Genomic DNA, 71,985 nt, shown 5'->3' with positions numbered 1-71,985 from the left:
TTATAATGATATTCATCTCTATGCTCATTCAGTAGAAACCCATTTCTTATATTTATGGAACCATTATTTATCCTGCAATTGCTGCTATTGCACTTCTGGTTAGACCTAAACTGCATTTTGTTGCCTTCTACCTGTGTAATGACAATAATGTTGAATCTAATCTAATCTAATTTCATCTGTAATTTCTTGTTATTTCTACCTAAATTCCTGTTAAATCCAAAATAGAATTTAAAATCCTCCTTCTCACATATAAAGCCTTAAATGGCCAAGCTCCATCTGATATCAGAGATCTGATTGTTCCTTATGTTCCCAACAGAGCACTTCGCTCTCAATCTGCAGGTTTACTAGTGGTTCCTAGAATTTCTAAAAGTAGAATGGGAGGCAGATCTTTTAGTTCTCAGGTTCCTCTCCTGTGGAACCAACTACCAGTTTTAGTCCGTGAGGCAGACACCCTGTCTACTTTTAAGGCTAGGCTTAAAACTTTCCTTTTTGATAAAGCTTCTAGTTAGAGTGGCTCAGGTTATCCTGAGCTATCTCTATAGTTATGCTGCTATAGGCTTAGACTGCTGGAGGACATAGGGACCCCTTTTTCATCATTCTGCTTCATTCTATCTCTATTCTCCCACTCTGCAGAATCTGTTAGTTCAATCTCTAACGTTCTGCTCTCTCTGCTTTTTCTCATAGTAGCTTCATCTGGTCTGTTCCTGTTTGGCTGTGACTCCATCCTGGAGAGAAATATCAGCTGTGCTGCTGCCATCAACACCTTTGTTTCTAGATGTTGGAGCTTGTCCTGTTTTTCAGTTTAGTCCTGTTTCTCTGACTGTGACTAACTGGATGTGCTCTCTTCATCCACTGACATGGGAGCTGGCTCGGAGCTCGTCTGACTTTTACAGTTGCTTTTTTTGTCTCTGCTTCTGTCTCCTTGAACCCCAGTGGGCCTCAGCAGATGGCTGCTCACACTGAGCCTGGTTCTGCTGGAGGTTTCTTCCTGTTCAAAGGGAGTTTTTCCTCTCCACTGTCGCTACAAGCATGCTTAGTGTGAGGGGTTGCTGAAGAGTCAATGAGTCGATGCAATCAGCTGGTTTTCCTTAAGGAAGAAACATCTTTTTCTTCATTTTTATAATCGCATGAGTTTCACAGCAAATTGAGATGAAATATTAATAAATGGTTAAATAATGCACTTTGTTTGGTCATACTTTAGTTTGAACAAATAAATCAGTTGTTTATTAATCTGGACTGCATTTTTGTGAGCTGTTAGGCTAAAAAAGGTGGAATTATCCCAGCTATCTGTGGTTTCTCTAAAAGGCATAAATCAACTCATTTGTTAGAAATACATTCGAAAGAAACGCATTTCGCTCTTTATTTTAATTAACTTTAGTTATATTGTTGTTGTTTTTTTTTTTTTGAGAAATCTAAAAAGAAAAATATCTGACTTTTTGGAATTTCTTTTTTTTTTTTACCAGCATGGATGGATGGATGGATGGATGGATGGATGGATGGATGGATGGATGGATGGATGGATGGATGGATGGATGGATGGATGGATGGATGGATCAGTCAATTTGCTTCAATGTTTAATCAAAATGTTGCCTAATTTGCACCTTTTGAATACATTTTTTTTCTCCATATTGGAATACTTGCTTCTTTCTCCATACTTTGAGTCGGTGGAACACTGAAGGTGAATATTTTGCTATTAACTATTCATAACTTCATTCAGTTGTTACTGATGTTCAGGTCAAAAATCAGTAACTGAAGGGAAAAATGAAATGTTACATTCTATATCAAACAAGCAAAAATGTTTTTATTAATATACAACTAATTATTGCATCAATACATTTCTCATCTTTACATCTGGAAACTTAAAAGCCAAGAGTTTCAAACCTTATATGAAGATCATCCCTACTACGCACTTAAATAAAACTCATATATGTCTGCTGTATTACTCTAAGTTTGTATGTAGTTTTTTAGATATTTAATTCAGTTCAGTTTATTTCTATAGCGCTAATTCACAACACACTACAGTTCACCAGATCATCCAGTCAGATTGATTCAAAGTTTTCTGTTTAAAAATGTACTGATTGGTGTTGAGCAGGGTCACCAAATCGCATGGGAGAATTTATTTACTGGTTTATTTATACATATATTTGGAAAAGTTCAAATATTGTCTGACTGGGATTACTAGAATCATCATGATTCAGTTATTTAAGCTGAGTTTATCTTATAACTGCTTTTTAAAAAGCTGGCTTGAATCAGACGACGGCCGCCTCCGAGCCTCCTACAGACAGACCCCGTCCTGCTCTCCCACTGCACCCACCCACTGGTATCACTGGTGGAACGACTCGTTTGTGTGATGAGATTAATGCAGAGTAGGGAGATTTGCATTCAAACAGGCTGAGAGGCAACAGAGTGTCAAAAGGCAGAGTTCTGCTCTTTTTAAGATGCTTTATCTGCAGGGTTTTTGTTAGACTCTGCAGACGCATATTCAGGGTTTGATTAAATCTGGGGGGGTGGGAGGTGGTATGTTTACAGAATATGTGTGAAGAGACAGAAACCAGGATGTCTCCCATAGAGCAGAGGTCCTTTACCACCCAGAGAGACCTATTTTGCCCTCAATTCATCAACATTAATGTACTGAAACCACAGATGTTCAAAGTTTCTGACTGATGCATCAGCCGGTGTTCCATCCGACCAGCATACCTATAATCAATAAGCATTCGCAAGACGTCAGATTTGCAATTAATCCCTTAAGTTTTGTATGATAAAAATAGACTTTAAACTACCTCAATGGGTGTGTATCCCTTTAATCATGTAAAAAAAAAACTATGAATAGTTAATAGCAAAATATTCACCTTCAGTGTTCCACCGACTCAAAGTATGGGAAAAGAAGCAAGTATTCCAATTTAGAGAAAAAAAAATATTCAAAAGGTGCAAATTAGGCAACATTTTGATTAAACATTGAAATAAATTGACTGATTGATGTTTTGAAATGACAGATTATGGATAGTCTGTATGCACACTGCAAAAACGATCTAGAATAAGATAATTAGATAATATGCACTTGAAATAAGACAATGCAATTGTGTTTTCTTATTTTAAGTGTAAATTGTCTTGTTCCATTGGCAAGATGTCTCTTTTACCTCCTCAATTAAAGAACAAATGCACTTATTTTAAGAAAGAATGAGTTATCTAGATTTAGATTTTTTGCATTGCAGCAGTTCGAACAAAGGAATCAAAGAAACTAGGGATTTTAGAACCCCAAAAACATGAACATATACTTTTAAAAAATCTTTTAAAAACAAAAATTTTCTTAGGTTTTATTACAAGTCAAACTTTTACAAGAATACCTTTGATCAATTGCATTGTCTACTTATCTTAGTTTAAGACAAAAGATACTAATTTCATTGGCAAATCATCATATTTACCGACTCAAATTAAGGGTAAATACACTTAATTTAAGAAATTTTTATTTATTTCTAGATCGTTTTTGCAGTGTAGAGCTGATGAACACAGATATCTGGCCATTTGGAGCAGACTGAATGTCTGCATTTCCTGTGAATGGTTAGTTTTTCTTTCTGATCTTCTCCAAAGCCTGTTTCTTCTGATTGCTCGTCTCAGGGAATCATGATCATTGTGCTTGTGGTGTTCTGAGATTTAAAATTGTAAAAAGGAGATTTAGGACATTGGGTGTGAACTCTGATTGCTGTATCGAGCTCTGATTATCATCCTAAAGGGACGCCTGATGGCCTCAGAACGGCCGCCTGCATGAACCCTTTCACCTTTCGGACAAAAGGCTTCAGTCTCTGAGATTCAGGGTCGTTGAGGTTAAAATAGTTTGGATTTTTTTCACTCTAGTTTCATTTTTTTACTCTTTTAACAATCGTTCCTCCAATTCAGTTAGTTTTAATGTTTTTAGAACTGAATTGATTGTTTTTATTAGGTACAATCATCCTACAAGGCCTATATCTCTGTTTAATTTTCTTTAATTCTTGAACTCCAAAAAAACGAAAATAAAAAAATTAAAAATCCACTGGACTTGGTTTCCAAGTTTGAAGACGTTTGGCTTCCCATCCAGGACGCTTTTTCAATTCAAAATTTTCTGACTATGACCTGGATGACTGAGAAACTTGACCGGGATTCATTCTTGAAGTTTTATTTTTTCTACATTGTTAAAAAATGTATATTAGTAAGTCAATTATATTGAAATAAGTATATTTTCCCTTGATTCTAGAAAATATGTTTATAATTTGGCATTTTAATAAAAAAAATATTTGTTTAAAAGAGGAAAAAAACAGATCCATCATTTTACTATAAGTGAACAATACCTACTTATTTTAAAGGCAAAAATACTCACACTACTGGTCGATAATTTTATACGTCTGTTCAAATCAAGGACACATTTGAAGGAATTCTTATTTATTTTTAGATCATATTTGTCAATGTGGCCGATATTAATATCATCCTGATAATATCCTTCATCCCCACATTAATATAGTTCCCTGATATAAAAGGACGTCTTTCTGGGAGAAACAAGTGAGGTTGATGCCTGAAGCAGCAGATTAATGTAGATCCATCCATCTGCTGCTGAACTAAATACCTTGGTGGTGTGAATATTTTTTTTTTTTACATTTTTAGAAACAGATATCCTAATATCTGCAATGATTGCAGAGGGAAGGAGGAAAAAAAACTATAAATCATCTGCAAGTTGTTGTCTGCTTCAGTTGTAAAATATCAGCATATCAGTTATCGTCCAAAATTCTAGTGTTGTGCATTTCTATTTGTTATACTTTGGTTAAATTTTTAGGGTAGGATAAAAAAAAAAAGGATGCTTTCTTAAGGAAAATTCTATTACTATATATTCAAAACAAATTTAAGCACCAGTAACCTCCATCCGCTTTAATCCTTACTGCTGATTTTAACTGAGTCCTGTAAAAATAACTAAACATTTCCCATCAGTTTGCAAAGCTTATAAAAATAATGGATTTTTATATAAAATCTGAATTAGAGCTAAAGAAAAACTGATAAATTTAAATGTAAAAATAAAAGTATTTTTTTTTTTATTTGTTCTGAAAAAAATATTGAGCAGCTGAAAACTGGGATCCTATCTCAATAGGACTGAAACTATCACCTGATTGTTTTTAAACAACTAGTTAAACATAATTTGTAAAGAACAAGAATGAAATAGATCCAAAGGACCTATTAGTAACCATGTCTGTTCCAGCGCATATCATCATTAAAATGTCTTAAGTATTATTTCTTCAGTAAAGGGGCCACAACAGGACATGATTTACAGGGGCACTGGCCCCCATTGGCCCCTGTCTAGAACCGCCCATGACTGGCTCCAAGAATCGGCCCAAAAATATCAGCGGCACAAATCTGGGACCGGTTGGACTGTTCTCAAAATAATCGGTATCTGTCGATCAATTATCGTTATTGATATCTGTGCAAAAAACAGTGTTTTTATTTTCAGAAAAGCAGTTTTATGGTTTTATGTTTGTACAAAAACAAAGAATATTTTTATTTTTTTTAAATCGCTGATTGTCAAGGAAACTGCAATCAGTACATAAATATGATGAACATAAAAAACAAAGGGGATATATCTTTGATTTTTTATTATATTTTATAAACCCGCAATACACATTCAGTTAGCTGTACTTTTGCCTTTTAATTACAGCTTTTATTTATTTCAGCTGATAAAAATGTTTTCTACATCGTGGTTTATGTTTGTTTGTTTTATGTTTCTTTCATCAAAGGTACACTGGAAAAACGATCTAGAAATAAGTAAAAATTTCTTAAATTAAGTGTATTTATCCTTAATCTGAGTAGGTAAATTAGATAGTTTGCCAATGGAATGAGTATTTTTACTCTTAAAATAAGATAATTAGATAATATGCACTTGAAATAAGACAATGCAATTGTGTTTTCTTATTTTAAGTGCAAACTGTCTTGTTCCATTGGCAAAATGTCTCTTTTACTTCTTCAATCCAAGAACAAATGCACTTATTTTAAGAAAAAATGACTTATCTAGATGTTGATTTTTTCCAGTGTATGAACCAGATTACGGCTGAATCGTAATCATGATCGTGATTAATGGATCATTGAAATAATCGTCAACTAATGTATTACTCGATTTATCGCGAACTGGATTAAGAAGACTCTAAAACATGCATTTTGCGGACAGAGTGACACACTTAGAGCAGTTATTATAGAAAAATTGCAACAAAATATGTAAACATTTCGTATTTAAGATAAAAAAAAAAACATTTTTCATCAGTCAGTCTGTTCTTTCCAGAATTCCTCAAGTGAAAAAGTTTCAACTGGTTTAATTTCCTGAAAAGTCTCCTATAAGGAACCCTTTTCTATCTTTTTATAGATCGATTAATAGAAAGAAATCTCAGCTTGATCCATTTGATAAATAATGGTTAGTTGCAGCCTAAAGCAGATTAAAAATGTACGGTAACGTAAAAAGCAGTTGATCCGTAGAACATCCTGATAGAAGAAGGTCAGGTCCAAACAGGCTCCCGTTACCAGACCCGTCCGGCAAGCCGAGCCTCTGATTAACAGAACAAAACGCTTCCGCCATGTTGAACTGTGGCGTAACAATGTGGCCAGAGCTGCTTTTAGAGAAGTAAAAAAACAGGTTTCTCCTGCTCTGATTCTGGATCTGTCACCTTCTGCCCTCCATCTCTGCAGCTCTAACAGATATGGATCTCTAGCTGAAATAGATCTACAGCAGCTCAGGATGGTGTTACAGACAGATGCAGTCATTAAGAATGCCTTCATACCTGTATTCAAATATTAAAGTTTTTTTCTTTATAATATGAAGGATTTGCTCAAACATCAAGAAATATTAGATTCAGGAAATCCAGACTAACCTTTATTGTCTTACAGCATTTTTTAATGTTGATTGTTTCACTCTGTGGGTTTATTCCTAAACCGAGGCTCATATAGGTACTAATGTAGGCGAATTATCTTTTAAAAAGCTGTGAAAAACTATTTACTCTTTTACAAATTTACTTCTGATCACCTCTTTTGATGTCTGATTCAAATAATCATGGAACACGTTTAAATAAAAGAAAAAGAAAGATAACAAAAGTAGTTTTAATCGTTAAAAAAAATTTGATAAAGCATGAATTAACAGATTAATTTAATTTAATCTGAGCTCAGTTTCATTCTGCGGGAGCAAGAAACGAGCTAAACTGAACCCGTCTGACAGCATGAAGTAGGCTAAAAGATTTCAAAGAGCTGCATGTTATCGCTCTAAGGAAGGACAGAATCAGAAATACTTAAATAATCCCAGAGGGAAATTACTTTTGTTACACGCTCCAGTTACAGTTTTACATGATATATACACATTGAACTACACAAGATAATAAAGATAAAAATAAAAAGAGATAAAATATATACACACAATGCAAAAACGATCTAGAAATAAATAAAAATTTCTTAAATTAAGTGTATTTACCCTTAATCTGAGTAGGTAAATATGATGATTTGCCAATGAAATTAGTATATTTTGTCTTAAACTAAGATAAGTAGATAATATGAACTTGAATTAAGACAATGCAATTGTTTTTTTCTCATTTTAAATGTAAATTGTCTTGTTCCATTGGCAAAGTGTCTCACTTTCGTCCTCAATTAGAGAGAAAATGCACTTATTTTAAGTGAAAATTACTTAAGATTTCCATTTTTTTGCAGTGCATATAGCTCTTATATATACATATCTATATATATATATATATATATATCTATATATATATATATATATATATATATATATATATATATATATATATATATATATATATATATATATATATATATATATATATATATATATATATATATATATATATAGATATATATATATATATAGATATATATAGATATGTATATATATATATGCATATGAAAAAATAAATCCAAGTAAAGTGATACGTGACATGCAAAAATAGTGCATAAATGTCAATTACAGGTGAGAAGTAAATTCGGTAGACATGTAAGCAGCCTGTATGATAAAAGCCCCTCAAGGTGTCCCCCCTGTAGGTCAGAGAGACACCGAATCCCTAGAGGACAAAATAGATATTAATAAAAAAGAAAATCATCGCCAGTATTTGATTTAATAAGCAGAAGCAGCTGCTGATCCAAATTAACTAAAAAATATCAGCAAAATGCTTCTCCTTCCAATTTAGGAGGCTGGGATTTATTTCTAAATCCACCATGGAAGAAGTTAATAATAAAGTAATTATTTAACTGCTTATTTCAACACCAAAAACTAAATAAAATGAAAACATGCTGAGGTTCAGAAAGGAGGAGCAGGAATCTGGGTGGGGTTAGAGTGGAAACACACTGGCACTTGACCTGGTTTCTGAGTAGAAGAGCATGTTTTTATGGCCACCATTCAGCCAGGTGTACAAAGATCTCACCACCATAGTGCACAGAAATCACTGCTTTGGTTGAGCTGCATTCATTTTGCTCTTTAATTGGACCTGAGATGTAAACACGCTTTACATGATAGAAACAGTCACGTCGTGAGGTTTTCTAATCATATTTTTACATTCTAACTGCTTTGAAAGGTTGACTTCAGCTTATTTTCACACCTAAAACTGACTGGAACATATTTATTGTGTTATAAAACATTTCAAAAATAATTATGTTGAATGTTCACAGTGATTTCTGCCTGTTTGGTGTTATTTCACCCCAAACTCCACTGGAAAAAAAATCGAAATCTAGATTAGTTGTTTTTTCTTAAAATAAGTGTATTTGTTCTTGGATTTAGTAGGTAAAAGAGAGATTTTGCCAATGGAACAAGACAATTTACACTTACAATAAGAAAACACAACTGCATTGTCTTATTTCAGGTGCATTTTATCTAATTTTCTTATTTTAAGAGCAAAAACACTCATTCCATTGGCAAACTATTTCATTTACCTACTCATATTAAGGGTAAATACACTTAATTTAAGACATTTCTACTTATTTTTAGATCCTTTTTCCACTGCAAATGTCCCCACACTGCAAAAAAAGGAAATCTAAATAAGTCATTTTTGCTCAAATTAAGTGCATTTTTCTTGAATTGAGGAGGTAAGTGCGACATTTTGCCAACGGAACAAGACAATTTACATTTAAAATAAGAAAAAAACAATCGCTTTGTCTTACTTCAAGCGTATATTATCTAAATATCTTATCTTAGAAGTAAAGATACTAATTCCATTGGCAGATCATCATATTTACCTGCTCAAATTAAGGGTAAAAACACTTAATTTAAGACATTTTTTACTTGTTTCTAGATGTTTTTTGCAGTGCACAGCCCCTAATTATCAACATGTCATTTAGTGTTCATCAGGGAAAGCTCTGCTGCTCAGGAGGAGTCTGTCCGTTAACGCCGAGCTGCAGAGGAGGAGGTGTGACACATGCAGAATGTGGATCGAAGGGCCGGATCCTGGCAGCGCGTCAGCCATGAGTCATGTTGGACGGCTGCTATGGTAACCAGGAGCTGAACAGTCAGAGCCATGCGGCTCTGCGTTTCAAAGCCTGCATCACTGTGAAGAACGTAAAATAAGATGAATGTAACAGGATCTAAAGCTTTCACCGTCATTCCTTTAGAAGGAGAAGAGAAATCCTCTTATGAAAATTGTTTTTAATTCATTTTATTAGCTTTTTTGCTGGGTTTGAGATGAGCTGTTTAAATAAAGACGAAATGAAAAAATATAATGTTTCCCACTTTGCAGGTTTCCCTGTCATTCAAAGCTGATGCTAATGTTTATGCATTTAGCAGATCCTTTTATCCAAAGCGACTTACAAAGCAGACACAGTGTTACAGTTATCATCAATATGAAAATAAGTTCTCTACAGGAAAATCCCCACACTGCAAAAAATTTAAAACTACATAAGTCGATTTTTCTTACAATAAGTGCATTTTTTCATGAATTGAGGAGGAAAATTGGACATTTTGCCAATGGAACAAGACAATTTATATTTAAAATAAGAAAACACAATTTTATTGTCTTATTTCAAGTGCATTTGATCTAATTATCTTATTGTAAGAGTGAAAATACTCATTCCATTGGCCAACTATCTCATATACCTACTCAAATTAAGGGTACCGGTAGGTACGCTTAATATAAGACATTTTACTTATTTCTAGATCATTTTTCCAGTGTAGTCACAGGGAAGTACAGCACTGCAAAAATTATCCAGAAATAAGTAAAAATGTCTTAAATTAATGGTATTTTACCTTATTTTGAGCAGCTAAATATGATTATTTGCCAAAGGAATGAGTATCCTTATTCTTAAAATGAGATAATTAGATAATATGCACATGAAATAAGACAATGCAGTTGTTTTTTTTACTAATTTTAAATGTAAATAGTCTTGTTCTATTGGAAAGGTGTCTCAATGCAAAAAATAATAATCTAAAAAGGAGTAAAAATGTCTTAAATTAAGTCAATTTAACCCTTAATTTGAACAGGTAAATAAGATGACTTGCCAATGGAATGAGTATTTTTACCCTTATAATAAGATAATTAGATAATATGCACTTGAAATAAGACAACATAATTGCTTTTTTCCTATTTTAAGTATTAATTGTCTTGTTCTATTGGCAAAGTGTCTCATTTACCTCCTCAATTCAAGACAAATACACTTATTTTATGGAAAAAATTACTTATTGCCATTAGACTGCTGAATGTTGTATTAAATGTACAAATCATATTATGAGTCTTATGTTAAAATTTTATCACTGATGAACTCTAAAAATTGAACAGAAAGCTGTACTGAACAAATGTTCTTTTTGTACACACTCTTTGTTTGCAAAAGGACAATAAACCTTTCTAAGTTAAGTCTCTAAGTCTTTTTGAGATTTTAATTTTTTGCAGTGAGAAGGAGTAGCAGAGGGGTACTGAGCTGTGGGTAAGAGTAAGGATAGGAGATGCTCTTTGAAGAGGTGAGTTTCCTGAAGATAGACAGGGATGCTGCTATTCTTGTAGCGCTTGGTACACTGCAAAAAATCTAAATCTAGATGAGTCATTCTTTCTTAAAATAAGTGCATTTGTTCTTGGATTGAGGAGGTAAAAGAAACATTTTGCCAATGGAACAAGACAATTTACACTTAAAATATGAAAACACAATTGCATTGTCTTATTTCAAGCGCATATTATCTAATTATCTTATTTTAAGAGTAAATAAACTCATTCCATTGGCAAACTATCTCATTTACCTACTCAGATTGACCTAAAATGACCTAGCTAGATTTTGATTTTTTTTTCCAGTGTTGGAACTCAACGCTATTTCTGACATTTTGAATTGAAAAAAAGCTTCCTGGATAAGAAGAGAAACATCTTCAAACTTGGAAACAAAGTCCAGTGGATTGTTTTTAACTCTTTTGGAGTTTTCCAGTTTCAATGAACCAGTTTCACTAAATTGAGATTTCCAGGAAGAAAAAAAAGTCCAACAGACTTTTTTAATGAATTTGAATTATAAAATTCATCATTGCAGCGACAGATAACTGGAGAGGAGTGGAAACCCTACAAATCCTGCGTGAATGTGACTGTAGATCGAGGAAAACAGGATATTATTAGAATCATGATGGGATTAATCAAATCCCATTTCCTCATCATCCTCTTTCCTTCATCGCAAAGTTCACTGAGATCTACCGAATATCTGGGTTAACAAATAAAAACTAATGTCATTGGTACCAGAACATTCCAGATATAATATTGTCTAGTATTGCATCTATCGATTATTTTAACATCATCAAAAAAGAGACACTTTTATTAATTTTCTAAATAAAAAAATATTTGTTTGTGCGTTTTTAATGAATTACAAATAGCAGAACATTTAAAAGAATATGCATACCTACACATCGAATTATTTATTCATATGAAAACACAATCATTAGTAGAAAAAAGATTTATGAGGCTTATAAATATTAATATTTGTAGTCTTTTTTTTTTATTTCAACAAACTCCATGTTTTAGGGTCTGTGTACCATTATTCTAGGTAGGGATTCAATCTGATTACCAAATTAGTTGATGATTAAAACACTCATTGATTTATCATGATTAATCCAGGGAATCATCTTTGCTCTAAAAATGTTTAATCTGATCAGGAAAAAGGTCGTGGTCTCGTTGCTCGTTGTTGCTCTGCTCTCAGAGGATGGCTCAGTGTGAACTGCATCGTCAGCATGTGCATAGGAACATGTTCAGAGCTGCAGGGGGGGGGGCACTTCATGCAAATAAAGCACATTTGCAACACACAGCCGGAGCCGTTTGTGTCGTTGTTGTTCATCTCTGCGCTCTAACCTGCAAATGGCTCGGATCACACTTTAAATGTCATGATCTGCATTATTTCACACCCTAAAAACAACAGGAGTGCTTCAGCTTTCAGCCCCAAATTCATTTAAAAAATGAACAAAAATGTTTTCAATGCTGGAAGTACACTGGAAAAAATCCAAATCTAGATAAGTCATTTTTTCTTAAAATAAGTGCATTTATTCTTGGATTGAGGAGATTAAAGAGACATTTTGCCAATGGAACAAGACAATTTACACCTAAAATAAGAAAACACAATTGCATTGTCTTATTTTAAATGCATATTATCTAATTATCTTATTTTAAGAGTAAAAATACTCATTCCATTGGCAAACTATCTCATTTACCTAGTCAAATTAAGGGTAAATACGCTTAATTTAAGAAATGTTTTACTTATTTCTAGATCGTTTTTGCAGTGTATTTGCTCTCTAAAGTCTTTCCTTTAGACATCACAGCATAGAAAGGATTATAGTGGTAAATAAAATCTATATTTGCCTTTTAAATCCTTCTTGCTACTTTTTATATCTAGATTTGAATTTATGGAAAATAAGGAAGATGCATCACCTTCCTCTCATTACAGCTCATCAATAATCCTTTATTTCAGTTTGATCAGATCCTAGAAAGCTCAAACTTTCAGTTTGATGATTTTAGCATTTATAACATTATAGTTATAATAAAAGTTGTATTTCCTCAGCAAACTCTTTTTGCAAGCTTATCAAGCTAATGATGGGAACCCAGAACTTTTAAAATACAAATAATATTTGGAATAAGAAACTAATTATTATTAAAATAATTACAGATTAATATGAGCCCATTTTCGCTTCATCACTCTGTTTTAAGACTCTCTGGAAGGTTTCTATGGCGATAACCTCAACATAGGGTTGGTACACTGCAAAAAATGAGGAGGTAAGTGAGACACTCTGCCAATGGAACATGACAATTTACATGTAAAATAAGAAAAAATCATTTGCTTTGTCTTATTTCAAGTGTAAATTATCTAATTATCTTATTTTAAGAGTAAAAATACTGATTCCATTGGCAGATCATCTTATTTACCTGCTCAAATAAAGGGTAAATACACTTAATTTAAGAAATTTTTTACCTATTTCTAGATGTTTTTTGCAGTGTAAATGGTTTCAACATGTTTGAAAATATATTTAAAAAGCTTTTAGGATTTTCCATCTCTGGAAAAGTATAGAGAAAAATAATTAAAATTGTGCAAAACCACGGATATAATTCAACATTAAAGTGATAATAAATCTGATCTATTGAAGGAGCTGCAGGGTGAAAATATTCTTATCACCAATTCTTGGTTTGTCTCCTGAATTATTTGAAATTGATGCATATTTTATAATAACTTGTTGCATTTCTTTATCTAATTTCTCCTTAAGTTTAAGCAAAACTCAAAATTTGATACTGAGTAAAAACTTTTTATTTTTATTTTTTATAATTTAGACTTTCACTCTAAACCTTGCAGGGTTTTGTCTCCTTTAACCCCAGAAAGACCAGAGATACAAGATGCTGATGAAGATTCTCAGTCATCCAGGTCGTAGTCACAGGGGGGGATTTACCATTAGGCAATACTAGGCAGTTGCCTAGGGCCCCAAGTTCCTGGGGGCCCCATCAAATTCTGCTTACATGTATGTTAATACAGCTTTTGCTTATTTGTGCACAATATTTATGTTTTTGATAAAAATCCTTTTGCTAAAATGCCATCAGAACGCTGATAATATTAAGTGTGTCTCAGCGCCCCCCTTCAGTGTCCACCATATTCAGAGATGGCAAAAGTACTCACTTTCCGTACTTGAGTAAAAGTACAGATACTTGTGTTAAAAAATACTCTGGTAAAAGTGGAAGTACTGATTAAACTTCTTTACTCAAGTAAAAGTAACAAAGTACAGGCTTGTAAATGTACTTAAAGTATAAAAGTAAAAGTAGAAACCACTTTTTTCATGCCGTTGCCTACATTTTAAATGGATGTCTGCCAATAGGACTAGATCTCCGTTGTGTTCATTTTCAATCATCTCGTCGTCCATGCTACTATGCTAACGCCACCGCCACCAAGCTGCAATGATTTGCCGCCAATGAATACCGCCGAATCTGTCGATTCATCTTGTAGTGGTGCGTCAAATGCAACGTAGATTCCCATCCAATTAGATTGAATTTGGTATTGATGACGTGAAAAATAATAACGGTAACTCCATTGAAATGATTCAAAACTAAAGTAACGAGCCAATTTTTTTTAAAATGTAAGGAGTAGAAAGTACAGATATTTGTGTAAAAATGTAAGGAGTAGAAGTAAAAAGTCGCCATAAAAATAAGTAGTAAAGTAAAGTAAAAAAATCAGAAAAATCTACTTGAGTAACGAAATTTATGTCTATTCTATTAAAATTGCTGTATCTATATAATGGCCTTTCTTTGCCTAGGGCCCCAAATTCCCTAAATCCGCCCTTGCATAGTCATTCCGTAAAAGTTCAAAAAATATCCACTGGACTTGGTTTCCAAGATTTGAAGACGTTTCGCCACCTCTCCAGGAAGCTTTCTCAATTCAAATGACAATTGGACAATTCAACTGTTGACATTGTCATAACAGAGGAGTGTTGCGAACAGTGAAGTACATAAAGTTTAGTTGTTTAAAGCTAACAATCCTCAGCGACTCATGCTAGGAACCAAAGAGCGACATCACTGGTGGGTACGACGGTATTTAATGTTACACCGCTTCGTTTCCGCCAGTGACGTCATCAACATCCGGGTGACTGCAGTGAGTCTGATGCAACTTTTAACAGCTGCTTGTGGCCTGCAGTCAGTCACCTGGATTTAACCACGAAACGCTTAAAAAGGGAAAAATCTAAGCGGGCGAAGATTTAGAAGCTTCATAATCTGATTTAAATTATAATTTCCTTTCAAATAACTTTAACTTTGGATGTTTTAAGATATAACAAAATTATGTTACAGTTAAAGAAATAGATAAATAAAAATAATTTTTTACTAACTGAAAAAGTTTGGTCTCAGTTTTAAAATATGGATTTAACTCCATATTAAACCCACGAATTCCTCTATGGTTTAATTAAACTGTCCTGGTTTAATGGTTTAATTAAAAAACGCCCTGTTTAGGATTAAAAAACTAAATCTATAAACTATAAATCCAATGATGTGAAACAGCAACGTTTAAAAATAAGTAATATTTGGAATAAGATGCTATTTATTATTAGAATAATTCCAGAATAATGTGAGTTTCATATCATCACACTGTGTTTCATTTAATCAAGAGGGCAATAAACTAATCGGTTATTCCCTTTAAATCTGAAATCAACTAAATGAATGATTTAAAGATCTTGCATAAACTAATTTACAGGGTTATAAGTAATTAAGTCTGTGCAATAACACGAGCCAACTACTGTGAAGCCTGTGTAATTATTTTACTTATTTATGAGGTCAGTACATCTCTGCAGAGCAAATGCAATAATCCAGGTCCACTACTGTGTTGTCTTCTCTTAATTCTCTAATGTGCAGATATTTTTATATCTAAGGGAAAGTTATTCCAGGATATGACAACTTTTTAATGCTTTTTTTGTACTATATGCACTCTTTTTACCCTATATAATTTACTGGAACCAGAATTTCCCTGAAGGAGTAATTCCAAAGGATAAATAAAGTTGAGTCTAATAACAATCAGTATAGTAGACCCTTTGCACATTAATAATATAGGCTATAAACTTTCCCATTTAGAGCTTAAACATTCCTGCTCTTCTCAGACATGAGCACTAAATTATCCAAACAATATGTCAATTATTGTACATAATGTTTGCATGTGTTAAATTTGTATATTTTAGTGAATTTTTTGTAATAAAGTTTTTGAGTCATCCGTAGGACAGTGAAGTTTGGTATTTCAAAGACAGTTTTTAATGCCCAATAATTATATAAATATATTTAATTTATATGAATTACTATTAATGTATTAACTGCCGAGAAAAAAATATTATATTATTTATAATAATCACCGTTTTGACATTTTAGAAACGGCTACTTATTCTGGTGTGCCACCTAGTGGTTATGGAGGGTAACTGCTCCAAGAGAAGCCTATGATCATCCTTCTCAAGCTCCACATATTTTAATATAAAAACTAGATATTCTGCTCATTTACCACAATAAATCTGAAAAATGCAAGTATTAATAACACATTAAGGGCATAACTAGATAACTGGACCGGTTACAAAAGTCTAAATATTAACATAAAGTAGTTTTATAAAAATTAATAATGATTGTAAAGGTTTCAGGGAGCAGAGATGCCTCTTTAAACATTCAAAGGAAGCCAAAAATATTGGAAGATAAAACATTTAAAGAACAAAGACACATGTTAGAGAATTTCTGCTGATCTTCAGCAATTTTACTTTTAAAAATCATATAAACAAAACAATAACTTGTTTGTACATATATTTCCATATTTCAACGGTACATTTCACATCCATTCATCAACATTAATGTGCAACAAATGTTTCTGCTGAAATTTTGCAGACGATAAGGACATCATAGGATTCGTTGTAAAAGAAAATAGAACATAAAACAAAAAAACCACAAGTTCTATATATTTCTAACTACAAAGTCGCAGCTTGGCGAACAGATATAAGGCATCTAGTGATGGTTTATTAGTGGAAAGTGCTTCGTTTTGTCCCAGTCTGTAAAGGAAAGAAGGACGTAAGTGGACGTTTAGTGTCCGGTTTGTCTTTCACACTTTTGGACAAACTGAAGACTTCATGTACCTTCTGTTTCAAGAAGATTGCACAAGTTATTTTATTTCTTTTTGGTCTCATCTCAGTAAAACTGAGCCTAAAACCAGCTGTTCCTAAGCAGCTTCAGTCCAGAGTTTGGGCTTCGACCATAAAAGCAGCATCTGCTCGTGTATCAGTCAGTCAGAGACTCGTTTCATCGCGCTGCGCCACAGGAAGTCACTCCTTCCTCTGGTCATCAAACTGTAGAATTCACCTCTCTTACACTCATTTAATCACACATTATTTATTTATTTCATTACTTCACTAAAGCGCAATAATTGTAAATTGGTAGTGAGCAGCATTGTAAATACTGTCGATCCTATTTACTGTAATCCTTATATCTTATTTTTCTCTCTTATGTAAACGGCTGCACTGCAAGAAAATAATTTCTTGCAAAAGATTAATAAAGTAATTCTGATTCTTATGAAAAAAACAGGCAGTATATTATGACTGAGAAAGGTCCTGAAACCAAAGAGACTGAATAATCGAAACCGGTGGAAAAAAAACGTCTCTTGATCGATTTATTCTCTAAATACGCATTTTCACATCGACTGTTAAGTATTAAATCTAAGTTAAATTTAAAAGCAAACAATAAACCTGAACCATTTTTAGAAACAGATTTTTTTTCAGATAACAGACAAGTTTAAAGTGATTTTTCAGTCTTATTGAGAAAACTGCCATAATCTAAGGTTTGTTAGTTTAAATGAGTCAGTGACGATCAGCAGCTCCACAGCTTTCCTTCAGATTCCTTTACGGATGGACGATAAAATCCTTCTCTGGTTTTACTTATTTCCCTAATCAGAACTGGTCTGATGAGTAAAACCAGATCCGTGTGTATTTATTTGTTCCTACTGATGCAGCAAAGGATTATGGGAAAGAAAGGTAAACATATATGCATCAGTAAATAACGGTTATAGGCCTGAACCTTTGGTGCATTTCTAGATTCTTACTTGGAATTAGTAAAAAAACAAAACAAACGAGATCCGACAGAAGAACAAAGATCCTCCTTCCTGCTAAAATTAATTCCCTGAAGGAAGAGGGACGAACCTCTGATCTCTAATTATTCACTGGGTTACTGATAAACCGGAAAACTGAAGTCACCTGCGGCCATCTTGGTACTCCCCACTTTCACAGAGTCGTGCTATAAAAATTACTGTATTTACCATAATAATGTAATCAATACATGTATATTACTTGTACATCATCTATTCAGCACTTTTAGTAAATAATCAGATGTACTAAATCAGGGGTCACCAACGCGGGCACCAAGGGGCCCTCAAGGGCCACATGGGGGGCCCTCTTCGTCTTCTGAAAACAGAAGAACTCACTCAGTGGGTTAAGTTTATTTTTTTTTATTTTGTTGCTCTTCTTTTTAATCATGTATGTATTATTTCGTCATGTTAACTATTTCATCGTATTTCAGCGGTTTCAAAATGACAATATTAAAAAGAACATTAGAAATGAATAAAATAATAAAATAAGAATAAAAATGAGTTTTTATGGATGAGATTTACTGTAGGTGAACACTGATCCCTCCAGTTCATAGGTCAGTATTGGTAGCCATTCCTATGACTCGGTAGCCGTGAAGTAGCCCTCAGCCTTAAAAAGGTTGGTGACCCCTGATCTAAATACTGTAATATTCCTAATATCTGACTGTAGCATTATTACGCTCCATTAACAAACAAATCTACTGCCCCTAGTGGAGGAGTTTAAGTATCTTAGGTTTTATTCATGAATGAGGGGAAGATGGAGCGGGAGATCGATAGGCGGATTGGTGGGCTCTCCCTTAGAGAGGGGGAGGAGCTCAGTCATCCGGGGAGGACTCAGAGTAGAGCCACTGCTCCTCCACATCGAGAGGAGCCAGTTGAGGTGGCTCTAGCATCTGATTAGGATGCCTCCTGGACGTCTCCCTGGTGAGGTGTTCCAGGCACGTCCCACCGGGAGGAGGCCCAGGAGGAGACCCAGGACACGCTGGAGGGACTATGTTTCTCTGCTGGCCTGGGAACGCCTTGGGGTTCCTCCAGAGGAGCTGGACCAAGTGGCTGGAGAGAGGGACGTCTGGGCCTCCCTACTGAAGCTGCTACCCCCGCAACCCGACCCCGGATAAACGGAAGAAGATGGATGGATAACAAACTAATTTTATTGTGATGGATTTGTATAATATGTTATATCACATGATTTAGGAACTTCATAGACTTCGTACTGACTATGTAATGTGATTTCTTTTATCATACGTTACAGTAATCTACTTATGCAAACAGCACACTGGAAAAACTATCTAAAAATAAGTAAAAATGTCTTAAATGAAGTGTATTTACCCTTAATTTGAGTAGGTAAATGAGATAGTTTGCCAATGGAATGAGTATTTTTACTCTTAAAATAACATAATTAGATAAATATGCACTTGAAATAAGACGATGCAATTGTGTTTTCTTATTTTAAGTGTTAATGTTCTTGTTCTATTGGCAAAATGTCTCTTTTACCTCCTCAATCCAAGAACAAATGCACTAATTTTAAGAAAAAATTACTTATCTAGATTTAGATTTTTTCCAGTGCAAGTGTGTATCCAATTGATTAATTTATCTTTATTTTAAAAGTTCGAAAATGAGAACATCGTCATCGTTCGATGCTGTAGCGCATATATTGTCTAAATTGCGACCGGTTCAACTGGGGAGTACCAATATGGCTGCTGGTGACCTCACAGCATCCTGTACTACCAACAGCCTATCAGCAATCCAGCGAATGAATAGAGATCAGAGGTTCTGATGACCTTTGACCCCGAGTAATGGGATATTATTAGAATAAGAAGCATGAATGAAACCTTCATGATATTATTAGTTGGTTTTTTCACAGACGTCGATCTGATGAACCTGCAGAACATCAGCTGCTTTCTGTTCTGCTCACTTCTTCATTTCTCATGAAGGAAAAATTAAGGATGTTCAGAGATAAGCTCATCATTTTCTGTTCTGCTGTGTTTTCTCTGGGATGTTATGGATTTAAACTGAAGGATCGGCCGTGATTTTATTTTCAGTAAAGTTTCCACTGATTGAAGCACATCAGAAAAAAAACAAACAAAAAAAACAGAAATAACTGGAATGAAGTTGTTGTAGTCGATAATATTCAGATTTTTTTCTATAGAGATTGACGGCTCAGTATCAAATACAAGATATTAAGTCTTTTTTCTTCTATTTAACACATTTTTTTGCACTGCAAAAAATGGAAATCTAAATAAGTAATTTTTGCTCAAATTAAGTGCATTATTTCTTGAATTGAGGAGGTAAGTGAGACACTCTGCCAATGGAATAAGACAATTTACATCTAAAATAAGAAAAAAAAAACAATTGCTTTGTCTTATTTCAAGTGCATATTATCTAATTATCTTATTTTAAGAGTAAAAATACTCATTCCATTGGCAGATCATCTTATTTACCTGCTCAAATTAAGGCTAAATACACTTAATTTAAGACATTTTTACTTATTTCTAGATGTTTTTTGCAGTGTGGATTTTCTGAATGATCACACTGCGAAAAATAGAAATCTCAATAAGTTATTTTTTCTTAAAATAAGTGCGTTTTTCCTTGATTTGAGGAGGTAAGTTAGACACTTTGCCAATGAATCATGACAATTTCCTTTTAAAATAAGAAAAAACAATTTTATCGTCTTATTTCAAGCAAATATTATCTAACTATCTTATTTTAAGAGTGAAAATACTAATTCCATTGGCAAATCATCTTATTTACCTGCTCAAATTAAGGCTAAATATGCTTAATTTAAGCCATTTTTTTACTTATTTCTGGGTTGTTTTTGCAGTGCAGAAACCTTCATCAGAAACATGCAGGACAGGAATCAGCAAATAAAGTTCAAATATTTCGTTATACTTAAATAGAAATGTCTGCTATCTATACTTTACTGGAGTCATTATTTTTTTAAACTTTTTACTGCTAATCATTAGATTTTAAAAATGGACTCATTAGTTTTGCTTCATTTAAGCTCTTTTTCATTATGGCCTTTTGGTATTAAAATAATACACTGCAAAAACGATCTAGAAATAAGTAAAAATTTCTTAAATTAAGTGTATTCACCCTTAATTTGAGTAGGTAAATTAGATAATTTGCCAATGGAATGAGTAATTTTACTCCTACAATAAGATAATTAGATAATATGCACTTGAAATAAGATAATGTAGTTGTGTTTTCTTATTTTAAGTGTAAATTGTCTTGTTCCATTGGCAAGATGTTTCTTTTACCTCCTCAATTCAAGAACAAATGCAATTATTTTAAGAAAGAATGAGTTATCTAGATTTAGATTTTTTGCAGTGTAAAAACCATCAAAAAAATTAGTTTCATCCAAAAAATGAATTTCTTTGTAGTTCGAATCGGTGCTGCCCCAACTTGTTGCTCACCACCTACCAAAATAAATAGCTTTTCTAGATGCAAAGTTAAATTTGACACCTTTACCATTATTTATAAAAGTAAGAAAATTAAATATAAGGAAGTTATCATCCAGAATTATAGAAAAATGTTCCTTTAATACGGTAGAGCAGTAAAGCTTCTGTCTTTTATACTTTAAGTAGTTTTTAAAATGGTACTTTTACACCTTTACTGGAGTAAAAAGCTTAAGTTGATCCTCTAACTTCTACAAAAGTGTTTTTAAACAGTAGGATTTATATTGGAGTAATAAACATTAATACACTGCAAAAACGATCTAGAAATAAGTAAAAATGTCTTAAATAAGTGTATTTACCCTTAATTTGAGCAGGTAAATATGAGGATTTGCCAATGCAATTAGTATCTTTACTCCTAAAATAAGATAACTAGATAACATGCACTTGAAATAAGACAATGCAATTGTGTTTTCTTATTTTAAGTGTAAATTTTCTCGTTCCATTGGCAAAATGTTTCTTTTACCTCCTCAACTCAAGAACAAATGCACTTATTTTAAGAAAGAATGAGTTATCTAGATTTTTTGCAGTGTAAAAACCATCAAAATAATTAGTTTCATCCAGAAAATGAATGTCTTTGTGGTTCAAATCGGTGCTGCCCCAACTTGTTGCTCACCACCTACCAAAATAAACAGTTTTTCTAGATGCAAAGTTAAATTTGACACCGTTACCATTATTTATAAAACTAAGAAAATTAAATATAAGGAAGTTATCATCCAGAATTATAGAAAAATGTTCCTTTAATACGGTAGAGCAGTAAAGCTTCTGTCTTTAACAGTTTTTCCTGCTTTACTTTTACTTTTATACTTTAAGTAGTTTTAAAAATGGTACTTTTACTTGAGTAAAAAGCTGAAGTTGATCCTCTAACTTCTACAAAAGTGTTTTATATGTTGTGTTTATATTAGAGTAATAAACATTAATATTTTTGACATCTCTGGGAATGTGTGAGACTAAATAGTGTGATTCCTCTGAAAACGGTTACGCATCAGGCTGATGAGTGAACAATCTGTGGGAAACCTTCATTACTCCTGGAAAACCACTGACCATGACCATCTTCACTCATTAAGAGGGAATCTGGATATTTAGAGCAAAAAAATACGACATCAGAGGCGGAATAAGACTTTCTGAGGTCATGTAAACATTTTGAAATACAACGGAAGGAAAAGATGCAGTTTTTATGTGTTTCCAGTAAAATAAATGCTGATATTTGCTCCTAATGATGTAAACGAAGCAGTAAATAACCGAACATGAGGTCAGTCTCAACTGCTCCTCTCCCTGCTGGCTTCCTCTCTTTGGTTTGGCTTCAACACAGACCTATTGCTCTTCCTCTCAGGTCCTTCTCTCCTCCTCCTCCTCCTCCTCCTCCTGGATGGCCCACGCCTGGATCTCTCCGCTTCCGAATATCATATAGATGACGGCGCCTCCTAAATTGATCCCGGCGGCGACCCAGAACACCTTCCTCCAGCCTTCCAGGGTGTGCTGCCCATCAGAGACGAAGGTTCAGAGGATTGAATCTGTTTTTATCTCTAAGTATTATCAATCATTAAAATTAATAGAAATAAGGCCCATAAATATTCCACTCTAGGTGAGAAGAATCTATAAAGAAACACTGAAATTTTTTAGGATATTCTCATTGTTCGATTTACCCGTTAGTTCACATTTGAAAGCCTTAATAGTTGATAAATCAAATGGAAACGACCACAGAGGAAAATCCAATAGAAGCGAATAAGAACTTTTTAGAACTAATTACAAATAAAGCTTGTTTAAGACTCACATCTTCTGTAAAATATCCCGTCACGATTGGTGCCACGACACCCGGGATGGTCCCAAATGTGTTGGTGATTCCCAGAAGGAATCCTGCGTATCTGCCAGGAGAAGAAACGTGGAAAATTAAGGAAAAAATCAAGATAAAAATGAACATTTAAGCTCCCTACGCTGCCGTCCAGCTGCATTAATGATCCAACAGACTGATGTCAGGAGGACGTCTTCTCCTTTAGAGGACTCTCTACTCTCCATAGGCGGATCTACTGGGGTGGCATACCAAAAAGACAGCCTTGCCACCCCTGCTGCCACCCCAGGTGGCGGTAGGGGTGGCGAAGCTTATAAATTATGAATAATTTGAGAATTCCGACCGCTAATTTCTAATGTCGGACTGCAGTGAATGCAGCACGAGATGACGCGAGAGCGACAGTTTAGTTTTGAAAACCGAATGGGGCAAAGCGAGGTAGCCAGGGGTGATGGGGAGAGGAGACACAGGATGAAACAGGTAAAAACTGATTAACTATCTATAGAGAAATGAAATCATAATGAAAGCTCAATGTTGCTAGCATAGCTGCAATGCTGATTTTAGATGATAAAAATCAGGTTGCAGAACGTTATTTCTCTATCTATGATGTTAGTTACAGTAGGCCTGACGTTTCAGGCTCATAAAGACATTTACGGTCAACTATGACAGAAAAGAGACGATCAGTTTGGTTGAACTAAAATCAAAATGCACAATGGCATCGGATCTAAATAAAGTTGTGAAGCGTTTTGCTGAGCAACATGGAAATCACCGCATTCAGCTGTTATAGTCATGTTAACTTTATGTTCTGCTCTCTGATGTTACATTTTGTTTTGGCACCTCAGAAAATCTGATATTTCCTTTAATAAAACCAAAAGTGTTAAAAGTTAAAAATGTGATACTGGTGTGAATCCTGCTTAATATGAAGCAGTGTTGTTGTTTCTTTTTTTTGTATATATAGTATGAAACTATCCAGAAATTGTCTGTATGAACCTAATCACTAAACGTTTTCTACTTTTTCAGACTGGAAGCAAAATTTATTTTTATGTTGCTTCTTTCCAGATTTGTGGAGATTTTGATGTAACATCCAGTACCTGCATTTTTGTTGATTTGTTGCTACAGCAGCTCTATCTACAGCAGATCTACATGCATGAAATGTCCCTTTCATGTTGCCTTAATTGCTGTATGTCAAGTTACTCTTGAAAAAATGAGGTAAATTTGTGTTCAGAGTAAACAATACATAGATATCCGGTACCTTGTTCGGGTGCCTTGACCCATTTATTTCTACTGTGTAGTTCTGCTCACTTTAGTGCAGCTCAGTCCATAGATCTCTGATGGGAAACTTTTTCTTTCTGTAGTTTCTTCTTGTGCAAATGCTGCAAAGCTGCCTCTCTGACAGTCAATCTCTCACATAATGCCCCTCTAGAAGTAGTGTTATTGTTCTTCTATCTCCTATTAAGTGAGATCTCATTGTTCGATGTATTTCTAATATGAACTGTTTCACATGAAACATTTACTGATTATACTATTCTCACCAAACTGTGATAACTGTGATTAAATTCAGTGTAAACAAATGTCAGATGTTGCCACCTCTCAAAAATTCCTGCCCCCCTCTCGCCACCCCATAAATTATTTTCTAGATCCGCCCCTGCTACTCTCCAAGCAGGACTCCTGCTCGCTGTTGCCGTCTTCCCTCCAAATATGCATCAAAAGGAAAACATTTCACCAGCATCCTGCTGATGCTAACCAAGCTCTGCCCCGGTGGCGGCATGATCACCCTGCAGCTCGCTGGACCTTCTTCTCTGCCTCTGAAACTCCCAGCTTGCCACTGCAAATAATCTAAATCTAGATACCGGTAAGTCATTTTTTCCTAAAATAAGTGCATTTGTTCTTGAATTGAGGAGCTAAAAGAGACATTTTGCCAACGGAACGAGACAATTTACATTTAAAATAAGAAAACACAATTGCATTGTCTTATTTCAAGTGCATATTATCTAATTATCTTATTTTAAGAGTAGAATTACTCTCATTTACCTGCTCAAATTAAGGGTGAATACACTTAATTTGAGAAATATTTACTTATTTCTAGATCATTTTTGCAGTGTGCAGCTGTAAGCAGCAGCTTCCTGCATGCACTGCAAAAAACATCTAGAAATAGGTAAAAAAAATGTCTTAAATTAAGTGTATTTACCCTTAATTTGAGCAGGTAAATAAGATGATCTGCCAATGGAATGAGTGTTTTTACTCTTTTTTACACTTGAAATAAGACAAAGCAATTGTTTTTTTCTTATTTTATATGTAAATTGTCTTGTTCCATTGAAAAAAATGCACTTAATTTGAGCAAAAATGACTTATTTAGATTTCCATTTTTTGCAGTGTGCGAAGCTGTTTTGATGCAAACTGACGATGGCAGCAGCGTCTCTTTAGAGGCGACTCAAGAAAACAAGGATTTTCTTTTACATCAAGACACAAAAACAGCAATCCAACCAGATTCCAAAACACCCGAGAGTTTAAAGTGGTCGCCATGTCAACAGACACCCACCGAGGAGCGATGTCGATCTGGTTGATGTAGACTCCGGGGGAGCTGGTCCCTCCTAAACTGGTGGAGAGGGTGAGGAATGTAACGGTGAGGATGTGGCTGCAGCCGACGTAACAGACGGCGATGAGGAAAACCGACGGCAGCACCAAGCCTGCAGAGAGACGAGGAGAACGTGAGATCAGTCAGAAGTTCCTGAGACAAACGCAAATATTCTGCTGCTCCTGAGTTTCTGTTAATGCTACGTTCAGATCTGCAAAAACGGACGTACTGCTTCATTTCAGATGCTTTTACAAGTTTAGTTCTGACGCGCAGCTGAAGCATCTTTGCTGCTCTGGCTGCCCCGTGGAAAAGTGGGTCTGATGCTCGTTGGGCGGAGCTTGTAGCAATGGCGGCTAAATATGCTGTGATTAGTTGGTAAAAAGCAGTTTTAATGTTTTTAAGTGAGAAAGTCCTCCTGAAAACTTCATCTCTGCAGTAAGTTCATCCAGATTACCATCCTGCCTTCAAAGATTATTTTGCTGTCGGAGCTGGGAATCCCATTCAACAGCAGCCTCAGGCTAACCTGACTCCGCCAGATGGGTTTGCTCCGCATATCCATCTGGAAACCTTCCGTTGAAGTAATTTTGGGAAGGGGCGAAAATACTGGTTAGCTGATTGGCCTATGTTGGTGATAGACGGGCCAAATAAACCAATCAGATCAACAAAGCATATGACGTACTAACAGAGCTACGACGAAAACACAACCACAAGCCAGGCTACTCTTGCCGAAACCAGTCGGGAGAAGAGCAAAAACATCTTTTCCTCTGAGAAAAGCCTCCAGAGCAGTGTTTTGCTCTTCTTTCAGTGAAGAAATACTCTGTAATTCCGATAAAACTTGCTCGATAGCCACGCTAACGCTAGTTTCATCGGCTGAAGCCGCCATGTTCTTTAGACTGAACTGTCGCGCTTCTCGTTGCGTCACACCTCAACCCGCCTCAAAGCCAACGCTGATTGGACGTTCGTTTGGCGAACGGCTCCAAATTTTCTTTAACGGAGAGTCTCCAGACTGATCTGCGAGTGAAACCTTGAAAGCTCGCGAGATCAGGATGGTCTCACCAGGCTACCAAACTGCAGGCACCAGGGTAATAAAATTTTTGCCGGCAGATTTCAGCATTTAAAGTTAATTGAGGCGTTAATAATGTGATCATAGCGCTCTGCATCAGCAGCGCTGTGTCCGTCTCCCTGCCAGCTCCCAGATCAGCTTCTCTGATTGGTTGATGTGACCGTGGAGTAGCAAAAGTTAAATTTTTTGCAGCCCGTCAGATGTTCAGAAGCTCATGGCGCGCTGCTCCTGCTGCTCAAAACACGCTGCGGGACGTTTTTCTGCACCTTGATGCGCGGCAAACATTAACTTTCATGTAAACTAGCTGCTCCTGCTGCCTCTGCTGCTTTAGGTGTGAACGTAGACTCTTAGCCTGGTGAGACCATCCTGATCTCGCGAGCTTTCAAGGTTTCACTCGCAGATCAGTCTGGAGACTCTCCGTTAAAGAAAATTTGGAGCCGTTCACCAAACGAACGTCCAATCAGCGTTGGCTTTGAGGCGGGTTGAGGTGTGACGCAACGAGAAGCGCGACAGTTCAGTCTAAAGAACATGGCGGCTTCAGCCGATGAAACTAGCGTTAGCGTGGCTATCGAGCAAGTTTTATCGGAATTACAGAGTATTTCTTCACTGAAAGAAGAGCAAAACACTGCTCTGGAGGCTTTTCTCAGAGGAAAAGATGTTTTTGCTCTTCTCCCGACTGGTTTCGGCAAGAGTTTGATCTATCAATTGGCTCCTCTTCGTCGTCGCTCTGTTAGTACGTCATATGCTTCGTTGATCTGATTGGTTTATTTGGCCCGTCTATCACCAACATAGGCCAATCAGCTAACCAGTATTTTCGCCCCTTCCCAAAATTACTTCAACGGAAGGTTTCCAGATGGATATGCGGAGCAAATCCATCTGGAGGAGTCAGGTTAGTAGACTCTAGCTTCACTTTGTGATGCATTCACTGATCCTCGGAACAAGATGCTTCTTATGTACTAATTTATTCTACAGCTGTTTCCCAAACCTCAGCCTGGTAATTTATTCACTGAATGTTTATCTTTACACAGAAGCTAAACTTATATTATTTCATATCCATGATTTTTTTTTAAATTAAATTTGTCCCTTTTTGTCCCATTTTTTTATGATCTTTTGAAGCCTGCCTCTCTGATTTTCTGTTAGAGTTTAACCTAACGGGGTTCCAGCCAGATTTACTTTGGTAACCGTTTCTATCTTCTAATCCAGTTTTATTTTTTTAAATCACTTTTCGACGTGAAGACTCGTCTCTAGACCTGGTTTCCAAGCCGTGATGCAGACGAGGACTTTCCGCCGCGAAGGAGAGATTTTCCTTTGATCAGAAAGCACATGGAGACAGAGCCTTTGTTTCTTTGTCTTTGCACAGTATGCCGGCTCACCTGTGAAGGTGAAGATCTTGCGCACGTTGGTGATGCTGAACACCTTCCTCTCGATGAGCCAATCAGCAGCCACGGCGGACAGCAGCGAGGCGGGTATGCTGCCGAGGTACGGCAGCGCCGACAGGAAGCCGTTCTGAAGCCCAAAGAGATAAAATCAGAGGTGAGGAAAAAATGCAGCTTGTTTTTATACAGAAACAGGAAATCTGGAAGAGAAAAAATATGTTTACTACTCAACCTTTTCACTATTTATGTAATTCCTAATGCATTCTATGTTTTAAAAAATCAAAAGGCAACAGGAGGAAAAAAGTGAGAAAAGTGGAATGAAACAGGAACAAAGGAAAGTCAGAATAAACTAAAATGTTAGTTAAAAAAAGAGTTATTCAGTCTGCTGGAACCTCAGATAGTTTTGTGGATCATGTTGATGATGAGTTTATGGAGGGAATTTTGTTACATTATTGTTTAAAATACATTTACTGACATGATTTATCACAAATGGATCGCAAGGGGTGCTGGTGTCTATCTCCAGCTGTCTATGAACGAGAAGCCAGTCCATCGCAGGGAAACACAGAGACAAACAAGCAATCACACCTAAGGAGGATTTAGAGAAGCCAATTAACCAACTAACAGTCATGTTTTTGGACTGTGGGAGGAAGCCGGAGTACCCGGAGAGAACCCACACATGGAAGAACATGCAAACTCCATGCAGAAACACCGGGAATTGAACACGCAACCTTCTTGCTGCAAGGCAGCAAAGCAACCCACTGCCTCACTGAGCAGCCCAGTTTCACAGAACAGCTTTACTAAAGGGAAATAGGAAAATAAGTAAATGAAATGAATTGTAAATGGAAAAAAATGTTACAATGCAGAATTAAAACAAAATAAAAAAATAAAAAAGGCATTAACCCCTAGAACCCTACAGACCCACCGGCGGGTCCAGCTGCTACGTGACCTCTTAATTCTAACAAACCGCCAGTATTGATGTAAAAAACACATTTGGCACAGTTTGGTGACATTTATGGATAAATGTGCCAAAATGGCCTCTCCGCCTAAGAAATTTCTCACTAATACCATTCTAAAATAAATATGATTCATCTGATTGAGTCCAAATTTGGTATATTTTTACACAACATTTAGATTTAAAAGTCTGTACTACTTTTTTGTGCTATAAATAATATTTTGGTAGTGTTTTGCAATGTTTATTTCAAAGAAAATTTTCAAAAAATGCAAAATATTTTGTATTTTGTCCCTAATATTTCAGGCAGGGTCAAAGCTACAATGGTGCTGACACCAGAAAACCATTCTATGACATCTTACCTTTACAGACGTACCAAAAGTTTCTTCTTAAATCTAATAGCTGTGAGGCTATAAGTTATTTACTTTTGTGTGTTTTTGTCAGGCAGATATGTATTTATACCCCCTGAGGGTGTAAGATGTTAAATGCCTTAATCTAAAAAAACGTCTCATCCATCACATCTTAGTTAACTTCACTGATTTTAGGGAAACCGGTGGACCAGAACCAGCAGATATCAGAACCACCTGCTGGATCTTAGTAACAAGCCTCTCCACCAGCAGTGTTGGGCACCTTACTTTGAATAAGTAATTAGTTATAGTTACCGGTACTAGTTACTTCTCGCAAAAAGTAATTGAGTTAGTAACTGAGTTACTCCACAATATAAGTAACTAGTTAGTAGTAAAAGTAACTATTGCGTTACTTTTGCGAGTGTATGAAATTAATAACTGGGGATTTATTTGGTGTGTTTTTATAATATTGAACACCGTAGCCGGTACTCCGAAGCTATGCACGCTAAGGAAACCAACTTTCGGGACTCTTGTGCCATATTCTTTGCAATATGCGGAATGTGCAATATTTCTACACCTGTATATAAACCTGTATATATTTTTTATTTATATTTTGTTTTTCATTGTGGGCGATACATGTACACTTGCACCTTAATCCTATTTATCTTGATATACTGTATATATATATTGCTTATTCTTAATCAGAGATGGCAAAAGTACTCACTTTCCGTTCTTGAGTAAAAGTACAGATACTTGTGTTAAAAAATACTCTGGTAAAAGTGGAAGTACTGATTAAACTTCTTTACTCGAGTAAAAGTAACAAAGTACAGGCTTGTAAATTTACTTAAAGTATAAAAGTAAAAGTAGAAACCACTTTTTTCATGCCGTTGCCTACATTTTAAATGGATGTCTGCCAATAGGACTAGATCTCCGTTGTGTTCATTTTCAATCATCTGGTCGTCCATGCTACTATGCTAACGCCACCGCCACCAAGCTGCAATGATTTGCCGCCAATGAATACCGCCGAATCTGTCGATTCATCTTGTAGTGGTGCGTCAAATGCAACGTAGATTCCCATCCAATTAGATTGAATTTGGTATTGATGACGTGAAAAATAATAACGGTAACTCCATTGAAATGATTCAAAACTAAAGTAACGAGCCAATTTTTTAAAATGTAAGGAGTAGAAAGTACAGATATTTGTGTAAAAATGTAAGGAGTAGAAGTAAAAAGTCGCCAAAATAAGTAGTAAAGTAAAGTAAAAATATCAGAAAAATCTACTTGAGTACAGTAACGAAGTATTTGTACTTCGTTACTTCCCATCTCTGTTCTTAATGCACCTTTTTCCTCCCCGTTTGCACTTTCAGTAACTTCTATGCCAATATCTGACGAGTGAATTTCTCCGCCGTGAAATCAATAAAGCTCATCTAATCTAATCTAATCTAAGTCTAATTCTGAAATCCTGTGTTTGGGTTGTTATAGATACTGCAACTTCTATCTACCCAGATTTCTCCCTTTCTCCATATAGGCTAATGATCCTTCACGCTCTCCATAGTTCTCCTGTGGCGCAAGCACAGGGCGGCTGTTACGCGCCTTTAGCGAGCATGCACGTTTCCTGTTGCTTGCGCGGTGAATCGTGCCGCCGCGCTGTGCGGAGATGCAGGGGAAACCGTATCTGATGGGGAAACGCAGCTCGACGTAACACCGGTATTTCCATCTGGAAAGCGCTGTTTTGCCGCTGGAGTCCTCCTCACTCTCCATCCTCCCCTCTCTCATGACGCGCGCACGAGTCCTATCATGAAAAAAGGTTTATTGTGCGACCTGAGTAACGTGCAGTAACGGGGTGTCGCCAATTGTAACTGTTACAGTAAGAGTAATAATTTTGATAACTCGTTACTAAAAAAAGGTAGCGGCATTAGTAACGCTGTTACTTTCAATGCCGTTACTCCCATCACTGTCCACTAGTGATGGTCCAGCAACACCGATGCGTGGGTGCACGCATGGAGCCCATACAGCAAAACACTGCATCAGTGCGCGTTTGGTTTCAAGAAAGTCATGTGACCGATACAGGAGGTGTTTCTAACTGACTGACTCACTAAACTGTGCAGTGTTGTATAAAGTACTGAAATCTCGGAGTCAAGTAAAAGTATAAGTACCTCTCCTAAATATGACTTTGGTAAAAGTCCAAGTCACTGACTGAAATGTTACTCGAGTAAGTCTTAAAGTATCTGAAATGGCTTGTACTTTAAGGCATACTATGCAAAATTTTTCAGTTAATTAATGTGTTCCATAACGTTTTGGATGATTAAATTAGGTCATTTCAGGTCAAACAAAGGTTTTCTCAGCCGCCCTGGTGGTCTGTAGGGGAATTACCGTACTTGCAATTGCAGGAGCCCTCGGCCCGCACCCACAGGCTCAGACGTCTCGTGCATCGCAAGAGTCGGTCTTGCTTTACGGCGGGAACTGCTACACACCCCCCAGTTGCTAGCGCAGTGGCGATATTTGTGCAGTTATCGAAAATTGGAACAAAATAGTCACTTGGTGATTTGTTGCGTTCGCCTGTCTGCTAAGCTCAAAACAACCGCGCCTGGCTTGACGGAGAAACCAGGAGAACAGCTGAGCATATTTACGACGGTGCACTTTTACTTTCGCCCTCTGGGGGGAGCCTCGCTGGAAAATCAACACCGGTTGCATAGTAGACCTTTAAGTATAAGAATTACTGTAAAATAGACGTACTCAAGTAATGTAGTGAAAAGTATAAGTAAAAAGTGCAGTTTGAATGACATTTTTTTATATTTTGGTAAACTTTGAAGGTTAAATTCACTTAAAATAATATAAACAACCAATTGTAGGATAAATTTAGACTGGCTTTGCGAAACAGGCGTATCCTATTGGGCAAGACCCAACTTTGTAGTCAGTAGGCGGGGTCAAAACAGTTTCGTTTCTCTTGCTCGTTTTTTTTTACTTGGTAACTAAACCAAACATTGAAAATGTATCGGAGTAAAAGTATGCAATTAAGTTCGTAAATGTAGTGAAGTAAAAGTGAAAGTTCTCAAAAAAATGTAAACTCTTGGAAAGTATAAAGTACTCCAAAATATACTTAAGTACAGTAGTGAAGTATTTTTACTTCGCTGCTATAAAACACTGAAACCGTGTTTAAAAACGTTTCTGTCAAATTGATGCACCTGCTAAAATAAATCTCTCATCTTTTGAGGTTTATCGTTAAAATGATCAACAATTTGGAACGTAAAAGGAACAGGAACGTTTCAGCCATTGTGTTTTTATTGTAATTTTCTTGTTGCGTCATCCTTTTTCCTCTCATTTATCACTCAATTTATCTGAATTAAAGTTAATTTCAAATTGACTTTTAATTTATTTACTATTTTACTGTATTTATTGTTTTAAAAATATGATTTAAAATCCTAGTCCACAAGCATCCTCATTCACATTTTCCCCTAAATTGTCACGTTATGATACACGTTTACATTATTTATTAGCTGCATCTAAAAATATCAAAAATACATTTAAGCATAGATATGAAATAACAGAATATAACATACAATAACCTAAATTATATCATTGTACTAAGTCATGAAATAAATTCAGTTTAGTCTATCAAATCAGCTGCCTGTAGTGTCTTTAAATGTCCAGCAGGTGTCAGTATTCTGTAAGACAGTATCATAAATATTTCAGTGTAATTTTAATCTATATTAATTGTCAAATGATTAAATTATATATTCTGTAATAACTGAAAACCACAGTTTACTCTAATAATGTGCGGACAACAATAAATTTATTATTAGATTTCCTTCACCGACAGATTTTTCTGAACATTTTTTTTTCTTTTTCCAATTTTTTTCCCCCACATTCCGAAGAACGTTCCTTTTGCGAACAGCAGTAAAACCGTCCCTCACCGACTGCAGGTCGAAGTGCAGGATGTCGTTCATGTAGGTGGGCAGGGAGGTGAGCAGCGTGTAGAAGGACCAGTTGGAGCACATCTGGGTGATGATGATGGTCCACAGCGGGACGGACGTCAGCATGGACAGGAGAGGCAGCGACCAGCCGTGACCTTTGCCCTGTAGGGGGGGGGGGGGGGGGATATTTAACACAACCCATATCTGCAGTAACATCTTTACAAAAAAGAGGTCCTCAAATGTAAAAGATAAAACTGGAGAAGATCAGAAACTGGATCTCTAAAGGAGAAGTGAGGCGGAAAACTTCCCCAAGCTGTTCGCTTGAAGTGGTTTAAAACCAGTAAAAGTTCTGAATGATGCCTCATCCCAACATCCTCCTGAGTAAATGTGATTAAAGACACAAGCTTGAGCAGAAAAATCTGATAATGCTGCTTTTAATGGCTTAAAACTTTCCTTTTTGATAAAGCTTCTAGTTAGAGTGGCTCAGGTTATCCTGAGCTGTCTCTATAGTTCTGCTGCTATAGGCTTAGACTGCTGGAGGACATAGGGACCCCTTTTTCATCATTCTGCTTCATTCTATCTCTATTCTCCCACTCTGCAGAATCTGTTAGTTCAATCTCTAACATTCTGCTTTTTCTCATAGTAGCTTCATCTGGTCTGTTCCTGTTTGGCTGTGACTCCATCCTGGAGAGAAATATCAGCTGTGCTGCTGCCATCAACACCTTTGTTTCTAGATGATGGAGCTTGGCATGTTTTCCAGTGTAGTCCTGTTTCTCTGACTGTGACTAACTGGATGTGCTCTCTTCATCCTCTGACATGGGAGCTGGCTCGGAGCTCGTCTGCCTGGCTGTGTGTTTCCTGGATGGGGTCACTTTTTACAGTTGTCTTTTGTATCTACAGGTGCTGGTCATAAAATTAGAATATCATGAAAAAGTAGATTGATTTCAGTAATTCCATTTAAAAAGTGAAACTTGTATATTATATTCATACATTACATACAAACTCATATATTTCAGATGTTTATTTTGTTTAATTTTGATGATTACAAATGACAACAAATGAAAATCTCAAATTCATCATATCAGAAAATTAGAATATTACTGAAGACCAATAAAAACAAAGGATTTATAGAAATGTTGGCCAACTGAAAAGTATGAACATGAAAAGTATGAGCATGTACAGCACTCAGTATTTAGTTGGGCCTCCTTTGGCCTGTATTACTGCAGCAATGCGGCGTGGCATGGAGTCGATCAGTCTGTGGCACTGCTCAGGTGTTATGATAGCCCAGGTTGCTCTAATAGTGGCTTTTAGCTCTTCTGAATTGTTGGGTCTGGTGTATTGCATCTTCTTCTTCACAATACCCCATAGATTTTCTATGGGGTTAAGGTCAGGAGAGTTTGCTGGCCAATTAAGAACAGGGATACCATGGTCCTTCAACCAGGTACTGGTAGCTTTGGCACTGTGTGCAGGTGCCAAGTCCTGTTGGAAAATTAAATCTGCATCTCCAAAAAGTTGGTCAGCTGCAGGAAGCATGAAGTGCTCTAAAACTTCCTGGTATGTGGCTGCGTTGACCCTGGACCTCAGAAAACACAATGGACCAACACCAGCAGATGACATGGCACCCCAAACCATCACTGACTGTGGAAACTTTACACTGGACTTCAAGCAACGTGGATGAAGTGCCTCTCTTCTTTTCCTCCAGACTCTGGGACCTTGATTTCCAAAGGAAATGCAAAATTTACTTTCATCAGAGAACATGACTTTGGACCACTCACCAGCAATCCAGTCCTGTTTCTCTTTAGCCCAGGCAAGACGCTTCTGACGCTGTCTGTGGTTCAAGAGTGGCTTGACACAAGGAATGCGACAGCAGAAACCCATGTCTTTCATACGTCTGTGTGTGGTGGTTCTTGAAGCACTCACTCCAGCTGCAGTCCACTCTTTGTGAATCTCCCCCACATTTTTGAATGGGTTTTGTTTCACAATCCTCTCCAGGGTGCGGTTATCTCTCTTGCTTGTACACTTTTTTCGACCACATCTTTTCCTTCCCTTCGCCTCTCTATTAATGTGCTTGGACACTGAGCTCTGTGAACAGCCAGCCTCTTTAGCGATGACCTTTTGTGTCTTGCCCTCCTTGTGCAAGGTGTCGATGGTCGTCTTTTGGACAACTGTCAAGTCAGCAGTCTTCCCCATGATTGTGTAGCCTATAGAACTAGACTGAAAGACCATTTAAAGGCTTTTGCAGGTGGTTTGAGTTAATTAGCTGATTAGAGTGTGGCACCAGGGGCCATCAATTTTGAACCTTTTCACAATATTCTAATTTTCTGATATGATGAATTTGAGATTTTTATTTGTTGTCATTTGTAATCATCAAAATTAAACAAAATAAACATCTGAAATATATGAGTTTGTATGTAATGTATGAATATAATATACAAGTTTCACTTTTTAAATGGAATTACTGAAATCAATCTACTTTTTCATGATATTCTAATTTTATGACCAGCACCTGTATGCTTCTTTTTCTAGGTCTTCTTCTGTCTCCTTGAACCCCAGTGGGCCTCAGCAGATGGCCGCTCACACTGAGCCTGGTTCTGCTGGAGGTTTCTTCCTGTTCAAAGGGAGTTTTTCCTCTCCACTGTCGCTAAAAGCATGCTTAGTGTGAGGGATTGCCTTGCCTTTTCCTTAGATTAAACTGTAAAGTGCCTTGAGATGACGTGTGTTGTGAATTGGCGCTATAAAAATAAACTGAAGTGAATTAATGCTTCACCTGCGCTCCGATAGAGCTGACGATGTAATCTCTCTCCTCTGGGCTGATTCGACGGTGAGTTCGGGGGTCGTCGGACACCAGAGCCCACCAGAACACGAACCACAGGCATCCGGCGCCTCCTGAAGAGGAAGAAGAGGAGCTTTAAAAAAACAAAACAAAAATGAGGCTGAATGGGGGGGGGGGGGGGTTTCTGCCACCGACCACAGAGGTAGAAGACGGCGGGCCAGCCCAGTTTTTCACAGATGTATCCGGTGAGCGGCAGGGCCACGACGGAGCCGAAGCTGGCCCCGGCTCCGGGGAGGCTCATCAGGCGGGAGCGCTCCAGGGGAGGAGCCCACCGGGCCCACATGGCCATCATGGCCGGGAACGTCACACCCTGGAGAAAAACAACAACTTAGATCCCCGATCCAGGAGCGGGCGGGACTCCTGGAATCTTTGATCAGGTTTTCCAGGTTTTTACATCCAATAAATCAAAACCAACTTCTCCGAAGCCCTCCAAGGCCCGCAGAGCAAACAGCCAGTGTGATCCCAAGCCGGCAGCCAATGGGGTGAGGAGGGTGAGGAGCGCCGTGCCGAAGACACCCAGACCGAGGAAGATCTTCCCCCCGTAGTGGCCGGCCAGGTAACCCCCCGGGATCTGAGTGCACAGGTACCCGAAGAAGAAGGAGCCCAGCAGCCAGCCCTGAGTCTGCGAGTCCCAGGAATACTGGGGGGTCTGAGGGGACACAGACAGAGGCCATCAGAGGGGGCGGGAGCACAGAGGTGCGTCCGCTCCTCTTCCCCGGCGGCCACAGTTTACCCCGTCCGGCTGCTGCAGAGCTCTGCTGGCGTTGTCTCCGCCCGACGGCAGCGGGCACGCCGGGCTCGCCGTGGCGTTCCTGTCTCCTGCCAGGTCCGTGCTGTTCACCATGGCTACCATGGCGACGCTGAGGTTGACACGGAGACCGTAGACCACGGAAAAGCCAAAGAACATGAGGACGGCGAGGTTGAGGCGCGCCGAGCAGCACTGAGGAGGAACTAAAGACGGATTTTAAAGTTCAGAATCTAGATCTTTAACAGCCTGTAATCTGTAAACATTTATAGATTTTATACAACATATACACCAAGATATAACCAGAGAAATCAACTCATAAGAACAAATTACGCAGCACGGTTACTTCAGTATCATACGGAAGAGGATTAGGACCACTGAAAAAAAAAAAGTTAACTGATTTTTTAATTTTTTAAAAGTCAGAATACTGACTTTTTTCCTCCGAATTCTGCCCTTTTTCCTCCGAATTCTGCCCTTTTTCCTCCGAATTCTGCCCTTTTTCCTCAGAATTCTGCCCTTTTTTCCTCCGAATTCTGCCCTTTTTTCCTCCGAATTCTGACCTTTTTTCCTCCGAATTCTGACCTTTTTCCTCCGAATTCTGACTTTTTTCCTCAGAATTCTGACTTTTTTCCTCCGAATTCTGACTTTTTTCCTCCGAATTCTCCCCTTTTTTCCTCCGAATTCTGCCCTTTTTCCTCCGAATTCTGACTTTTTTCCTCAGAATTCTGACTTTTTTCTCAGAATTCTGACTTTTTTTTCAGAATTCTGACTTTTTTCCTCCGAATTCTGACTTTTTTCCTCAGAATTCTGACTTTTTTCTCAGAATTCTGACTTTTTTCTCAGAATTCTGACTTTTTCCTCAGAATTCTGACTTTTTTCTCAGAATTCTGACTTTTTTCTCAGAATTCTGACTTTTTTTCTCAGAAGTCTGACTTTTTTCCTCCGAATTCTGCCCTTTTTCCTCCGAATTCTGCCCTTTTTCCTCCGAATTCTGACTTTTTTCCTCCGAATTCTGACTTTTTTCCTCCGAATTCTGACCTTTTCCCCCGAATTCTGACTTTTTTCCTCCGAATTCTGACTTTTTTCCTCCGAATTCTGACTTTTTCCTCAGAATTCTGACTTTTTTCTCAGAATTCTGACTTTTTTCTCAGAATTCTGACCTTTTTCCTACGAATTCTGGCTTTTTTCCTCAGAATTCTGACTTTTTTCTCAGAATTCTGACTTTTTTCTCAGAATTCTGACTTTTTTCCTCAGATTTCTTAGATTAAAGTCAAAATTCTGACTTTTTTTCTCAGATTTCTTAGATTAAAGTCAGAATTCTGACTTTTTTCCTCAGATTTCTTAGATTAAAGTCAGAATTCTGACTTTTTTTCCCATACTAAACTGAAATAAAATTTAAAAATCAGAACTTTTTTTTTTTCCCCCACTGGCCCTAATCCTCTTCCGTAGTATCAATACCGAAGATTTCTTAAATGATTTTATTCAACAAAGAAAATTATTTATACAAACCTTTATTTTTGTATTTAATAGTATTTATTAATTATAGATTAAATTACCACCATTATTGTAGGAATTTAAAGGATAGAAACTTTTTCCTTTTCTTTAATAATTTTATAGTAAGTTTTGCTTTTGATATGTTTTCAGTTCAGCTGAAGATATTAATTATTTAGCTAATCGATTTATTCATCATTTATTCATCCGTCTACATTTTTGGGGGGTTAATTAATCTAAAGAGAGATTATTGATAAATAAACAAATAGAAAAAAAGTTATAGCTCAGTTTAAAGGAATTGTAAATGGAAATAGAAAAAAACTTTATATTTAGTTATATATAAAAAGTTAATGATTTAAATACATTTTAACCCTTTATAGCGCATTTCCAGCCAATAGTGTTATTGGAATCCAAGATAAGACCTTATTACCTTTGTAACATTCAGAAAAATTGATATATTGATGGCAAAAAATGAATGTTGATGTAATAACAAGAAACTTGCCCGAATATATTAAGAAAAATAACAAAAGTGCTTCTAGAAGAAATTTATGAAAACACACTGAGAGTGAAAGAAACACATTGTTTTTTGGTCCAACATAACCTTAGAGACATTAATGCTGATACTGGCACTGACATTTTTTAGTTTATAAACCTGAATATAATTATTAACTAGAGTTATTAATTTATTAGCTTTGACTCCATTTGTAAGGGACATGCAAGGGATAAAAAACACTAACTTTCTCTATAAAGGGTTAAATTAACTAATTCCTAAATAATATCTCATTATTTGATACATCATTTAATATGATTTTTTATTATTAAATGAGACAATTCATCATTCAATCTTCCTTTTGACAGTTTGATAGTACAAACTTGAAAAAAATCTAAATCTAGATAATTAATTTTTTCTTAAAATAAGTGCATTTGTTCTTGAATTGAGGAGGTAAAAGAGACAATTTGCATTTAAAATAAGAAAACACAATTGCATTGTCTTATTTCAATTGCAGATTATATAAATATCTTGTTTTAAGAATAAAAATGCTCGTTCCATTGGCAGATTATCTCATTAACGTACTCAAATGAATGGTAATTACATTTACTTTAAGAGATTTTTGCTCATTTCTAGATTGTTTTTGCAGCGTAGCTATTAATAGAAAATAACATTTATATTTAAATCATGTAGTATAAATAACTAAAGGTAACATTTTCTTCTTTCATAGTATGTTTATTTAATTATTTCATTATTTTTGGTTACTTCACTATAAACCTCTGCTCTGAGTTATTAGTTGATTTTAATACAAAATAAATGAAGATTATTTCAATAATCACTTCATCGCTGTTAATCAATTATTGAACAGTTAATTGTTTTAGCCCTGCTTTTAAGTTGTTGCTTTCCTCTTTTTTTTTTGAGTTTTTAAAGCACTAGTGGCTTGTTTTTTCAACCAAAGGCCGTTAGGAAAGGGGAAAGGTCCACAGGCCGGATTCGAACCCGGGTCATGCGCTAACGCTGCACCTGAACACTGCAGTGAGGGTTTCCTCCTGCCTCTGATAACCTTTCAAACATTACATTTCTACTGGGATATTTATCAAACACTTAAACTTTAAAATAATAACTAGTATATAATTTAAAAAAAGGGTTACATCATCAATATGCTTCCTCTTTAGCTTTGTTGTAACAGATAAAAACTCACCGGCATCCTTCGTGAGGAGAACCTCGGTGTCATCGCTCTCGTCCGAAGCGTTGTTGTTGATGGAGCAGCCATTGGGCAGCGGCATGTCAGGCGTCGGGGGGGGGGGGGACCCGGTTGGTTGTGTCGGTGTCAGTGAGTCATGGCGAGCCTGAAACATGCAGCAGTCATTTTAAACCACCGAGAGGAAGTGAGGCGGCGTGATGACAGAGTTTCTGCTGATGGCGTGGGTTAACGTAGGGAAACTCTGCAGGTCTGTGCAGAAATGCCCGGGCAGTTTGATGACACGCGCCGTTACTTCCTCACCTGATCGGGGCGGGTCTGTGGGACAACATGTTGTTTTCAGTCACCCAAACAGCTGATTGCTGTCATGACTGTTTTATAACAGCAGCTCTGCACTTTGGTCAGAAAATAGAAAGATCTGCAGAAATTCCTTCACCTTTGAAAACATTCGAACGATGAAGCGGAATTTTTAACAAGTAATCTGCAACTTTTCACAAAAATTCATAACATCCTGCATCACACCCGGGAAGGAGATAACCACAAACGATGGATAAAACACCTTCAAACATCACCGACGGAGACCTGCAGCAGATTGTGTCTCCATAGCAACCATAACATCACCTTTACATGCATACACATCTAAACATGTGGAGGTTTCTAAACCCTAACAGGTTTTTAACCAAACCTTTTCAGAACAGAGATCCCAGGTGTTATAAGCACGGCGGAGGTCAGGTGATGCTGCGGGCCTGTTTGTGTCCTATAGGACCTACCTTGTCAGAAGCTAATGAAAAACTTTGAAAAAGCGGCACGTTTGAAACATTTATGTTATCAACAGCCGACCTTCTTCCATGGCTCGCTCACTTCCTGGACCTGAGTCCTGTTGGAAACCTCTGCTGGAGAACTGATTATCCGCTTTGCTACCAGTAACTGTCCTACTGATCTTTTTAATGCAGCAGGAAACATTTAAATGTTGGATTTTTTTTAAAATTCATATTTCTGAAAAAGTGGATTTTTTATTTTTATAACATGAGAGGAGCCAATAGACATGACTGTGGAAATATTACTGTATTTGCAAATAAAATCTTTACACAAAGTTATCCTGAGGTGGAGAAAAAACGATCGGTTTTGAACACTTTGCATTAAAGGTTGGTATTTGTTTAGCTCTTTATAAAATCCAAGGATCCCAAAGCGCTGAATTCAGTCTAGGGTTAAAACAATTAATCAATTATTGAAATAATGGCCATCTAATTAAGTAATCGTTTAAACATCACCTGGAGTAAAGAGACTCTAAAACATACCTTTAGCTGACAGAGCAACACATTTAGAGCAGGAATTGTAAAAAAAAACTTACAATATCTAAACATTTTACATTTAAAGGAAAAGTCGCTCATATTCAGAATTCAAACTTCTGAAAGTTCTTTAAATCTGAAATGATTCCATCCTGTTCAATAAATGATCAGTGTTTTTAATTCAGAGTAATTTTCATGTGAATGTGCTTTACTGGAGGCATCCATGTTTGTCAAAGAACACTACTGCCACCTACTGGTTAGTGACATTGTCACGGTGCGGTATCGGCTGTTGATCAAGTCCCAGTGCTGTATCTGGTGTTTGTCACATCGCGCTATTATCCAAGTCATCTTGAAAACATTCTTCTTCCAAATGTTGACTACATATTACGTGTTTTTTCTCTGGCCAGAAGTTCGATGGCAAATCCTCCCTCTTCAAGTTGGCGATCCAACGACCAACCCGTCCGTGGAGGATCAGGAATCAGAAAGGTGGAATAACTCTTTTTTTTCACTTTTACCCGATGTATTCCAGCATCCAGCTGCCATGCACGTGGGCATTGTCAGTTTCACTATAGCTCTGGTGAATTTCAATGGTGAAGTCCTCTGGAAATCTTCAATAATTGTTGTTGATTGCAGATGTGTCTAGTAGTTCCCATTGATTTAGCTTGTAAAGCGGGGAGAATGGCGCTAGGCTAACGGCACCGTGACGTCACTGCTGGAAGATGGCAGGAGGGAGGGGCTACTATATTTGAGCAAAAATGGCCGCTCCCAGACTCAGTGATCGCAACGAAAATTATTTTTATCTACTCTAAATTCATTAAATCACCATGAACGTATTAGTTTCTAAGTATAAATAATGATCCTTTGATTATTTCTTGCTGACCGGACTTTTCCTTTAAGATAAAAATATTTTTTCGTCTGTCAGTCTGCTCTAATCAGAAATCCTCAAGTGTAAAAGTTTTAGTTTCACCTGTTTTAATAAAAAAAAAAGTCTTCTTTAGGAAACCTTTTGATGCCCGATTATTTTGTTAATTGTTGCCATCAGTGGCGGTTCTAGACCAAATGTACCAGGGGACCAGGAGGGGGCCAGGAGGGGGCCAGTGTGTTTTCATGGGGGCCCAGAGAAAAGGATTGAAACATATCAAGAGAGCTGCATGAAGTGAAATTTCTATTCAACTTTGTTTAATTAAAATTCTATGTCTTATTAGGTCTATATACATTCATAATTTAGGAACTTTTACATATTTTTCGCTTAATTTGAGTTAAAATTACAGATTTCTAGCAAATCTGAATTGGAACTCAAGAAAAACTGATAAATTCAGCTGTAATTTTTTTTTTTTTTATTTGTTTTGAAAAAAAAAAAAACATTTAGCAGATGAAAACTGGGATCCTATCTCAGTACCACTGAAGCTATCACCTCATTGTTTTTAAATAATTAGTAGGGATGCACGATATAATGGGCCCCCTATCTGTATCGGCCTTAAAACTGAATATCGGCCACCCCACCGATATTTAACCCGATATTTAATCAGCTTCTGAGTTTCTAAAGTCTAAAAAAAAAAGAAAAATACTACTTCTTCTTCTTCCTCAAAAACTTTTTTTTTTTTTACAGACTTAAAAACTTCTAAAGACGAGGGAAAAAATATTGATCCATTAAAATATCCCAATATCTTCATATGCTGATATATTGCCATTTAAAAACACCATATCAATCTCTTTTACTAATGAAATATTGCTATATGTCATCGTTATGCTACGAAATCCCCCGAAAATTCACGAATGTTGCCATATTTTATATGTTGATATATTGACGCGGTATCGATCTATTTTACTAACAAAATCTCACAAGAATTTGCAAAATATCACGAGAGTTTGTAACAGAACGAAGAAATTTCACCAGATTTTAAAAAGTAAAATAGATCGATGCCGCGTTTTTAAAAATCTATTTGATATCAGCATATGAAAATATATTTGAGTATATTATTTTTCAAAGTGTTTTCAATGGATAACAAAACTGCTATTTTCAATGACTACTTATTTTTGTCCAGCTTTAACATCGGTATCGATATCGGTTATCGGCCACATGAGTTTTAAAATATCGGCATATCGGATATCGGCCAAAATCCCAATATCGTGCATCCCTAATAATTAGTAAAACAGAATTTGTAATGAAAAAAATGAAATAGATCCAACGGACCGATCAGTAACCATGTCTGTTCCAGCGCAGGTCATCATTAGAATTTCTTTGATTATAGGGTAAATTTCGTCAACCAGGACGAAGACAAAAATATTTCCTTATTTTTATTTTTTCGTCTTTTAATCTGCTCTAATCAGAACTCCTAAAGTGTAAAAGTTTTTGTTTCACCTGTTTTAATAATAATAAATAAAAAAAAACTTTAAAAAACCTTTAGATACCCGATTATTAATCAATTATAAAACAAAAAACACATTTATCGTTTGGAAAATGATCATTAGATGCAGTCCTAATTCACACACTGATGGTGCTAAGCTAGGTTGTAGCCCCAGCTGTCCTGGGGCACACTGACAGAAACCCCCCACCCCCCCACCCCCCCCCACCTGTAGGCCATGCAGGTTAAATGTCCTGCCCAGGAACACAACCAATGAGGATGGAGCTGGAGTTTAAACTGGCAACCCAACAGTTGCAGGACAAACTCCTTCATTTACCCAAAATATAACATGCTCAGCCTTTCTTGGTGTCCAGAAGGTAAATGAACATGAAAGTGGAAATATCTATTATCAATATCGGCCCAGAATTTCCCATCGTTTCCATTCAGTCAGAAACCCAGCAGCTGATGAAACGAGCAGCGGCCTGATGGGTCAGAACCACCATGATGACCAAACAGACACGTGTGGCTTTCAGGAGGTTTAGGAACCAACTGGTCACCCATAGCAGGTTTCCCACAAATTTTAACTTTTAGGAACTATTATAGCCTCTTGGAGCGAAACAGGAAGTAGATCAATTCTTTGGAAACAAATAAAAAGAGTACATCCTCTTTTGGGTTTTCTGAGTGTTTAACATATGAGGGGAAAGTGATCCGAGCTTTACGTGTTTTCAAGTGTGAGGAAAGCACAGCAGATTTCCATGCGTCACTGTTTATTCAACAACTATAGAGAAGGGAGGAGACGGAGAAGCAGGCTGATGATTCTCTGTCTCTGAAATCAACTGATTTTAAATCAGTGTGTCGAAATGATGCCAGTTCTGCTACGGTAACAGAGGCGCAGGAGGGACGTCCCTGCAGATTCAGCCACCCTGCAGTATGAAGCTCAGAGGAAAAAAACCCAGAGCTCCTCCTCAGACTAGAAACTGGGACGTTTTTTGTTTGTTTAGCCGAACATTTATTATTTAACTGTGCATTTTATAATAAAATTTTTGACTCATGCATTAGATAAACAAATGTCACATTTATCTCTTCCATGTGACCTTAATGTATTCCAGGATCTATTTATGCCCCGTTTGTACTTTAGGGATCGCATCGCAATGATTGTAAATAACCATCTTGTGACCCCCCCACTTTGGAAACCGCTGCCTTTAAAATGATTGGCAGTGAAGTTTGGAGGCGGGACTTCAATGATATGGGTTTGCTTTTCAGGATTAATCTAATCTAATCTGATTGAAGGGTGAAGGAATAAAAATAAGACCTATTATGAAGATTGGATGCCAAACACACAGCTGTGGAGACACCGCTGGTTTTAGAGAACGTAAATAAAGCTGCTAAAAACTAACTGAGGAAATTCCCCTGGATTATCGTAGATTAATAACCTGGAAACCTGTTGATCAACATAACCCAAAGAGAAAGAGGAAAGTGTGACTGGTATGAAGGAGGAAATTACCAAACTATTATCTAAGAAACAGCGGATGATTTAAAATCTAAATAATCTGATTTCGCTGTAAACAATGTGAGGTTTATTTCATTCATTATCTGAAGTTAATGACGATGCTCTTAGTCTCTGTAATCCCAGATAAAACATGATCTATATGTCAATTTTCTGATAAAAAACAAGCCTGAGCAAGTGTGAGAGCGCTTCATATCGGGGGTCTATCTCAGGAACAATCGACGCTTCATTGAACCACATTTCTGTCGTCAATATTTGGATGAAGGTCAGGAGCAAACAGGAAGGCCTCAACTCAGTGGAACCAAAACAAAGCTTTGGGTTGGAAAGAAAAAGAGTTATAAATCACTGAGATTAAGAGTCATTTGTCATAAAAAGGTTCCCTTCGGACTGGTTTGTTAAATCAGTCATTCACTTTAGATACAGTTCATCATGTCGTTTATATGATATAATAGTTGATTTTGTTAATTGTTGCTATCAGTGGCGGTTCTAGACCAAATGTACCAGGGGGCCAGGAGGGGGCCAGCGTGTTTTCATCGGGGCCCAGAAAAGCATGAAACAAAAAACAGGGAAAAGGATTTAAATATATCAAGAGAGCTGCATGAAGTGAAATTTCTATTCAACTATATTTAATTAAAATTCTATGTCTTATTAGGATAATATATATTCATAATTTAGGACATTTTACATCTTTCTTTGCTTAATTTAAGTTGAAATTGCAGATTTCTATCAAATCTGAATTAGAATTAAAGAAAAACTGATAAATTCAGCTGTAAAAATGTTTATTTTTTTATTTGTTTAAAAAAATAATAACATTTAGCAGGTGAAAACAGACAGAATTTGTAAAGAAAAAACATGAAATAGATCCAAAGGACCCATCAGTAACCATGTCTCTTCCAGGCAGCGCAGATCATCATTAGTATTTCAACCAGGACGACGACAAAAATACTTCGTTAACGCCCCTTTTTCCCGTGACGATGATGAGACGACGACGCGCAAAAATTGTTTCCAGAAAATAAAAATACGACGAGAATAAAAAATATTTTCGTCAAGACACTAAGACCAGATGAAATGTACAAGCCATGGAGGAATGAACATTAAGAGATGTAATTGTTTATAATTAATTTGTAATTCTTAATATAAGAGTTTCTTGAGCTTCATAGAAGATTACGGGTTGTTGCCCTGTTCGCCCCTAAATGGTGCCTACAGCGCCTCGCGCCGCTCAGTCAGTACTAGCAGAGGTATTAGGCCCCGTTCACACGAAGTCAAAACGAACACGAAACGCTGATATTTTCCAAAATGTTTGTCGTAAAGACGGAGACGTAAAATAAATGTGATCGTCCACACGAATGCATGAAAACGCTGCAAAATGTATGCCAGGCCTGTAAGTGGCGCTGTGGTGCCAAAGCAAAAATAGGCAAAAATAGGCGACGAAATGTTGGGCATGCGCACTAATATTTATACATGGTTGCCCTGCGGGTCCATTTTCGTGGTTCAGTCAAATTCAGGTGCTGAACTATGTGGTCGATATTGCTCTGTTCTTCCTAGAGATATTCCAGAAGAAGAAGATTCTGTTGTAAGCCCGACAGCAGGGTGAGTAGCATGAGCAGCAACCATTCAACACAGTACGGCGCCATTGTTGTTGTGATACTGTGTCGCGCATGCATGTTTAGAGGCGACGCTATGACGCATGCGTGTAAAAAAAAAATGCAGTTAGAGCTTAAAGATGGAAACGCGAAAACGGCATTTCAAAATCTTCCCACTCTGAAGGCTTAATAAAAAAAAGATCGTTTACAGACCCCCGAAACGCCGGCTTCGTATGGATGAGAGGCTGGTTTGGTGAAAAATGTGTGCGTTTAGGCCAGGGTTCGGCTTCGTGTGGACGGGGCATTATACTCCTACACTTGTAGTAGTTAACCGTGGCTAGCTCAACTTTGCCGTCATGGCGTCTGGCTCGGTGTGCGGTTTTTTGTAGAAGCTGGGCGAAAACAATGCCTGGATGTATGGAGCCATTTCATTTACAACACGAAGGACAATAAAACAACCTGCATGATAATGACTGACAGCACAGCCAAATCAGACGTTGGGGAAGGAAGGGAAGTCTGTTGCAGAGATGGTGGGAGCCCCCCCACCGTACAAACCTGACGCCGAAGAGCAGAAAGCCCTGGAGAACTTAATGGTAAAGATTGAGCGCTCTGGCCTGCCTGCAAGGACCATGGAGGATGAAGACTTTGTGGATATGATGAAACAAGCCGATAAAAGGTTCAATGTGAGCAGTGAGATATATGATAAAAAGAGAATCGGTGTTTGAAGTTCTATTATTTACAGTGTTATTTAAATAAAACAGAGAAAAAGAGAAGCTGTGAATGGAGAAGTTCTATTATTTACAGTGTTGACTAAAAAACTAAAATTTCACTAAGACTAAAACTGATTTTCGTCAATTTGACTAAGACTAAATTAAAAATATTTTAAAAAGCTGATGAAATTAACACCAGGACATGAGCTAGAGGGGCACCGGTCCCCCGTTGGCCCCCTGTCTAGAACCGACGGTGGTTTTTATCATCTTTATTTCCTTAAGATGATATCTAACTTCCCTAAAACAATCTTACACAAGGAACCCAATGTGAGCTCTCTTAAGGAAAGGTTTGCATATATTTTTTATTTTTCTTTAATTAAATCCTCCTTCCAAGGCGCCTCATCGTTTCTTATTTGAACAGAAACAGAAATAAAGTCAAGGCAGAATGAGAGGAATGCATCCTAATCTAGTGTAGGATTCGCAGGATTCAAGTCAACCTGTGTGAACAGTTCAAACCGGTTCAACATAAATATACACAAAGCTGATCCAGATGCAAAATACTGGGGAGAAAATCTATTCTTATTTACAAAACTTTGTTTTTTGTTATCAGTGGACAAAAAAACACTGCTAAAGTTAACAAGTTAGCATTAAATTAGAGATTACTCTATGTGTAAATAATTAACACTGGGTTTACCCCTAATGACAGGTAATAACGTCAAAAGAGAAGTTATTCACAACATGTATTTTGGCTAAAATTAAGAAATCTAACATAAAAATGCAGTTAGAGAAACACAAAAAACGTAAAAACACATGAAGCTACATAATAAAGTAATGTAAAAACTCCACAACTTTCTGCTAAATAACCTTTAACAGCGTTATAATAACAGATCTTACCTTCTTAGCGGAACTGAAACAAATAAGCAAAAGGTTTTTTCCCGGCAGGACAAACACTAGAAGAAGCTGCTGTTGTTTTACAATAAAAAGTCACATGAGGAACAAAGATTCCGGAAAAACAGATTTCAAAACCATCGACAGCAGCTGTTTTTCATTTGACAGCCGAAAGAGAGCGCGCTGATGATTTGTCAATCTGTGCTGACAGCTGTGACGTTGAAGTCTGTGATTGGTTCGTTGTGCTCCGGCAGCAGCGGCTGTGCGGAAGTTAACCAAAGCTTTAAATAAATTAAACCACAAACAGCTGAGTTGTTATATTCTCTTCAAAGTGGTTCCTGTTTTACTAACCAACGCTTTAGTTGTTTGTAATATTGGTTCTTCATAAATATGAACGAACATTAAAAAAAAACATTAAAAAAAAATCTAGTAATGATTAAAATTTCGCCCTTTTTTCAGAACTATTTAATTTTTAAAGTTTTATAATAAACATAAAAAAAAATGAAATTAAAATTAATAAAAATTCCGTAACGAAACTTATTTACTTTTTTTTAATAGGAGCCTATTTCTATTATATATTTTTTTTATTTTATTATAATTTTCACAAAGAACAAAACTTAGAGGATATTATACGCTTAAAGTTACATTTAGTTTATTTTATAATTTCCCTTATACAGCAGATTGGGGGTTTTGTTCCCCGCGTTGCTAAGGGCAACGGACCGCCTGTTTGTAGGCGGAAATCAACACAACATCGGCTAACGTCTGAGGCTCAGCTTGGAGCTCTCTTCCCCACCTCCATATAAACCTTTATAACAGCAGCCATGGCCGGCTACAGGGTGAGACTGCAGGGCGCTCTCTGTGTCAATTGTTAATATATTCTTTAATGCTGTTATTTTTTGTTTGTTTTATCTTTTTATGCTGTTGTAGCATGAGCTAACTGGTTAGCAGCGAACGTTGCCTGGCAGTGAACGCACCACGAGTTCTACCTGCATGATGTTCAGCCTTTATGTCTATTTAAAATACCTGAAGCTGCTTTAATCAGATTTCAAACGTGTTTTTCTTGATCTTTTTATTTGTTTCAGTCCTCAGAATCGAGGCGGGAACAGTTTAGGAGATACCTGGAAAAATCTGGAGTTCTGGACACTTTAACCAGCGGTTAGTGACACTAACACCTGATCAATCAGTTAGTGGGACTGTTTTATTAATCAATGGCTTAAAGTCGTAGGCAAGTCCTATTTAAATTTCAAACCCTTCTGGATTAAACATGTATATAAATGTACTCTTTATAAGACTATATTGTCTGAACAATTTAGAAAATTTCTATTTAAAAAAAAAAATTACTGTCTAAAAATCTGTTTTGTTTTTTTTTTTCGGTTATCTTCTGCACACCTAAACACATCCTGAACACCTAAATTCAGCCAATCATAAATCAGCGGTCCTCTGTCAATCAAATGTTTTCGGTCACAGCATCTTTGATCTCACATTGGAGAAATTTATCTCTGCATTTAACCCATCCCCTTGGGGAGCAGAGGGCTGCCATTGTGCGGTGCCTGTGGGGTTAAGGGTCTTGCTCAGGGAGCCAGAGTGGCAGTCTGGGGGAGTGGGGGATCAAACTCTCAATCTCAGGATTCAAAGCCCTATGCCCCAACCCCTAGACCGTTTACAAAAACTGTTCCTTCGGCTGCATTAATTCCTAGTTTCCTGCATTAGAGACCATCATGAAGCAAACTGCTGATGGCAGGGATTTTCCTTGGAGGAAACTACAGGAAGACGGTGTTTTCAGGACATCTTTCTCTTTATGTTCGATCAATCTGACGTACGGAGCCATTTCATTTCCCTTTGGGATCAGGAAAGTATTTCTGATCTGATCAGCCTGTGTTGATGTAACATGGCTTAATCTTCTCACTTTGGGCATAAAAACTTTAAAATGAACGATTAACGAAAGAAGAAAAATCTAAGTTCATTTTTCTTTCTTTATTAATTAACATTTTACTCGTACTCGTCGTCGTCTCCCGCTTTATCCGGAACCGGGTCGCGGGGGCAGCAGGCTAAGCAGAGACTCCCAGACTTCCCTCTCCGCAGACACCTCCTCCAGCTCTGTTGGGGGAAGCCCTAGGCGCTCCCAGGCCAGCCGAGAGACATAGTCTCTCCAGCGTGTCCTGGGTCGTCCCCTGGGCCTCCTCCCGGTGGGACATGCCTGGAACACCTCCCGAGGGAGGCGTCCAGGGGGCATCCGAAGAAGATGTCCGAGCCACCTCAACTGACTCCTCTCGATGTGGAGGAGAACCGGCTCTACACTGAGCCTCTCCCGAATGACCGAGCTCCTCACCCTATCTCTAAGGGAGAGCCCAGCCACCCTGCGGAGAAAGCTCATTTCAGCCGCTTGTATCCGGGATCTCGTTCTTTCGGTCATGATCCAAATTTCATGACCATAGGTGAGGGTAGGAACGTAGACCGACCGGTAAATTGAGAGCTTTGCCTTTTCGCTCAGCTCTCTCTTCACCAGGACAGACCGGTGCAGCGTCCGCATTATTGCAGCAGCCGCACCGATCCGTCTATCGATCTCCCGCTCCATTCTTCCCTCACTCGTGAACAGGACTCCAAGATACTTGAACTCCTCCACTTGAGGCAAGGACTCCCCTCCAACCCGAAGGGGACAAGCCACCTTTTTCCGGTCGAGAACCATGGCCTCGGATTTGGAGGAGCTGATTCTCATCCCGGCCGCTTCACACTCGGCTGCGAACCGCCCCAGCGCACGCTGTAGGTCTTGGCAGGAGGGAGCCAGCAGAACTACATCATCCGCAAAAAGCAGGGACGAGATCCGCTGTTCCCCAAACCAGACCCCCTCCGGTCCTTGGCTGCACCTAGAAATCCTGTCCATAAAAGTTATGAACAGGACCGGTGACAGAGGGCAGCCCTGTCGGAGTCCAACATGCACCGGGAACAGGTCCGACTTAATGCCGGCAATGCGAACCAGACTCCTGCTCCGCTTGTACAGAGAACGGATGGCCCCTAATAAAGGGCCCCTGACTCCATACTCCTGGAGCACCCCCCACAGGGCAGCACGAGGGACACGGTCGAATGCCTTCTCCAAGTCCACAAAACACATGTGGACTGGTTGGGCAAACTCCCATGAACCCTCAAGCACCCTACAGAGGGTGTAGAGCTGGTCCACCGTTCCACGGCCAGGACGAAAACCACACTGCTCCTCCTGCAGCCGAGGTTCGACAATCAGCCGGACTCTCCTCTCCAGCACCCTGGCATAGGCCTTTCCGGGGAGGCTGAGAAGTGTGATTCCCCGATAGTTGGAACACACCCTCCGGTCCCCCTTCTTGTGGAGGGGAACCACCACCCCAGTCTGCCAATCCAGGGGAACTGTCCCCGACCTCCACGCGATGTTGAAGAGACGTGTCAACCATGACAGCCCGACAACATCCAGAGCTCTGAGATACTCAGGTCGGATCTCGTCCACCCCCGAAGCCTTGCCACCGTGGAGTTTTTTGACTACCTCGGTGACTTCAGCCTGGGTGATGGACGAACCCAGCCCCAAGCACCTCGTCTCTTCTTCCCCCACGGAAGGCATGTCTGTCGGGTTGAGGAGATCCTCAAAGTATTCCTTCCACCGCCCGACAATATCCTCCTTCAAGGTCAGCAGCTCCCCACACCCACTAAAAACAGTGTTAGTGAAGCACTGCTTTCCCCTCCGGAGGCGCCGGACGGTTTGCCAGAATCGCTTTGAGGCCAACCGATAGTCTTTTTCCATGGCCTCTCCAAACTCCTCCCAGGCCCGAGATTTTGCCTCTGCAACCGCCCGGGCCGCGACACGCTTGGCCTCACGGTACCTGCTTGCTGCTTCAGAAGTCCCACAAGCCAGCCAGGCTTGATAGGACTCCTTCTTCAGCTTGACGGCATCCCTTACTATCGGTGTCCACCACCGGGTTCGGGGATTGCCACCACGACAGGCACCGCAAACCTTACGGCCACAGCTACGGGCAGCCGCATCGACAATAGAGGCAGAGAACACAGCCCATTCGGACTCCATGTCTCCAACCTCCCTCGGAACCTGAGAGAAGCTCTCCCGGAGGTGGGAGTTGAACACGTCTCTGACCGAGGGCTCCACCAGACGTTCCCAGCAGACCCTCACTACACGTTTGGGCCTGCCGAGTCTTTCAGGCTTCCTCCTCTTCCAGCGTATCCAACTCACCACCAGGTGGTGGTCGGTGGACAGCTCCGCCCCTCTCTTCACCCGAGTGTCCAAGACATGCGGCCGAAGATCAGAAGATACGACTACAAAGTCGATCATCGACCTTCGGCCTAGGGTGTCCTGGTGCCAAGTGCACCGATGGACATCCTTATGCCTGAACATGGTGTTCATTATGGACAATCCGTGACTTGCACAGAAGTCCAATAATGAGACACCACTCGGGTTCAGAGCTGGGGGCCCGTTCCTCCCGATCACGCCCCTCCAGGTGTCACTGTCGTTTCCCACGTGGGCGTTGAAGTCTCCCAGCAGAATGATGGAATCCCCGGGAGGGGCGCTTTCTAACACCCTCCCCAGGGATGCTAAGAAGGCCTGGTACTCCGTACTGCCGTTCGGCCCATAGGCCGAAACAACTGTCAGAGTCCTCCCTCCAACCCGAAGGCGAAGGGAGGCGACCCTCTCGTCTACCGGGGTGAACTCCAACACGAGACGGCTGAGCTGGGGGGAGACAAGCAGCCCCACCCCCGCCCTCCGCCTCTCCTCGCGGGTAACTCCAGAGTAGAAGAGAGTCCAGCCTCTCTCAAGGAGCTGGGTTCCAGAGCCCTGGCTGTGCGTAGAGGAGAGCCCAACTATTTCTAGCTGGTATCGCTCCACCTCCCGCACAAGCTCGGGCTCCTTCCCCCCCAGTGAGGTGACATTCCACGTCCCCAGAGCTAGTTCAAGCGCCCGCGGATCAGGTCGCCGAGGTCTCCGCCTCTGGCTGCCGCCCAATCCTCTTTGCACCGGTCCCTCATGGTTCCCCCTGCAGGTGGTGGGCCCACTGGGGGATGGCCTCGCGTCGCTCCTTCGGGCTGGGCCCGGCCGGGTCCCGCGAGGAAGAACCCGACCACCAGGCGCTCGCCGACGAACCCCAACCCCAGGCCTGGCTCCAGGGTGGGGTCCCGGCTCCGCCGTACCGGGCGACGTCACGTGCCTCGTTTGAGTCCTCGTCATAAGGGTTTTGAATTAATTAACATTTTATCTCCCTTAATTCCCCCAAAACTGAAAGTTTAATAACAAAAAAACAACTTTGTCATAAATGAAACACATTTGTGGTAACAAGTATAGTTAGGCCCGATCAGCGAAGCGCTGCGAAGGCCTGTTGTCATTTTTACTGCTGTTTTAATTTCTCAAAATTTCTGTTTTCCAGTTTTGGTCGCTCTTTATGAAGAACAAGACAAACCCGAAAATGCACTGGAGTATCCTTTGTTTTCCCTTATCAACATGTTTATACAGATAATCTTTAATCAGTGTTTGGAGTTCTGTATTTAGGTTTTAAAAACTAAAACAGGAACATTTGTTGCTCCTGTCTGAAGCTTGGTCAGGAATCGATTTGTTGTCTTTATGTTAGAATAAAAATATAAAAGATTCCTCGGATTTAAAAGATTACTTCCCTGTTTTAACACAAATTTCTGATGATATTTTTATCTTTCAGAAGCAGAAAAGAACAACTCCCCATACCTAGGAGCGTCTCTGTTACAGTTATTGATGCTTTAGTGTTGTTTTTATATCTACTGAAGGCTGAAACCACCATTTTCTGTACAGTGACTAATTTAAAGTAACCATCAAAGGCCTGCCCTTTAAAAACGTATTCTATAAAAAGCTAATTTATCAGAACTGTAAAACAGGTGAGGCAGGGAGTATCCTGCATGTCCAGATTAACTGGATAATCTGGGTTTGTTCTGTTGGTTTTTATTACCAACATGTATGAGACAGAAATAAAAAAAAAAAACTCTTTCTCGTTAGATTTAAAAAGTTGTTTCAAAGCGATAAAAAGTGGGATCTATAAGCAGTCAGTAAAAAAAATCCTAATCGGATGTTAGTCAAGCAAAACTTAAACTAAAAGCTGTTCTAATGTTTGTATCTGTCCGCCTGCCTCCTCGTCCCGCAGGAACAGGCGATCTGTGGACCTTCAGTCCGCTGCGTATTCAGAACCATAGAAAAGGATTTTACTGTGGAGGGGAAGTTAAAATAAACAACAGAGATTTAAAAATCTTTTTTTATTTATTTAATCAGTGAAATTTTACAAATCAGTGATGATAACCTTCAGTTGGATCAAAAAAGGCTAAACCCCACTTTTTGTTTTAAGACTTTTAATTGTTGCCTGTTTGAATCAGTAAATTAAAGCCTAATAAACTAGAAAAGCAGTCGCCCCATATTGTGACTTTATAACTTCACATTATCTGGATCATTTCCACATTTTAATGAGGGACACTTCTGGTAAAAAGTTCATCAAATCCATGAATAGCTTTTCAAATAAGCCTGCAAACAAACAAACAACATTCCATTTTCTTATGTTTCCGTAGTTTTGTTTTCAGTATGATATTTCTGGACTTTAGTCTGATGTTAAAACTGTCATTAGTCACTGCTGCCACCGTCTGGTTTAAGTGGGAACTGCTTGTTCTGCCAGTTTATTTTTCTTCTAGCTTTTATTGTCATTTCTACGGAAGAGGATTAGGGCCATCGGGGGAAAAAAAGTGAACTGATTTTTTTTTATTTTATTTCAGTTTAGTATGGGAAAAAAGTCAGAATTCTCTGAAAAAAAGTCAGAATTGTGAGATTAAAGTCAGAATTCTCTGAAAAAAAGTCAGAATTCTGACTTTTCCCCCATACTAAATTGAAATAAAATTTAAAAATCAGTTAACTTTTTTTTTTCTCCAGTGGCCCTAATCCTCTTCCGTACATTCCACTGTCAGAAGTACAGAGCAATGAAATGAACTCTCTGCCTTTAACCCCTCCCCTTGGGGAGCAGTGGGCTGCCATTGTGCGGCGCCTGGGGAGCAGCATGGGGTTAAGGGTCTTTCTCAGGGACCCGTAGTGGCAGTCTGTGGGAGTGGGGCTTGATTCGATAATCGACTTTCACAGGAAATATTTGGACTGCTCAGAAAATGCAAATATTTTCATGACTGGTCAATTTGATGGATCGGAGTGCAGGAACATACAATTTTCCTCTGTAAATATTTGAGAGGGAAAGTATTTTTGTTGAAATGGATTTTTAATGAGTTTTTGTGGTTTTTCTTGGGCTTTTCTGTGAACGAATGAAAATGTTTGATTATCCTTTTTGCTCTCTATATACAGTTGCACCTATTCTTTTAAATTGAATTTTTCTAATAAAAAAAGAAAATAAAAAACTCAGAACCCCTGGATTCCTAGCTCTATGCTCTAATAGACAAACCAACAAACAAACACTGTAAAAACATAACCTCCTTGCTGGAAGTAATAATGTCTGTTAGATATTAAAGCCTGTTTTAAATCACTATAGAGTGAAATAAGATCAGAGAGTTGGACTTTAACCAGTGTCTCAGCTACATAAAGGTCCACCTGACGGCGAGGTGCCCAGAGCCCACGGAAGCCGAGGCGCTGCGGACAGAACTGGCCGACCTCCAGCAGAAGTTCAACCTGCTGATGGAGGAGAACAAAGAGCTGAGGAGCAGGGTGAGAAGCTCAGGCGCTGATGTTTCCGCTCGAGTCCATCATGGAAAACATCTTGAACCTTCCCTCTCTTCTCTTCTCACAGCTGCTGCAGTACAAGCCGTCGCCTGAGGAGGGAGCTGGACTCTGAATGGGCTTTTTGTCACTCGGTGGGAAATAAACAAGAAAAGATCAAGCAGCCTCCTTTTCTGTGTTTAGATTACATGTTTATTCCATAATTCTGGGTGGACAGTGAAGACTGATGATTTGTGTTAAATAAGAACCAACTGCTGCTCCTGCATCAAAAACCTCTGTATTTTCCTCCTTATCTAAACTATTGTACTTCAAAAACTCCGTCAGATCCCTTAAAGAGCAACAAGCTGCAAATAAAAAACAAAAAAAACAGACATGGTTATAATTCCTCATGGGTCAAGGTGGAGTTGTAGCATAAATCCTCGTCTTTATTTGGAGTGAATACTGCTCCATTATTGTTGCAAACAGAGAACAAGATATTTAATGGAAATTTGAAGAAAAAAAAATGCAACTCAGAAATTAAACTTTGACAAACTTCTTAAAGAGTAATTTTGCTGTTTTCTTACATTAAATTTTTTAAAATCTTTTTTCCATATTAAATTTTTTTTGACAAAATGTGTTCTTTGTACGGAAGAGGATTAGGGCCACTGAAAAAATAAAAAAAGTTAACTGATTTTTACATTTTATTTCAGTTTAATATGGGAAAAAAGTCAGAATTCTGTGATTAAAGTCAGATTTCTGAGAAAAAGTCATAATTTTGAGAAAAAAGTCAGAATTCTGAGATTAAAGTCAGAATTCCGAGGTAAAAGTCAGAATTCCGAGAAAAAAGTCAGAATTCTGAGATTAAAGTCAGAATTCTGACTTTTTTCTGATGTTAAACTGAAATTACATTTAAAAAACAGTAAACTTTCTTTTTTCCAGTGGCCCGAATCCTCTTCCGTATCTTTGACTACAACAGTGATGGAGTAAACTTCAATCATTTTGTTCAACACCCAATATCCATTTTATTTTTAATGAAACACTGAGTAACCTTTGCCACTAGGGGTGCTAAAAAATCAACTTTTAGGTTTAGTGCCCCCTGAAGGCCAATGGCAGCACTGCAGTGTCGCTACCTGAAACACTCTTCTTCCGTGTTTTGGAATCTTCTAGAAGACCAGTTTGAATTAACAGATGGAGAACTCAAGCTCCGTCACACCTTGACGATTTAGATAGTTATGACTACGCTGAAACACGCTGTCACGTCGTATGCCAGCGTATGCTCATATGTGGGGCATACGTTACAGGTAATTTATCTGAAGGTTTGCCACTGCAAACCTTCTTTCTTTTCCTTTTTTTGGCAGGTGGTAAACGGCAGCTAGGTTAAAACCTCGATCAAAGACATCTTTTTATGCAGACCGGTTGCATCGCTGCCCCCCTCAAGACCCTGGCTTGTTCATCATTTCATGGGCGTCACGCTGCCGTGCTTTATGCAGAAGTTAGGCTGTGGTTGGACAGAAGTCCTGGACTCGTTATAAATACTCTATGCATACGCCCAAAATTGAAAAAATACATAGAAAGTTCAGCGTCTGCCTGTGTTTTAGGAGATTCTGGGATGTCGGGCATACGCCGGCTAAATTGGTAAGGTGGGACAGGGCCCTACTAATAAAGACAAGGCCACATTGAGTCCTTTAAATAAAACTCTGATCAGATCTGTTTAGTTGCTAACAACTTTGGGCCTAGTTAGCTCTCATATTCAGTGGCAGCTCTGACTGCAGTCAAATGGTGCTCTGGATCACATGACGCATTCAGTGACGAATTGGACCCTTTAAAAATTACATAGGAGAGTTTTTGAGAAAAAACGGCCGGCTTGTGCTGAAAATTGACCTGAAAAATCACTTAATATAACTAGAATTAGGCTAATATTTGGGATAAAAGTTAGTTTTCTAAAGGTTTAACAAATCAGATTCATCTTTAAGAATCCATTGTGTCTCGGTCTTAGATGATCTAGTTTAGAAAAAGCTTCAGTCCCATCAGTTCATTACATCATCTCTTAAGGCCTAAAATATTGTCACATGTTTACCGGAAATTTGCACCAAACACCAGCAGTATTTAGCCATGCTTTCCTACAGCACTTACTCTACAAGAAGACAGAATGGCTTCTAGGGAAGAGATGTGGGATGTAGATCAGGCTGCTGAACTGAAAGTGACAGCTTGAATAACTGCAATGCTGCCTGAAACATTATTGATCACTGAGTTTGTTTTCCATGCCTTCACTGTCACTCAGCCTGTGTTCAGCTGAATCATTAAAGGTCAATGAGCTCTGAAAACTGACCTGACAACAGGATTGAATAAAGTCCCTGGGTTGTGATCTGAGGTCGCTTTAAAAATAGACCTTTGTCAGCCATCAAAACAGTAATATTAACGGTGATGTGCAGAAAATACACTTTGTTTTATCCTCTCCACACCTTTTCAAAGTTTCTTTGGGTTTAGGCTGCTTGTCATTCAGCCTGTCCAGTTATGGTATATATGGCCATTTCCAGTGATTAACAGGGAGGTGCCTCAATATAAAAACAAACAGCTTGAGGTGGTGATCTGAAAATGACAGGAAAAGCAGCCAAAGTCCAAACACAAACATTTTAAGACCTTAAGACCTGCAGTACAACTTAACAAGACCTCTGTAAATACTGTTTTTATTTGTAGTAGTCATCTTCTTCTGCCAGCCCCGTGACTTGGTTTACCTTCTCTATAGGTAAAAAAGAAAACAACCTGACGGAACGGAAGTTTGCAGAGAGTCAGGCGAAGAAGGCAGCCTTTGGACCTTTGAATTTACTTGACAGAGTCTGCTGTTGGGAAGTGAATACGACAAAGGATAGTGTGATCAGGGCTTAGAGACGCAGAAAACATCAACAGGAGTGGAGGTTAATCATACTGCTAAGCAAAATCAACACTGGAAGCTGTCTGGCACGGTAGGGAAGCTAGTATTATTATGAATGTCTGAAATTTCATGATTACGGAGGCGGTCATGTGCTTTTTGTTACCTTAGAACCGAACTGCACCAAGCCCTACTGATGAACTAGTACCATGTTAGCGCAGTTTGGTTGTGTCTGTTGCGTCCGGTTCAGTTCTGCGTACCATTTACAGTCAACAGTTATGTCGGTTACCGTGCTCAACCGATCTCGGCACAGTTTCAAGAGGGTAGTGTAAATGGGGCTATAGTCTCCCCAGCGTGTCCTGGATCGTCCCCTAGGCCTCCTCCTGGTGGGACAAGCCCGGAACATCTACTGAAGGAGGCGTCCAAGGAGGATCCAAAAAAACAAATGTCCGTGCCACCTCAGCTGACTTCTCTCGATGAGGATGAGTCTACTCTGCGCCTCTCTTGAATGACTGCGCTTCTTATTTGGTCTCTAAGGGGGGCCTAGCCATTCTGCAGAGAAAACTAATTAGAGCTGCTTTGATCTGGGATCTCGCTCTTTTGGTCAAGATCCAGATGAGCTTTGACTCTTTGCTCAGTTCTTACTGTATCATGTATTAATTTTCTGCTCCATTTTCCCCTCAATTGTCAACAGTACTTTTGCATTTTCGGAAGAAAAATCAAAAGAGATGTCTGAATCAGGATTTTTGTTCTGTTCTACCTACAAAGAGTCTGTTTTAAATTTGCAAGTCTGTTGGGGCACGTCTGCTACTCCCACTGCTTGCTGCTGAAACTCTCCTGTTCGGAGAGGAAGTGACAGGACTATTACTCTCCCTGCTTTGTCGAGACATTGAGCTCAGCTCCCCGACAGAGTCTGGGCTCTGGGACCTGCTCGGCCTTTTCGTGTCTGACTTGGAGACGATTCTGGCTCTGGGGCCGGCAACGCTGCTGCGTAGCTTCATGCTGCCGTTTCCGCGGTAGGAGTCTCCACTGTCTGAGCAGTTTCCCTCCACCACCGTTGAACAGTTCCATGGTGGACTGAGCCTTCGTATCTTCCTCGTCATGCCAGACAATGTGGTAGAGGATGAAGTGTCTGCCACAGGAAGAGTAGGGTACTCACAGCTCCCACACTCTAGTTCATCATGGTGGGTTGAGGACAGCTCCTCTGGTTCATCTTCTTTGTCCACAGGAGGTGAGCGTGTCTCACTGCTTGTGTTGTTAGAGTTGCTGTTCTGCTCTGTGGGACTTGGTACTCCCTCTTTGGTGTCCTTGTGGCTGTCCGGCTTTGCGCCGAGATCCCCTTGTATAGGCACAAAGGCAGAGGAGGCGCTGAGTAGGGGGTAGTTGGGTCCATTGCCCTGTTTTTCCAGCAGTAATGTGTATCCACTGGGAGCAGTGGGAATCGTGCTCTTGCGTCCGACCGAAGTTCCAACGCAAACTTGATGGACAACAGAGTTCTTTTTGGACTTGTTCAGATAATAGTCATCCAGATCATCCTTGAGGTGGGGATAGTAGTTGAGAATACCTTTCTTGACCTTCTTGAACCCTAGATGCATTATCTCCAGCAGGCTGAGAAAGAGGGAGATGCAAGCAATAGCTTGCATGAACATCATGAAGATGGTTTTTTCCGTGGATCTGGAGACAAAACAGTCCACCATGTTGGGACACGGGTCCCTCTCACACTTATACAGCGTGCTCAGGCGGTGTCCATAGAGGATGTACTGACCAGTCATGAAGCTCACCTCCACCACAGAGCGAGTAACAATGTGGGCTACATAGGTGCACAGCAGGGAGCCTCTCAGTGGGGCTTTGTTCAGCTTCCCCTGCTCCAGCTGCCTCATTTCCTTCTCAATCCTCCTCTTCACCTCCACCATCTCTGCATCAACGGCTTCCAGCTCCCGGCGCAGAGCCACCTTCTTGCAGTGGCGTTCCTTCTCCAGTGCACGCAGCTGATAGATGGCGTGGCCCATGTAGACTAGGGAGGGGGAGGACACAAAGATCACCTGGAGCACCCAGTAGCGGATCAGGGAGATGGGGAAAGCCTGGTCGTAGCAGACGTTTCGACAGCCAGGCTGCTCCGTGTTGCAGATGAAGTCGGACTGCTCATCGTTCCACACATCCTCGGCGGCCACACCTAGCACCAGCATCCGGAAGATAAACAGGATGGTCAACCAGATCTTGCCGACCATGGTGGAGTGGATATGCACCTCCTCCAAGATCCCACCCAGGAAGTTCCAGTCTCCCATTTTTTACATTAGCGGGGCTAGAATCAGCGGAGAAACAAACACATTCAGAACAGTTAATACACAAAGATCTTGGGCTCATTGTGAGGATGTCAGAGATTTAGACTTTGGATTTACAGTAGATACTCATCCAGAGACATTTCTACATCAGTATGTGTTTGAAGCTGTCAGTGCCACTCCAGCAGAGAGTCTATTGGGGGGATAAACTGATTTATGCCATTTGCGGACAAACTTAGAAACATATATTTGAATCATCGGGGTTGGAATCGCAAGGTGTTCCTTGGGCAGATAGGATACCTCAAGGAGTCGCAGTCTTATCCCAAAAAATGGACACCTTTCAAAGCGTATTATTAGCTAGCAAAAGAAGACATCCAGCATACATTTCATAACCACCTCAAGCAACTTCCCTCTATGCTAAAGAGCAGCTTAACCCCAAAATCCACTTATTTGATGAAGCTTAATTTACAGCAGTAGCCATTCAAAATTTACTAACTTTCCATGGCCCTTGGCTGGTCGCCTACAATTCCTTCTCTCTATCATGATTTGTGGACATAAAGATCTAAAGAGAAGCGTCATCTCGTGGTCAGACCCTGTAATTCAGTGAAAGGGTGGAGTCACCGTAAAAAAAAAAGCACGACCAGGAGGTCAGTGGCTGGAAGTTGGAGGGGATTTTCTGGGAGTCGCAGGGGAGTAGGCTGCCATTCGGCTGGCATTTGACTGGCAAGGGCCATTTTGAATGGCTACTACTATAAGACTACAGCAGATACGGCCATATACATTCCACATGTTCTACTCAGCAGTATGTGCTACACATGCTACGGTCATTTGTAGGAACTGCTGCCAGAGTAATATAATGTAAATGCAATGGCTGAAAGCTGAATGAAACCAGGGTTAAACCTTGAATTCGAGTTTTTAGGATGCCAGGAATCAACTCTGCCATCAGCCTCACGCTACGTTCACACCGGATGAAGCAAGAGCAGCAAAATCGCGTCTGCTGCTTCATTTTTGCTGCTTGTACCAGTTAGTTCTGACGCGCGGCTGAAGCAGCTTTGCTGCTCTGGCTGCGCGGTCCAAAAGTGTGTCTGACGCGCGTTGGGCGGAGCTACCCTATCCTTTCTTTGCCTTGCAGCTATATTTGCTGTGATCAGTGGGAATAAAGTAGTTTTAATATGTTTTTAAGTGATAAAGTCCACCTGAAAACTTAATCATTGCAGTCAGTTCATCCAGATTACCATCCTGCCTTCTAATATTATTTCTGTCGGAGCCGCTCAGACCCCCACATACCAGCGGTGCGCCGACAGTAGGAATCCCTTCATCAGCAGCCTCTGGCCGGGTCGCCTCCTCGCGGTTCACCGCAGCAGCTGGTAGGTGTTTTTCATCTAAATAATCCAGGCAGCAGGATAATAAAAGCGAACATATTCTGCCGGCAGGTTTCAGCATTTTAAGTTAATTTAGGCGTCAATAAACTGTTTCCGAGGAGTGATCATAGTGATCTGTGTCATCAACGATGCGTCTGTCTCACGGCCAGCTCCCAGATCAGCTTCTCTGATTGGTTGATGCGGCGCGTTGAGCAGCAAAAGTTCATTTTTCCATCTCGAGCAGCAGCGCGTTTGCGGCGCGTCACGTGCGTCAGATTCTTAAACGCTCCCGACGCGCTGCTTCAGCTGCTCAGACGCGCTGCGCCTGCTGCTCAAAATGCGCTGCGGGACCTTTTGCTGCGCCTTGACACACGTCAACCATTGACTTGGTGTAACCTGCATAAAATAAGAACCCGTATTTTATTTTGGCGGGTCAAATTGATAGCACCCTTTAAGTTCCGGGTCACAGGTGACTCAGATCTGAATAGCTGTTGCTGCTGTCGCTGTGGCTAGCTGCTCGTCTCGGCGTCTTCTAAACTAATAGAAGAATACGGCTGGATCAAGGCTTACTAAGACGGCCGAAGGATTTAACTGAGTGTTTTCTGTCGACCGCTCGACGGTGAGTCGTTTAATTTACGTATTTTGTTTTTCTTTAGAAATAGAAATGCGGTGGCGACACGCCCACTAAATTTGTGCATTTAAAGATTGAAAAGTATATTTATTGATTTAAGGGTCATTTTCTTTTGTTAATTTTGTGGCCGAATGGATTATACACTATATTGCCAAAAGTATTTGCTCACCCATCCAAATTATTGGAATCAGGTGTTCCAATCACTTCCATGGCCACAGGTGTATAAATTCAAGCACCTAGGCATGCAGACTGTTTTTACAAACATTTGTGAAAGAATGGGTCGCTCTCAGGAGCTCAGTGAATTCCAGCGTGGAACTGTGATAGGATGCCACCTGTGCAACAAATCCAGTCGTGAAATTTCCTCGCTCCTAAATATTCCACAGTCAACTGTCAGCTGTATTATAAGAAAATGGAAGTGTTTGGGAACGACAGCAACTCAGCCACGAAGAGGTAGGCCACGTAAACTGACGGAGCGGGGTCAGCGGATGCTGACGCGCATAGTGCGAAGAGGTCGCCAACTTTCTGCAGAGTCAATCACTACAGACCTCCAAACTTCATGTGGCCTTCAGATTAGCTCAAGAACAGTGCGCAGAGAGCTTCATGGAATGGGTTTCCATGGTCGAGCAGCTGCATCCAAGCCATACATCACCAAGTGCAATGCAAAGCGTCGGATGCGGTGGTGTAAAGCACGCCGCCACTGGACTCTAGAGCAGTGGAGACGCGTTCTCTGGAGTGACGAATCGCGCTTCTCCATCTGGCAATCTGATGGACGGGTCTGGGTTTGGCGGTTGCCAGGAGAACGGTACTTGTCTGACTGCATTGTGCCAAGTGTAAAGTTTGGTGGAGGGGGGATTATGGTGTGGGGTTGTTTTTCAGGAGCTGGGCTTGGCCCCTTAGTTCCAGTGAAAGGAACTCTGAATGCTTCAGCATACCAAGACATTTTGGACAATTCCATGCTCCCAACTTTGTGGGAACAGTTTGGAGCTGGCCCCTTCCTCTTCCAACATGACTGTGCACCAGTGCACAAAGCAAGGTCCATAAAGACATGGATGACAGAGTCTGGTGTGGATGAACTTGACTGGCCTGCACAGAGTCCTGACCTCAACCCGATAGAACACCTTTGGGATGAATTAGAGCGGAGACTGAGAGCCAGGCCTTCTCGTCCAACATCAGTGTGCGACCTCACAAATGCGCTTCTGGAAGAATGGTCAAAAATTCCCATAAACACACTCCTAAACCTTGTGGACAGCCTTCCCAGAAGAGTTGAAGCTGTTCTAGCTGCAAAGGGTGGACCGACGTCATATTGAACCCTATGGATTAGGAACGGGATGTCACTTAAGCTCATATGTGAGTCAAGGCAGGTGAGCAAATACTTTTGGCAATATAGTGTATGTTGTTAAAATATTAAATAGGCCTTTTGATTTTTGTAGATTCATCCTTTTAGGAAGGTTTCAGTTACTTTTTATTAAATTTTGCTAACAGCCTACAGAACTCTGGGCTTAGACATATTTTTTTTTTTTGTGAGGAATAAGAGGAAAAAAACAATTCTTTTTTTGAAATGATATGGAAGTCAATTAAGTTTAATTGACTGCGTCAATTAAACTTAGATGGAATTTAAAAAGTGCACTTTACTTTGATCTGTACCGGTAACTTTACTTTGATCTGTACCGGTAACTTTACTTTGATTTGTACCGGTAACTTTAATCTGATCGCGATCTTTAATTTAAATTCATGAGAACCACTTATTGAAATGAAGTTATTTATTTATGTTGTAATTGTTGAATGTTTATTTATTTTGAATAACATTTTAACAATGTTTAAATATGATAGCTAATTTGTATTTTTATTTATGACCTTGTTTAGGTCAGGTTTTTTTTCACCCCCTGTGTCACGTCAAGATGGCGAGCTACCGGATCACCGCAGCTTCGCGGTAGGATTTACATGAACCAAGTTACTTTCTCATTCTGAACTTATTTGCTTTGGGTTATGGACAAGAAAAACCCTAAAACAATCAGACATTGATTGATGAACCGTTGAATCACTCTAGATTCATGAATGGACTAAAAAGGAAACTCTTGGGTGACATAAGGATTTATTGTTTTGTTGATGAGTTTGTTTGTTTTTGTTTCTTGTCGTATTTTTGGTTATATCATAAAAGAAGTCACTGTTGTTATAAATATTATTAATATTGCATACCTTTATATATATATATTTGAAAAAGACTCAAACTTGAATATAATAATTGAAACATACTTCGGTCTAATGGTATTTTGTTCACACCCACGGGCTCCATAGGCGAACCTATCTGAGTGCCTATTATAACTGGCTGCAGTCAGGCGCCTAGCCTTAAATAAGCGTTACACGTGGCGAGCTAGCCAGGAGCTTGTGTGTGTGAACATTTTTTTTTTTTGGGCTATTTCTCATTTTGAACATTTATTTCAGTTGTAGGAATAGGAAATTCTAAGTAAAATATTCAACTTTTTCAAAAGGTAAAATAAAGAATACTTAATTAAAAAAAAAACATGATGGATATTGTTGAGCAATCTGGTATAAATGTATCACAGTCTGTGATGATTACTGGTGCTACCGATACCAAGGTTGATGAGGAAATACTTAATTGCTTAAGTAGATACGGTAAACTTAACCGCACTTTATATGTAACTGATTCCTCAAGCACGTTTTTTAAAAACCTGATCGTTGAGTTTGCAGATTTAGCTGCTTTTTCCGCACTACAACCGCTTATACCTTATACTTACACCTCTCAAACAAATACTGACCGAGTGTTTTGTGTCACCGCTTTGGCATTCGAGTATGCAGCCACAGAGGGCAGCAGCAGCAAACATCAGCCCAACTACATCGCTGAGCTCAGGAAAATTGCTGATCAAAGCGGCCATCGTTTTGAAGATGTTCTGAAGACAGTAATGAGCCAGATAGGCCAACATCTGCATGCAGCAGGAGCAGATGAAAATTTTGATGATGATGATGATGATGACTATGACGATGATGAGGAAGAGGACGGAGTAAAGGTGAAAGAGGAAAGGGAAGTGGATAAATTTACTACTGCACAGCCAGTGCAAACGGACTTAGGATCATTATCCTCACTTCCTCCTGCTCATTCATCCTCGGGCCAGGGAGCACGACCTCGTCGAAAGCAAACTGGACCAGCTCCAGGACTGTCGCTTTCTACCAATGATCTTAACCCACCTCAGATACAACGGGTTGTTGTTGAACATGTGGTTCGAAATACTGATTTGACTGGTCCAACCTCACTTCGTCTCCGTACTTTTTCAGGAAGGTTTCCTAAGCCGAGTCATGAAGCTGACTTTGAGTCCTGGCGTTCCCAGATTGAGTCTCTGCTTGCTGATTCCAGTCTCTCTGCACTACATGTCACTAGACGAATCACAGAGAGTTTGTCATCACCTGCAGCTGATTTAGTCAAAGGTTTGAGCCCCAATACAGTACCAACAGTTTTGCTAAGAGTACTAGATTCTGCTTTTGGAACAGTGCAGGACGGTGAAGAATTGTTTGCACAGTACTTAAACATTCTGCAGAATCCAGGGGAACGACCATCCACTTACCTTCAAAGGCTTCTGCTCACCCTCAACACTGTTGTGAAGCAAGGAGGAATTTCACCTGCTGACATCAATAAACATTTACTCAAACAGTTTTGTCGTGGGTGTTGGGATAACACTGTCATCACAAAGTTACAGCTGGAACAAAAGAGAGACAACCCACCATCTTTTTCTGACTTGTTGTTGTTACTCAGGACAGAAGAAGATAGGCAACATGCTAAAGAGTCACTTATGAAAAAGCACATTGGAACGTCTAAACAGAAAGTTCACGTTCAGTCCCAAAGTGCCTGTTCTTGTGGACATTCTACGTCCAATGAAGAGCTAAACGAAATGAAAAAACAACTTCAGAAACTACAGCAGCAAATGTCTCAACTTCTGTCCAGGAAGAGTCCAGCTGAATTTAAATCCATGTCGAAACAGAACAAGTCCTACTTTTCACCTCAGGTACGAACCAAGCCCAAGCCTTGGTACTGTTTTAATTGTGGAGAAGACAGCCATCTTTCCTCCTCCTGCACAAATAAAGCAAACCCAAGTCTGGTTGAGCAGAAAAATAAACTGTTACGCCAGAAGCAACAAGCATGGGATGCCAAAAATTCAAAATCTTTAAACTAGAAACAGCTCCTGTAGTGGGACACACAGAAGCTGTGTATATGAACAGTCCCAAAGAACGCAGGATAAGAACACTGCCACAAGGTCTTATTGGCACAAAGAGCACATGTCAAGTTCAGATACAAGGAGAACAGTTTAACTGCCTCCTTGATTCTGGCTCACAGGTTACTACTATCCCCTACTCCTTCTACAATACTTACCTCAGGGACCATGAAATCAAACCAATAAACAACCTGTTGGAAATAGAAGGAGCAAATGGACAAACAGTGCCTTACCTGGGATATGTAGAGATCAACATGACCTTCCCACCTGAATTGTTTGGTTTACCTGTTGAAGTTGACACACTTGCTCTTGTTGTGCCTGATAATAAGCCATCTCAACATCTGGTTCTCATTGGCACAAATACCTTAGATGTTGCTTACAGCAAACATTTTGACACTCACCCTGACGAGTCATTTCAACCTACAGTCTCTGGTTATATAGCGGTGTATAAGATCCTCCAACACCGCTATGCCCAGAGTTCGAATGAACTTACTGCAACTGTCACCCTGCAGTCTAGTCAGCCCCAAATCATTACTGCTGGGCAGACCACAGTTGTAGAAGGGTGCTTAGCTTCAAGATTGTGGCAAGGAGAAAAACAAGTCCTCCTGGAACATCCGAGTTCCTATGCCCTCCCTGGTGGGCTCATGGTAAAAACCTGCCTCATTGACTTGCCTCAACACCGGCCGTGTCATGTGCCAGTCGTTGTGAGCAATGAGTCGAACCATGAGATTCATATTCCAGCACGAGCAGTCATAGCAGAAATCAGCACTTTCCAGAGTGTGATCTCACAAGAGCAAACAGTCCACAATTCAACCCAGTCTACAGAGTCCCTACAACCATCTCAACCACAATACAAGTTTGGAGACTCACCTTTATCTCCAGAATGGAAGCAGCGAATCATCCAGAAACTCAACAGTATTCCTGAGGTGTTTGCAAAGCACGAGCTGGACTTCGGCCGGACAGACAAAGTTAAACATCAAATCAAGTTGTCTGATCCCACTCCTTTCAAACAAAGGCCAAGACCAATCCACCCTCAGGATATTGATGCTGTAAGAAAGCATTTGCAAGAGCTTTCTGATTCCGGAGTAATACGCGAGTCTGATTCACCATTTGCTTCTCCAATTGTGGTTGTACGCAAGAAGAACGGCAGTGTACGCCTCTGTATAGACTATAGGAAGCTAAATCTTCAAACAATAAAGGACGCCTATGCTCTACCCAAGCTTGAAGATACATTTTCTGCCCTTTCTGGATCAAAGTGGTTCACTGTGTTAGACCTTAAGTCGGGCTATTACCAGATTGAAATGGAGGAAAAGGATAAATCCAAAACTGCCTTTGTATGTCCATTGGGGTTTTGGGAATTCAACCGCATGCCGCAAGGGGTCACCAATGCCCCAAGTACATTCCAAAGGTTGATGGAAAAATGCAGGGGAGACTTAAATTTAAAAGAAGGTTTGGTTTTCATCGATGATTTAATCGTTTTTGCACCTACCTTGGAAGAACATGAAGAGCGCCTGATGAAAGTTCTCAACAAACTTAAGGATTTTGGGTTGAAGCTGTCAGTTGAGAAGTGTGTGTTTTTCCAAACATCTGTGAAGTATCTGGGGCATGTTGTGTCCCAGAATGGTGTTGAGACAGATCCAGATAAGATCAAAACACTTACCTCCTGGCCAGTGCCCAAAAACCTAAAAGAGCTGAGGTCTTTTCTCGGTTTCTCTGGATATTACCGCCGTTTCGTCCAAGGATATTCAGCCATAGTTAAGCCATTGCATGACCTGACTGCTGGTTATCCGCCATCTCAGAAGAAACTGAAGCCAACGGTTAGGCCAGAGAATTACCTGAACCCCAAGGCACCATTTGGAGGACGATGGACTCCAGTGTGTGAAAAGGCTTTTGAAACCATAATCGAAAGATTAGTCTCTGCCCCTGTATTGGCATTTGCTGATCCACAAAAACCCTACATACTCCACACCGATGCCAGTTCTACCGGTCTTGGTGCGGTGTTGTATCAGGAGCAGGGCGAAAAGAACAGAGTTGTGGCATATGCCAGCAGAGGTCTCTCGCGGAGTGAATCCAAGTATCCAGCTCACAAATTGGAATTTCTCGCTCTGAAATGGGCAGTGACAGAGAAATTCAATTATTATCTTTATGGTGCTCAGTTCACAGTTGTCACAGACAGCAATCCACTGACTTACCTGTTATCCTCAGCAAAACTTGATGCTACCGGTTACAGATGGCTTTCAGCTTTGTCAACATTCACATTCAAGATCATCTACAGAGCCGGAAAGCAGAACATGGATGCTGATGGATTGTCTCGACGACCTCATGGTGAGCTGTCTGATGATCCTACCTCCCGGAAGGAACATGAACGAGTCCTGAAGTTCGTTCAGCATCACCTCAACGAACCAGATTATGTTTCCATTGATCAGCACACCATCGAAGCAGTTTGTGCCCGTCACCTGGTGTATAGCCCAGGTGCACATCTTGACCACGCTCTGCTGTTGTCTATGACCACTCATGTCAACAGCCTACCTGACAGCTTTACTGACGATGAACAGTTCAGCTCCCCTTCACTTCCTCGATTCTCAGCAGATGAAATTGCAGCTAAGCAGCGTGACGACCCTGTTATCCGCCATGTCATAGCTCAGCTGGAACGAAGAGAATCACCATCACCATCGGTGAAGGAAGAACTTCCTGAACTGCCCCTTCTACTCCGAGAAGTAAATAAAATGGAGCTCCAAAACAACCTTCTCGTTAGGAGGAGACAAGTGGGAAGTGAAACAAAGTACCAACTAGTATTACCTGAGGGGTATCGAGCTGTTGTGCTGCACCAACTGCATAACCAAATGGGTCATATGGGAATTGACAGAACTATAGACTTAGTCCGTTCCCGTTTCTACTGGCCTAGGATGTTTATTGATGTTGTCAATAAAATCAGAACCTGTGAAAGATGTGTGAGACGCAAATCATTACCAGAACGAGCTGCACCTTTGGTCAACATCAAAACCACTCAACCCTTGGAGTTGATGTGTATGGATTTCCTCTCTGTAGAACCGGATCGCAGAATCAAAGACATCCTTGTTATAACAGACCACTTTACAAAGTATGCCATTGCTGTGCCTACTCCAAACCAAAAAGCTAAGACCGTTGCTAAGTGTTTGTGGGATAATTTCCTTATGCATTATGGCATTCCGGAAAAGCTGCACAGTGATCAGGGCCCAGATTTTGAATCAAGAACCATCCGAGAACTCTGTAAAATGGCCAACATTCACAAAATAAGGACCACACCATATCATCCAAGAGGAAATCCTGTGGAACGTTTTAACAGAACGCTTCTGGACATGCTGGGAACATTATCTGAAAAAGAAAAAACTCATTGGACGGATTTTGTAAAACCACTAGTGCATGCTTACAACTGCACAAAAAACGATGTCACAGGATACTCACCATACGAGCTGATGTTCGGACGCCAACCCCGCCTACCGGTGGATTTAGCTTTTGGACTGCCATTAAATGAGGATGGATTTTGTTCCCACACACAGTATGTGCAAAAGTTAAAGTCCCACCTGGAGGAAAGTTACAAACTGGCCAGTAAGAACTCAGCTAAAGTGATGCAGCGTAACAAAACCCGATTTGACCAGAAAGTTACTGCATCAGAACTAAATGTTGGAGACAGAGTCCTAGTAAGGAACGTGCGACTAAGGGGGAAGCACAAACTCGCAGATAAGTGGGAGTCGTCTGTGTATATTGTTGTGAAGAAAGCCGGCAATCTTCCTGTGTACACAGTCAGACCGGAAGGCCAGAACAAACCACTAAGAACCCTGCATCGAGACCTTTTATTGCCATGTGGATACTTACCTTTTCCTGAGGAAGAAATGCCTACCAGAGCTAAAAGGAAATCTCCTGTGTTTTCTCCAGTATCTCCTGATGATGAAGAGGGTCCATCAGAGGAAGAACTAGTCGATCCACCTTTGCACATTCCATCATCTTTTGAACCTGTCAGATTTACGCTTGATATTGACCTGCCTCCTGTCGAGCAGTCTGTCCCAGGAACTGAACAGTTTGTTCCCATCACACAATCTCCAGTGCCTGTAACTGAAGAGGACAGTGATGCTGAGGATGATGAACCCAAACCTGTGGAAGGGGAACTTATGACTGTTAAAGAGGAACAACTAGCAGTAGAGAGTGAGGAACCTGAAATTGACTCTGAACAACTCAATCCTGCTGAAGTCTCCAGAGCTGAAGGAAGACTCTCTCCAGATCCTGATACTCCAGAGTCTGACAATGCGGAACATGACACACAAGAAACTGATATATTTGACATTCCCAGCCATACTGAAGAACCTCAC

General features: G+C 39.3%; 3 protein-coding genes across 3 annotated transcripts; 1 reads left to right on the top strand and 2 right to left on the bottom strand.

The window, feature by feature from the left end:
• Positions 1-22,633: 22,633 nt before the first annotated feature.
• Positions 22,634-48,732, bottom strand: si:ch1073-513e17.1 (sialin). The gene is made up of 11 exons (XM_038296059.1): positions 48,617-48,732; positions 40,289-40,436; positions 37,095-37,312; positions 36,777-37,010; positions 36,497-36,671; positions 36,296-36,414; positions 33,529-33,690; positions 28,316-28,448; positions 25,844-25,991; positions 23,293-23,383; positions 22,634-22,997 (listed from the first exon to the last, which is right to left on the bottom strand). Exons 2-11 carry the CDS (start codon positions 40,371-40,373, stop codon positions 22,848-22,850), a joined length of 1,515 nt encoding a protein of 504 aa, XP_038151987.1. The 5' UTR covers positions 40,374-40,436; positions 48,617-48,732; the 3' UTR covers positions 22,634-22,847.
• Positions 48,733-49,296: 564 nt separating this feature from the next.
• LOC119790484 (MYC binding protein) lies at positions 49,297-56,465 on the top strand. Its single transcript, XM_038296026.1, has 5 exons — positions 49,297-49,446; positions 49,693-49,765; positions 54,001-54,049; positions 56,156-56,285; positions 56,368-56,465. The coding sequence occupies exons 1-5, from the start codon at positions 49,432-49,434 to the stop codon at positions 56,410-56,412; spliced, it is 312 nt and encodes a 103-aa protein (XP_038151954.1). The 5' UTR covers positions 49,297-49,431; the 3' UTR covers positions 56,413-56,465.
• A 3,345-nt stretch (positions 56,466-59,810) lies between these two features.
• Positions 59,811-61,846, bottom strand: LOC119790483 (gap junction alpha-9 protein-like). The gene has a single exon (XM_038296025.1). It carries the CDS (start codon positions 61,428-61,430, stop codon positions 59,922-59,924), a length of 1,509 nt encoding a protein of 502 aa, XP_038151953.1. The 5' UTR covers positions 61,431-61,846; the 3' UTR covers positions 59,811-59,921.
• Between the last annotated feature and the right edge of the window lie 10,139 nt (positions 61,847-71,985).

This window comes from Cyprinodon tularosa, unplaced genomic scaffold, assembly GCF_016077235.1.
Source record: "Cyprinodon tularosa strain WSP-4 unplaced genomic scaffold, ASM1607723v1 ctg366, whole genome shotgun sequence".
In the NCBI taxonomy this organism is placed as follows: Eukaryota; Metazoa; Chordata; class Actinopteri; order Cyprinodontiformes; family Cyprinodontidae; genus Cyprinodon; species Cyprinodon tularosa.
Note: the sequence above shows the minus strand (reverse complement) of the source record. Positions and strands in the feature narration are given on the sequence as shown.

Bases quoted from the DNA above. Each gene is read 5' to 3' on its own strand.
- si:ch1073-513e17.1 (XM_038296059.1), bottom strand. From the start codon at position 40,373: ATGCCGCTGCCCAATGGCTGCTCCATCAACAACAACGCTTCGGACGAG. The intron at 36,672-36,776 runs GTTGGTTTTGAT...GTTTTTCTCCAG, and splicing joins CCTTGGAGGGCTTCGGAGAA to GGTGTGACGTTCCCGGCCAT. The intron at 33,691-36,295 runs GTGAAGCATTAA...CCCCCCCTACAG, and splicing joins TCAGCTCTATCGGAGCGCAG to GGCAAAGGTCACGGCTGGTC.
- LOC119790484 (XM_038296026.1), top strand. The intron at 49,766-54,000 runs GTTAGTGACACT...TCTGTTTTCCAG, and splicing joins TCTGGACACTTTAACCAGCG to TTTTGGTCGCTCTTTATGAA. The intron at 56,286-56,367 runs GTGAGAAGCTCA...CTCTTCTCACAG, and splicing joins ACAAAGAGCTGAGGAGCAGG to CTGCTGCAGTACAAGCCGTC.
- LOC119790483 (XM_038296025.1), bottom strand. From the start codon at position 61,430: ATGGGAGACTGGAACTTCCTGGGTGGGATCTTGGAGGAGGTGCATATC.